At 35.1% G+C, this 72,089-nt stretch overlaps 1 protein-coding gene across 1 annotated transcript; it reads left to right on the forward strand.

The window, feature by feature from the left end:
* The first annotated feature begins 7,411 nt into the window (after window positions 1-7,411).
* Window positions 7,412-33,197, forward strand: LOC149532880 (uncharacterized). Its single transcript, XM_089804943.1, has 12 exons — window positions 7,412-7,802; window positions 29,230-29,376; window positions 29,933-30,047; window positions 30,198-30,298; window positions 30,883-30,977; window positions 31,075-31,112; window positions 31,226-31,461; window positions 31,620-31,713; window positions 31,827-32,017; window positions 32,154-32,370; window positions 32,514-32,681; window positions 32,781-33,197. Exons 1-12 carry the CDS (start codon window positions 7,575-7,577, stop codon window positions 33,035-33,037), a joined length of 1,887 nt encoding a protein of 628 aa, XP_089661069.1. The 5' UTR covers window positions 7,412-7,574; the 3' UTR covers window positions 33,038-33,197.
* Window positions 33,198-72,089: the final 38,892 nt, after the last annotated feature.

The following is a 72,089-nucleotide window of genomic DNA, read 5'->3' on the forward strand; positions in this document are numbered from 1 at the left end:
TTGCAGATTTGAATTGTCCCGTGAACGTGAAACATGATAAGTATCTACAATTATCCAAGTACATATATTAAATAGAAATAGACATGTCCAAATAAATACAAGTTAAAATAAAGTTAAATAAATGTATAACTATTTCGTGTATACTAACCTGCAAATCCATCAGACCTAATCTAGTGCTCTAAAACATTTATTCCACGATTTCTGAGATCTTCAGAGAACATTGCAAAACAATGAGCCACGTAACTCCTGTCATGAACTTTATCATCACTAATATAGAAATGAACCTCTTTGATGATGATGCATTCATTTTCATCCAATCTTTCTATTTGATCCACCTCAAATTGTGCATGTCTATAGGTCACTTGCACAAATATTGCAACTTGTTCAGAATGATAATATTGGCTTTGGAGCTCTGTATGAGGTGCAAATGTATAATTCTCAGAAAAATCTACAATTGAAAGTATACAACCAAGTGGAAAACAATTTTTGGAATCACGAAACTGTTTAGCTTGCCATCGTGCACCATGACAATGTTGGATATGTGGATATATCAATGGACAGAACTTGGCCATGAACTCATCATAATGCAATTCACTCTCCTTCAATACAATTTTTCTGGATTCATCCCCTCTATTATTTTGGTATGTCTCATATTCATATCTCATCCATGAAACTAGTGTGGATTCATTAATATTCTCAACTTGCATAATTTGAGAAAATTTGTGAAAATCTGCACAAACTTCACACTGATTTTTGATGCATTGCACTTTGAATTCATCTGAATCTTCTAATTTATCACATAATATGGACCTCACAAATTGTGTTGTACTGCTAGGGATGACCAAATTAGGATCAAGTATTGCTATAAATTTTTTAAATGATTGCAAGTGTAGACCAAATTCAACATGATTTCTACAACAACAAGTTTCTCGCATCTTATTTATGCGTACAAAGGAAGGACGTAAACTCTCAAACATTCTCTGACATATTTTGACATTTGAAAATTCTTGTTTGAATGCTTCAAAAAGTTCACTTTGAGTTATATCTATGAAATGTTTTGGATGTTCAATTTTGGCCCCTATTTCTTGATCTTTAATTTGTATAGTATCATGCCTATTGGAAGAAACACAAGAATGTGTGGTCCAAAATTCAATAACTTGTCTTTTTACTTCTTCAGAAATCCTGTCTTTTCAAGGAACTCTACAAATATTCACCCAGTTATTCTCAATGTTATCATCTAGCATATTTCTCCTCTTGATGTATCTCTGGACAGTTCTTCTAGATATATGTAGTACATCAAAAATTGCACGTACTTGTTTTCTATGTGTCAATTCTCTACTAGATATAGTAGTCATCAATGCTCTATGTGCATTACTCAAATCACCTCCTCGAGTTGTGTTGTCAATTTTGTTATAAGCATTTTGCAAATTTTCAACTATTGTTTTATTAATATTATGAGCATGACTTTTCCTATTATCAACACCCAACAACTCTAAGACAAGTCTCATATCTCTTCTCCTAAATAACTTGACAAATAATTGTGCTTGTCCAAATATACTTTTATCCTTGAAATATTCATCCCACATGTTCTGACAATGCCTTTTGATAGTGTTATCATTTATCATATCTTTAGATGGAATTTGGTTAAAAAGTAGACCTTCATCCAAATCCATCAAATTTTTTATGCTTTATAATTTGTCTCTATCAATAGAACTGCCAATTTCTTCCTCTTCATTACTTTCATTTTCTTTATGAATCTCATCATGTTTAGGAATTTCAGTAGGTTGGTTTTGAGCATGTTTTGTATGGCCTTTCATTTTGTCATCTCTTTTTCTATCATATTTCTTTGATCTTTTCCTTTTACTACCCATTGAATAATTCAACCTATAGAAAAAAAAATAAAAAAATTTAGATTTCACTAAATATCAGCTAATGGTTCAATATATAATACATAAAAATAAAAATAATTAGAAGAGAAAAAAAGCACCTTCAAAATATTCGATCCTTTGCAATATTGATTAAATCCGCAAAATAGTTGTTGAAAATTGCTTCAAAATTAATTGTTTTTTGCAAATCTTCTTCCAATTTTCGTTGTCCCTGTATATTTAATTATTAAAAAAAGATAAAACAATATTTTTTTATATCAAAAAGTCACACTAACCGCTAGTGGTTTCTCAAGCCGACTAGGGGTTTCGACCGAAACTGTTCCGGCCGAAACAGTTACGACCGAAACAGTTTCGGCCGTAACTGTCTATGTGGCAGCCTATGTGGCAGCCAAACAAGCAAAAATCAAAACTTCAGTAAACATCTCACTTTGAAGGCCAATTTGACCTACTAAATTGAAGTATTTTTTAAAACTAAAAATATAATTTTGTAGTTCTCCGAGTCACGATTATGATTGTATAATTTTTTTAAAGTTTTGATTATGAATAATATGTTATAATTTAAAAATATTACAAGTAGGTATCTTAAGATTCAGGAAGATGTCTATTCAAAAATAAGAAAAAAATAGTAAATCATGTTATTTTTTTTATTTTTTATTTTTATGGTGCACTAGAGGAGAGAGTCTTCTTCAAGAATATGTAATTTTTTTTAAAAAAAATATAGATTTGATGGAAAAAGTTTGACGGGAAAAAAAAACTGTCTATTTCTGATAACTTTGACTTTGACAAGTTATAACTTCAAAAATATTAGCCGAATTTCAATTTTTCTTTTTCGGTGCACCAGGTATACATGTTAACTCTAACATATTCCAAAATCAAACCAAAATATGAACATTTGCATATATTTGTTTGACGGGAAAAAAATTCTATATTTTTAGTATTTTTAAAAAATTAAAAAATACACTTTAAAAATTCAAAAATAAATAAAATTTTCACTCAATTTTTTTTAAAAAAATTATAGACATAAACTTCATCCAATTTTACACATTTCATTAGTTTACATCATCTTCAAATTCTAAGCACAAATGCCACTTTTATTTCATTAAAGTTGAAGACTTTAAATTCTGATATCACTTCTCCTTTATAAAAGGTGACACAGGTTTATGCTTTTACCCCACAACTTTTATCATGACAATTTCTTGATTTAACAAGGCTTGGCTTCATCTAAAGGGGAGTCAGCTTGTTGGACTCTTGTGCACTCTATCAGCTTACTTTACTTATGTCTAATCATTATATTATATTTTTTTGCAGAGCCATTTTAAAAATATTCTCCTACTATTTTTGGTCATCTTTTTATTACTCTCTTACAGTTTTAATATTTTATTTTTATTTTTTTGTTCAGTGTGAATTCATTTAACTAATATATTCTCTCTGCATCATCATTCTTGTTCTGTGCCACAAGAGCCATTTTTATTTCTAATTCAATGTTCTTAATTTTTATTTCTAATTCAGTGTTCTTAATTTTCTTACATTTCCAAGATCAATAGCACAACCGGATATGTGCTCTTTGCTCAGTTGAAAATTCATTCACATTGAAAGTTTCAAACATGGATTTCACCAGCTGCTCTTATCTTCCTCAACTAGTTCATTTGATCTTCATTCAACTTCCTTCATAATTGTTGCTCATGTACATATTGCATTATCTCTTCGATTAAGATGAGACCATGAAGCTTGCATTATCACCTGTTATCAGCATTCACATTTACAACGTGAGCATTTTATTGCATCTTTGAACATTTATTGTCTCCATAAATGTTTGGTTAAATCTTTGTCATGAAACCTATTTTTTTTGCATGGCACACAATAAAGAAATTTGGTCAAATCATTTGTACTCTTTTGACACAAACATTATATATTATTCTTTTTACATCATTTATTGGAGTTGTATCATTTTTTCATCATTGCATTGTTTTTTTTCCCTCTGTTTGTTCACAGCCATCATTTATTGTAACATCTCAACTGCCAGTTGTAGCATTTATTTTGGCTACACTGTTCACCAGCTATTATATCTTTGTAACATACATGGCAAAATTGTCTCTAATATTTTTTTAAGTAACGTATTTGTTCAAATCAGTTTTTTGATAATATTCTCTACTGATTGTTATATCCTGTATCCTGTGTACAACTTCTTAAAATATTCTTACTAATGCTGGGCATTTATCAATTAGTCATTTTCGTACTTCTTTCTTGATTGCTACTTCTTTTTCTTCATTTTAAACAATCATTTTAACTTTTAAAGAAAATTATCATTACTTCTTATCTCAAATTGGTTTGAAATTTTTAGTATACTTATCATTTAAAATCATAATGAAGTCTTTTTTAGGCACCATTTATTTTCCGTTCACTCTCTACATTCTATTTACATTTGCCTCTATTTTGTACTATTTTATCAAATTTGTTATTTGTTGTGGCACCCATCCATTACTTATCTTAGCTGCAACGTCCCCTACTGCTGCAATATTTGAGTTATTATTCTTTTTAGAAGCATTTCTTATTAAGAATAATCCTCCTTGGTTTTCTCCTCCTTCTGCTCTTATTCCTTTTTTAATTCAAATGTTTTTCATATCTCACATTCCTTCCTTCTTTTTGTACCTGCATTGATATTATATTCTTCATCATTTCCTTTTAAATAAATGATTGATTAATTAAATGACTTGGGGCATGTGATTTTTACTTTTCTTTAGAAAGAAGTTCATTTTAAAATAAAACTTAAAAAAATTCTAAAACATTTAGTTTAAAAACAAAATGGCAATGCTCTTATTTCTAATATGATTCTTTTTCAAATATTTATCTTTTATAATAAATTAAGCTTTTTTATATTTTTTAAAAATACTTGTACCTTACCTAAATCTTGGAATTAAGCAAACTTTTACTTGACTTATAAAAAGCTTAAATTTCTCAAATAAATTTTCTTTCCTAAATTTAGAAATATAATTTATTGAAGTAATTCTTCATTTTTTTAGTATTTGAAAAAATATTATAAGATTTTTTGCCAAATCATTTATATTTTTTGATATTTTTTTTTAGAAAACTTTTATAATCTTAGAAGTGGAACTATATGTAAACTTAATGAGATGATTTCTTTAGTCTATGATTTTATATTCTTATATCCTTTTATCAAGCATACATATAATTTATCTTCTCGAAACCTACTGACATTACTCTTTATCAATTAGAATCATTTATTTTTTGAGTCATCCTTGTTTATTGCCTTGATAATGACTATGTTTAAATGATGTTGTTTTATATGATTCTAGTTGTGTGATTTCTCATCATGATATTTTCAATATATTTATTCAAGTATATATGGGTGCACACATATATGCCTTGATAAATATACAAACTATTGTGATTGTAATGATCAATAAGGATATTCTTGTGTCAAATAAATATGTTCAATACTTCAAATATTAAATCATTTAAGTACCCATGTTCACCCTCAATGGAGTTTTCTACCTGATATCCATATTCTGTTTATTTTGCATTGATCTTCATTGGATCTCTGCATTTACCTCAATTTTGTTACATTATGAGTTATCTTACACATTTGCCTTCAAATTTATTATATTTTGATGTGCACATAGTTGCACTTTTATGCTTTTATAGTATCGTTCTATGCCCATGTTGGCACTTTATGGTTTTATACCATTGATTTACATAATTTATATGATATTTCTTTTGAGTTGCATAGGGAGCCAATTTTTTTTCAAGGTTAACTATGTAGGTCCCCTCAGTATAACTGATACATAGTTTCCTTATCTGGCCCATGGAGTATCCCTCCATCCTATATTGGTGTGCACTCATTTTATATGGAGTTTCCCTCTATTTGATTATATATGCTCTACTTTGAAAGGTTGATATTTATGGAGTTTCCCTCCATGTTGTTCCTCAATGAAGAGGATACTATTATTGGAGTTTTCCCTCCAAATTCAGATGATTTGATCCAATTTGAAGGCAATATGTTGTTAAATCCTCATAATCCATTCGTTTGAGTATCCTAACAAAAATCATGATAATACTAATTTGATCAACATGTCTCTCTTTTTACTTTATTTTCATATATTAATGTGATTATAATTTGCATACTTTATTGCTTAGATCATGAGTCATGCATGTTATGGGGGGACGCCCCCATTAACTTGCAGTGAGATGATTCATTAAGTGGACTGTCTATAGCCATGTGATTGATGCAATGTTGATGCAAGTATCATTAGTTGGCCTTGTCTGTGGTCATTAGTACATTAGTATAATATACTTTCTTGAGGAAACTGATCAAGCTATTTTGTCCTTGTTGATATTATTTTGAGCATATAATATCAGGTTAACTTCATTGCTTTGTGGTAAAATGTTGTATTTTCCTCTCTATTTCTCTATGAAAATTTTCTTATCCTTATTCAAGAGGATTTCTAATTTGAATATAAAATGAAATGCTCCTTGTGGATAGTTGTCTTGTTTCTTGTGTCTATGTTTTTCAGGTAATCCATACAAGACAGTATTATTTGGTGTACATTTAGATTACCTATCCACTTCTCTCTTGGATCTACGAAGATCTACCTACACTCACAAGAGACCTTTTGTATAATTGAAGACATTTTCAAAGATCAAGTTGTTGCTATTTAGAATTTCATTGTAAAAATTTGGGTTTGATACCCTTTGATGTAATTTTTCCAAGTAAAGATTAAAGGGGGGTGTTAGAATTGGTAATCTTTCCTTGGTTGTATTTATTAAATAGGATAAACCAATGTATCCCTTATGTTGTTTGTCCTCTAATCCACATGTGAGGACAAGTCTATTTTGTAATTCCTTTATTAAGAAAAATAGCTATTCCTCCTTAAGAGGATTATGACACTTGTTATGCACACACTTATGAATGTGGCAATCATTCACATGGGAGTTACAAAAATAACTCCTCCTCTCATCTCTTTATAAGAGATGCTTTTCTCTCATTCTTAACACACAATCATGATGTAGTTCATATAATGAGCCCTATGGCTCCACATTATCTCCTTCTCTCTCTTTCTTCATTCTTAGGCATTTGCCTCATTCATATAATTCACAAGGGGTTTTCTTTGCTTTTCCCTTTCAAAATCTTTGTCTCTTCTCTTATGTTGATCTTGGAAAGCTTATAAAAAGTATGGTAACTATTTTCATTGCAAACTCTCTTGGATTAATTTATTGTTTTTCATTTTAGTTCATTTCAATTTCATTATTTCTTACAAATATAAACAAGAAAATTAAATTAAAACTCTCTCCCCATTTAAAAGCGATAATAACATGGATTCGAAAAAAAATTAATAAAGAAAAATTAACCCATCATTGACGGTCTTGAATTATTTTAATGGGGAAGAAAAAGCAAAATATTCTTTTCTCATGCATGAAAAATAGCATATATAGTGCCTAAAAATATCTATTTATTTTCTCTCCGCTTAAGGGCGGTTAAAGAGCAACGCGCAGTTTTCCTCCTCGGTCTTCACAACAAAGTGAAAATATTGCTTCTCCAAACCCTTTGCCTGAATCCCGGGGCTGAAAATAACTTATATACCTTAATCGGTGAAAGTATTCAGTCTCTAGCATTCGCTGAGAGCAATTGGGCAAATACTTTCAGTGGAGGTGAAAGAACAGTAAGCAGCAATGGCAACGCCTGCAGCAGCAGGAGGAGGTGGGCAGGCAGTTGCTGCAGCAGCAGCAGGGGCCAGACAACAACCGCAGCAGCAGCAGCCGCCAGGAGTTATGCAGATGCTGATTGGGGTACTGAGAATGGCGGTATTTGCATACTTTGCTATGCAAATGTTCTCCTCTAAGAAACCTTCCGATCCGAGTCTGCAGATGTCCAATCTGTTTTCCAAGGGAGAAGAACTAGTAAGTATTTGGAACTTGTTTTAGATCTGGGTTTTTGCAGATTTTAGCGGATTCTGAATTGTTTTTCAAATTTTCATTGGAAACAGTGACTGAAGTACGAATAATTCGTGGCTTTGAGATTGTTTTCGTTCGAAAAGTATATATTTTTTAAAGCAGTTATTTGAAATAGTCTGGGTCCTCTGCAAAAAATGTTTATCTATCGATTAGTTTCTTTAATTTGAATCTGATCGCTAAAATAGAGTGAGTAGTAATCTGTTAATGCTTGGAACGGTTTACTGCGCTTTTCCGAAAAGGTAAAGGCGGTAAGCCATTGCCAAACCAGCTATTGTTTTTATGTATAGGATTGCTCTTCTGGAAGCTTACAATCAGACTGTTAAAGAGTATGACGTACACATTGATCAAATTCTGGACTCCTGGGTCTTGTCCTTGTTACCGTGCCAAGTTGTAAACTTACAAGTGCAAATCCATTTGCACTAAGAGTAGAACAACAATTTAGGGAGATTTAAAACTTCCTTTATTCTTTTGATGAATGCTTTAACAATCTTATGATTAAGTTAAAAAGGTTCTGGAAAGAATTACGCCTTCATGTTTTTCAAAACTATTTAAATAGACTGTGGTCTATCTGCAGGATGAGAAAAGAAATGCGATGATTGCAAGAGTAGCTTAATAATAAGTGCCTGCAAAGCTAAGGGAAGTTAAGCCAGTGAAATGCAAAAACAAAAAATTGAAAACATGTTGAATTTGAAAATAAAAAAATTGTAGGGAATCTAGATTTATTTTTTTAAACAAAGAATGCCATAATAGTTACAAGTTACAACACAACCTTATTACATGTAAGCTCGAGTCATCGGTTGATTTGTTCAGCATGTGGATTTGAACTGGGGCACACTGGTATGAGTGCCCGTTACACCACAACATGTTGCACATAATTATTAAAAAAATGAATTGTAAATTTATTTTAAATAGTTTTGATTTAATGTAATTTTTGTTTATGAATTAATTGTTGTCAATATCTAGCCTGTAAAGGTCGTTCATTACTATGACAATTTATGCGACTTCACTAAGCTATTCAATATAGACTTAATATTGCACTTCAGTATCATTTCTTTTGCACTTCTGGTGTGGACCCGCCTGTGTGTGCTACAGAAGATGCACCTATGTGATTTTTAGGTGGGTTACTGGCAAGGAAATTTTGGAGCAAATTGTAGGAAAATAATTAACGGGAGATTGTCCTTTCTCTACACTACAGTATATGAAAGTGGATTCATCAATATTGAAAATTTCAAACAAGGGAAGCCAAAGCCTCAACAATGTCAACTTCTTCTTTTTAAGAGAATCCTTTGGAAACTAGAGTAAGAGTCTCACAAGTTCAATTCCCTTTTTCTAAAAAAAATATTCTCTGGCAGTAAATCTATCTTGGTCATTCTTCTAATAGTATCACAATTTTATTCATGGAATCAATTGATGTTTCCATTTAATGCTTAGAAATTGTCACCTGAAAGTTGGAAGGACACTTCTCCATCATTGCATCCTGCAAGATTTGTTCAATAGGGTCAACAAGTAGTTCGGAAAGGCTATCATCTTCAGCTTGTCTAGCCAAAAGTTGAATTGTTTGAGGGTTTCATTTTTCTACTGATCACTTGTTCACCATCAAAATTAAAGTCATACAAAAGAAGACGAAACCCAATCTAGTAACTGGACAAGTGGCATTATACCTAACTCCAACTGTATAACAACCTCTTGTCGAGTTTGTTGAATGCTTTCTTTGTCAAATGTCTAGATGCTCTTGTATCCACGTACTACACTATGTCATAACAATGTTAGTGGCTCTTCACTTTATGACATGCACATCTAAATTGTACAAAAAAATATTAAAATGCCTAGCAGCCCCTTGAACCTGCTGTGGGTATTGTCCCCAAAGCTCCACCAATCCATAAGTTTGACCAAGCAATAGATCAATGACTAATTGTGATCATAAAAGTTACATAATTCATATCTCTATTGTAGATTCAAGGAAACCTGGGGACTTTGCTGGTTTTTTTTGAGATATTTCCATTTTGGGACATTTTTAGGATGGAGGGACGTGTTAAGGATGTCCTCAGGTCATACGTAAAATATCAAAGATCTCTGGAGACATCGGAAATGCGGGAACGAGAAGCAAAGATAAAGGGAATAGCCTGGGACGTCATCTGACTGTCCCCAATTTCCAATGCATTTTATAAAAATCAACATAGAGGAATTAAAAACAATAAATTGATCAGTTTTGGTGATCTCCCACACCCAAGAAGACCCTAAATGGGAGAACATCCTAATTTTATTTCCATTTGTTTTCATTTTCAACTAATTCAATTCTGATCTTTTTTGTGCCAAGTTGTGGCATGGTAAAGAGTTTAGGCATTGAGGCTGCTCTCTGGATTTTAGCTTGTGTTGTACCTGAGATTCTAAAACATAAACATTGACCATGACTCCATGTTATCTTTTTTACTTGTGAAATATTCTGCTACTCTGCTTTGAAGCAACTGTTTTTGTCTTTGAATGTACCGAGATGTTATGCAATGCTGAATCGCTGATTATTCTCACATTTATTGGATTCTTGATTGAGATTCCCATGGTAACTAATTCTGGTCAACAAGCATGTCATGTCCCCTTGCAGAAATAAGAATTAATAAATAATAAATGAAACATTAATATAAATTACTTATTAAATAATATAATAAAGAAATAATATATATTAAATCATAATAAATGAAACATTAAAATAATAAAGTACTTATTAAATAATATAACAAAGAAATAATATAAATCAATTTAATATATTGATGAAAATGTATAAAGTATTATCATAATAATAAAATATAAATGGTATTCTTTGTAAACTAATAGTTATGGAGGAGTGAGACAGGCGTCTTATCAATTATCAAACAACATCATCCATTTAATTTCGGAGATATAAAAAATAAGATCTCTCCCACCCCATTCAGTGTGATTGGAGATTTCTTATTTAATATATATCATATCTGCTATTCTATGGAAGAATATTAGATTATAAATACAATTATTACTTATCATAAAAGAAAGAAAATTATTATTTATTATGGTATTCAGAAGGAATTTGAAAGAAATACATGCTAACAGTGGGTGAGTGGGTGTGAGTCTTTTTGGTATATCATTTGCATGGGTGACAATCCATCAGCGAGTAATTCTGATTGTGGAATAAATATATTTAAAATAATTATATATATATATATATATATATATATATATTAAGGTCCTATTAGTTTTTGGTTGAGAAGGTAAGACTGAAGTGTGTTACTAAGGAGGGGCTTGTATAAATCCAAGCAATAGATATTTGTCCCAAGATAGAGCGCCTTGTGGGCAAAGTCCTAAGAACTTTGCCCCAAGAAAGGCTCAATGGATATTTGTCCCAAGATAGGGTAGGGATCAATGACCTTGAGCACCTTGTGTGCAAAGTCCCGAAAGCTTAGCCCCATGAAAGGCTTAAGGGCTTGGATCTGTAAACTTTGAGGGAATCCATTGCAGTTGGTATCTATGCAGCTTGGATAACACTGACTCCTTTTGTCATTGAGCTGGAATAGTAATAAAGTAAGCATGAATGATAATAATTTGAACATTTAACTCAAAAATAATAGAATGAATGACTATTCCTATCAAGGGCTATTATGAACCAAACCCTAATTGGGAAATTTAGGATAAATTAAGGTCAGTCCCAATAAGAGGACATTAAAAGTGGTACAGAGCATGATCCTACCTTCTTGCAGGGTAAAAGATGAAACGCGAAATTTAACAATGTATGTATTATGTGCATCTTTATGTTTGTTTTGTGTCCTCATGCACTGAAGTGTATTCTTTGTGTCTTCATTCATTTATGTGTATACCTTGTGTTTGCTTCGTGTCTACATACATTCATATATTTCATATTTTCAAACATATGTTCCATGAATGCTTCTACTTTTTTGATTGAGAGTAACTAGGAATAAACCAAAAAGTTATGAACGCAATACATGCTAATCATGCAAAAAATGATTAGCACCATAATGAGATGGATAGAAATCTTAGGAAGATGCGAGAAGATTTTATTTTGCAAACCTTAATACATTAGTTAATAGCACAAGCTACTCACATTGGAAGATTCTTATAAAATTGAAATTCCTTGAAGACTTTTGGGGAGATAACTCATTAAATAATATAAATCAATTTAATATATTAAAGATAATTTGTGAAATATTATCATAATAATAAAATATAATTGGTATTATTTGTATATTAATAGTTATGGAGAAGTCAGAGGTGTCTGATCAGTTATCAGAAAATGCCATTCATTCGATTTTAGAGATACAAAAATAAGATCTCTAATGAAAGAAATACGTATCAACAGTGGGTGTTGGCCTTTTTGGCAAATGAGATGCATGGCTGTAAGCAATCAATGAATAATTCTGATTGCTGAATGTTATATTTAAATACTATTATGAGCGAGGACCCATATATGGTCTTACATATACAAAAATAATAATAAGCTCAGAATTATATATTCAAATGTTTATAATAAATATATTTAAAATAAACATATATATATATATATATATATATATATATATATATATATATATATATATATATATATATATATATATATATATATATATATATAGTGCGCGTATGTGTTATATATATACACACACACAATATATATATATATGTTCATACACACACACACACACACACACACACACACACACACATACATATCTATATATACATATATAGTGTTGGAAATATATATGATAGGCTAAGTTATTGAGAGGGGAGGGGAGGGGTGAATCAGTAACTAATAAAACTTAATCCTTTATTTCACCAATTAATTCTTCATGTGAATTCTAATCTAATTGCATGTATGAAAAACTGAAAAAACATTCATAACACTTTGACACACAATATGGTGACCCAGAAAACTTTCAAATAGAAAGTAAAACTGGGGTGGGGATGATACCACAAGCTTTGGTACCGTAGTCTAAAGTTGGCCTGTTAAGGCTTACAATGATCACTTCTGATGATTTGCCTTGTTAGGAGCAATAATGACTACTTTGCAAAAGGATTTACAAACATACAATGAAGTATGCACTCGGTAAAGAGATTTATAGAAGACTTTTAAGTCTACCTTGTGAAAGGATTTAACTGATCCACTTGTTAGGATGAAACAGTGGCTAATCTTTGATCTGCAACTTGATTTGTTGAATGAGATTCTTTGGAGTGTAATGATCACCTTACTGTGATAGATAAATCTTTGCTGCTCCTTATATTGCTGTAGCCTTTGTATTTTGCACTTCTGCTCTTCTCTGCTTGTTACATATTATATATTTCATACCTTTGGATGTGATACAATACATTACATATATAACAATCCAATTTACAAATCAACAAAGTCGACTACAATACAAGTTTACACAAAATACACAAAGTCGGCCCAACTACAGGAACTCGAGTTCTGAAGACTAACTCGGGGAGGTTTTGATTCTCGGCATCCACTGTCAATGCTCGGTGTCGTCATGCATTCGGTAGATATAGAAGCTCGGTCCATACTGATCACTTCCAAGTAGTCTGAACTCAGTTTGCACTGGCGACTCAGTGAATACTGTGAAACTCGGCTTATAAACTGAATCACTTGATTCACACTACATAGCTTGGTCAATGCTATCACTATGAGCTCGGTATAAACTGAATCACTTGATTAACATGGAGTGGCTCGATTAACACTAGATTCACATCACTATAACTGTGAACTTGGTAAGCACTGCACAACTCGGTTTCCATTGAGACACTCAGTAAACACTAAGAAGCTCGGTTTACATGGATGATCACCATTTTGGTAGGAATTGCTCGATGCAAATTGAATACTGTTCCTTGAACTCGATAGCAACTATAGAATTCGGTAGAGTCTGAAATACTTGGTTAATACTGTTAATTGTACAATAAGCTTGGTAGATACTATCTGTCTGAATAAGTGTATGTCACTAATAACAAATTTGACTGCAATGTCAACAATATACATATCTACACACGCACATATAGGACCTATTACTATTTGGTTGAGAAGAGAAGACTGAAACGCTACCAAGGAGGGGCTTGTATAAATCCAACCAATGGATCTTTGTCTCAAGATAGGGTAGGGATCAACGACCTTGAGTGCCTTGCGGGCAAAGTCCCAATAAAGTTTTAAGGGCTTGGATCTATAAGCTTTGAGGAAATCCATTGCAGCTTGGTGTCTAGGTAACCTGGATAACACCGACTCCTTCCATCATTGATCTGGAATAGCAATAAAGTAATCATGAATGATAATAATTTGAATAGATAACTTAAATCTAATAAAATTAATAACTATTCCAATCAGGGGACATTACAAACCAAATCCTACTTGGGAAATTTAGGATAACTTAAGGAAGGTCTCAATGGGGGACATTGCACTGAATATCATGTGATATTTAGATGATGGTATGTTTATCATAATTACTTACACTTATTTTTCAAAGCTCGTGTGCTTGAATAGGTTGTAGAGGCACAAATGCAGTTTGAAATTCAAAATGTGAGGGTAAAGGGTTATTTTATAGCTTTCACATGCATGGATGCCAGATTAAACTTCATAATTCAAGTCATCATTTTTTTGATGTATTAGTCAATGTTAACATATGAATATTTAAGGCATCTCTATGTACTTGTAATTTTACCTAATTTTAATATAGCCTTCCCTGAATGCTTAAAAAAAATTGGGGAAGCGGAAATTCATTTCCACATCCCTTGTTGTCTGTGTCTCAGAAACTTGGGGTAACTTAGATTAATTTGTTTCATACATTAGACATCGTGTTCAATATACAAATTATTTCCATAGACAAAGCTGATATGTTATGACCATATTATTCCTGAAGTAAGTCACAAGGTTTGAATTCAAAATCAAGTTTGGCAATCATAAAACTTGGATAAAGATCGGCAAGGGTAAAAGTTTGGAAAAAAAAATGGACATTTGAGTTCGCCTTATATAAATTAAGTTATTTATAAAGATAAATAGTGTGTTCAGAAATTTGTCAAAATAGTTAACATTGCGAAATAATTTAATTAGTTTATTTAACATTTAAAAAATATTATATTAAATATGATAAAATTTGGATGAAGCTCAACAAGGGTAAGAATTTGCCAAAACTTGAATTTCATGGATGAAACTATTAGGATAATAGATAAGCTTCAATTATTAGTTAATGGTTATCTATTTGTAATCTATTTTTCTTTTTATCGGTAAATGCTCAATGCCTTAAATTATATTAAAAATTAATAAGTATCACAAAAAGTCACCGTTCTGATGGGCACTGGTAGGAAAGAATAGAGAAAGAAAAGCTCCAATCTAGCTCGGGACTGAAGTCCTTTATTATACATGAATCAAAGGGGCATACCCCCCTAAGAATGTGATCAAATAAGTATCATAAATTTTACTTGCATTTATACTCGAGAGATTTTAGTATTAACATTTTTCCTACACCTCGAGAAATGCCGCCAAATTTTTGATTAGGATCCCTGCATACATAGGAAACACCACAAACTAACCACCATGCAATGTGAATCGTTAATCCTGAATTAAAATACAATCAAAGGCCATATTTTTACAATCAAAATAGGGTTAAATTACAAAGGAACCAAATTAATCTAATATGTAGTTGTGATAGAAAAAATGATTGCCCGAAACTAGGCAAATCCATGCTTTCCTAGGTTTCTTTTTATTTGGGAGTTTAAATAACTCTGACTGGGTTGATTAAACTTGCAGTTTAGATTGAATGTAAGTACTTTTTTGTATAGATAGGGGAGTGTTAATAAAGATGTACTATTGATAACTTAATTAATGTTACCCGTTTTCTTATTTTAATTCTTGAAATCTTTGTGTCATAAAATCTTGTTTGGTTGTGCCAAATCATTGCCTTTAAACTCAAATAAAAGTTATAACATATTAATATTCATAATGATAAAATTTGGCCCTACTAAAGATTTTTTGGCCGAAAGCCAGGTCAGATTTAAACACGTTTGAGACAATATATGCTAAATATAGTTATCATATTAATATATTCTTGAGTATTGTAGAACAAACTTACAGTCCTGAAAACCCAAAAAGCTATCCTAGCTGCTTAAGTACGACGTAGCATGGCATCTTCTTTAAACTTTATACAATATATGAGCTGTTGAGATAAAATGCAGCCATGTCGTATCTAAAATTACTACATTATATGTTGACACGGAACTAACATCAGACCAATTCTCAAAAACTTAGATTAGCTATAGTATTATCATCTTCGAAGCTATATATACAGAAGAGGGGAGAGATAAGGGAGAGAGAACCATAATAGAGACGTCAATTACACCCGCTAACTTACTTAGTCTACCTCGCTCCGTTTCTTGAAGACCATAATTATCTCCGTGGCTTCTTGAAGATTTTTTGCCCTTGAACCCGAAGGAAATTAGTAAGTGTTCCTCGCCCCTACTTGACCTGTCGTAGTTATGAAGGCAGAAATTAATTGCGTCCAAGTCAGCGAAATTCACCTTTAGGTGGATGTAGGCATCAAAAGCTTGAAGGTAGTTCAGGAGCCAATCCCTTGTCAGGTCCTTAATGATTGCTCTCCACCGCAATAAAACTTGTACACTTGCCTCCATTTTCAGCCATTCTCTGTAAAAGAGAATGTTGTCTTCAATCACCAAGCTAGGGCATTTTGGGCTTGTAATGAGTTTAGGGCTGCCTAATTCATATTTCATTTAGGCCTTCGGCAAGGGGATTTTAAGCTTGTCATCAATATTGAAAACAACTTCCTCCAATCCTATCAGCCAAATTGGGTCGAATATATTGAGGCTTAATCTGATAATGTCCCATTTAGCTACTCTTGCTCTAGCTAAACATCCTATCCAAAGCCCTAATATAACACTGTTTGTTTGCTACGAGTATTAATAGTTGAATACTCCTTCTCCCAGGACCCTGTTAACAGCCACTCTGCTCATGTCGTCAATTGGTCGAAATAGCCGGTTCCATTTTTTCGGCTTTACCGGGCCACAAAATGCCATCGTTCTGCTTTCAAAGGCATGATATAGGCAAATATTAGTTTCCATAATGCAGAAGCTATATTGCGCTAAATGCTAGAAGAGGAGCGTAGAAATGAGGAGGCCAGATACAAGAGTGGTATGATAAACCCCTCGAGTGAAGGATCTAGAACTTTGCATAATGACGCCATACCTATGATCATCAGCTAATGATTTCCCCTCTAAGTCATCATTGAAGTATCACTTTGATGATTTAATTTCCATAAAGCCGAATTTGTATAATCATAGAGGCAAGTGCTAAAATATGTGCCGATTTGGGAAATCATAGTGCCTAGTATCAATGATTGATTAGGAGGATACTTCGTGATCTACATGAGCTAACTATGATTAAAGGTTAAGATGTGTTCTCCATCTGTGCCTGCATTTGCTAGTTGATCTGCTTCATTATTACCTTCTCTAAAAATATGGGAGAATATTACTTCTTCGAATCCTTCCAATAATTTTAAAGTAGGTTCCAATCGAGAATTTATAATCCAATTTGGAGTTTTTCCTTTTCTAAGTGCGTTTAGGACTATCTGTGAATCTCTTTTGATTTTTTTAAAAAAAAATTCTTAGCCTTATGCATATTTTTAGACCTTCTTCTACTGCTTCCAGTTTCGCCATTTTATTTGATTGAACTCCCAAGGGCTTTGCTTTTTTCACAATCCATTCGGCCATTTCTTCCCTAACTATACATCCTATTCCTGCTTTGCTAGGATTGCCTCTGGAGGCCCTGTCGAAGTTCAATTTCTTCCAACCTTTCGGGAGTGGTTCCCATTTACATTCTTTCCTAGCCATTTTATTATTCTTCTTGTATATTAGGGGTGGATTTATAAGAAGATTCCATTGTTTTTTGATTTCAGCATCCAAATCAGTGAATGAATCCTTTTCTATCATCCATTTTCTTAAGTCACTATTCATGACTTCCACTATATTTGCTTCAATTTTGTTGTAGAGTATTAGTGTATTAAGCTCTTTGTCTTCAAAGATCTGTCTATTTCTTTGTTTCCATATTTCCCATACTAAGATTGCTAGGGTGATGTTCCATAGTTTTCCATATACTTCCTTGATAGTGAATTTTGGTCATCCAGTTATATGGTCTTGCCATTTTTCTGGTAGGGGGCCTGTCTAGTTAAGCTTTGATTTGAGCCAGGTCCAACATTCCTTTGCAAACTTACATTGGTAAAGGAGGTGCTCAGTAGTTTCTGATTCTTCTTTGCATAGAATGCATCTCGATGGTCCTTCTAATCCCTCTGTCTGCTGTGAGGATTCTTTCTTGGATGGCTGCCCATAGAAAGATACTTGCTCTGGGAAGCCCTGCTGGGTCCCAACACAGGTTCATTGGAATGTTTAATGCTTCCCATTTCTGTGAGTTAGTTATTTGTTTATATCCTTCTTTGACTTTATAAATTCCGTCTTTGGATGCTGCCCAGATTAGCCTATTCTCCCTATTTTTAACTTTGATCGGCCTATCTTTCAAAAGATTTTCTAGGAACTCTTGATTTGTCTAGTTCAGGCCGCAATCAGCTAAGGATTTCTATTCCCAAGAGGTTTCCATAGGGGTTTGGATTATTGTGATGTAATCTTTAACTTTGGATCCCCATTTATTTTTTAAATGACTAATGATGCTATGATTTAGACCTGATTTTTCGAGGGAAGGGTATCTGTTCCAGGAGTCCTCCCAAAATAACACTTTATCTCCTTTCCCAACATCCCAAGTTACATATTTGGTTATGAGGGGGCGACACTTCACGAGGAAGTTCCAAGCTGTCGAGCCTTTGAGAGGGTTCCTAGTTCTAAATATTGAGGTGCTTTCCTCTATTTTTAAATATTTGTTGTAGAGAATTCTTGCCCATTTACTATCTCTTTCTTGATACATTCTCCAAACTTGTTTGGCTCCTAGGGCTTCATTCTGCCATTCTAGGTTTTTGATTCCTAGACCTCCTACTTCTTTAGGTCTACATATTTTTTCCCATCTGATTAATGTTGCTTTCTTTTTGTCTTCTAAACCATTCCAGAAGAAGTTTCTAAATTTCTTTTCAATTTTTTGATTCATATTCTTTGGCAGTTGCAAATAGGAAAGTTGATATGTAGGTAAGGCCGATAACACTGCTTTGATTTTTGTTGCTTTTCCTGCCTTGGTTAGCCATTTTCTTTTCCAAGCTTTAGTTTGCTTGTCTATTATTTCTAGCAATTGTTTGCAGCCTTGGTTTCTTAGGTTTCCTTTTTCCAGAACTATCCTAGATACTTGAAGGGAAATGTACCCTTTTTGAATCCAAATCTATTGCATATATAATCTTCTCTTTCCCCTGTCGTATTTAAGAAAAAGGTTTCCGATTTTTCTACATTGATTTTTTGACCCGAAGCTTCAGTATAATTGTTGAGGATATTTTTGAAATGCTCTGTTTCTTTTTTAGAGCTTACTTCTGCAAGAATTGTATCATCAGCAAATTGCTGGTGGGTGGTATTTTCCACATTTTTGGTTACTTTTACTCCTAGGATTTTGTTTTGGAGTTGTGTTGATTTGATTGCTCTGCCAAAGGATTCAACCATAATGATAAAAAGAAAAGGGGAGATAGGGTCACCTTGTCTGATCCCCCTTGAAATTCTGAAGAATCCCTCTAGGGTCCCGTTGACGAGGATTGAAATTTTTGGGGTAGAAATACATTGAAAGATGATATTTATCCATTGTTTTGAAAAACCAAAAGCTTAGGAGATTTACATAAGAATCTCCAATCCACTTTATCTTAAACTTTTTGAATATCTAATTTTAGTAACATGCATGCTTCATTATTTTTGATTGCTGAATGGATTGTTTCTTGGATGATTGAGATGCCATCTAGGATAGATCTCCTAGTTACAAAGCCTGTTTGCTCTTCTGATATTAGCTTAGGGAGAATTTTTTTAAGGCTATTAGCTAGGGTTTTGGAGAATACCTTGTATATAGTGTTACAGAGAGCTATTGGTCTGAAGTCTCTTGGTTCTTCGCTTTTTTTTTTCTTGGGTATGAGACTCAAAAAGGTGTGATTGATTTTTGCTAGAAGTTTTCCTCCATCCCTAGTTGCTTCTAGTGCTTTCAGTCTTCTCCTATTATCTCCCAACATTGTTGAAAGAAGAATGCTTGGAATTCGTCAGGTCCAGGAGATTTATCTGGATTGATATTAAAGAGAGCCGTTTTGATTTCTTGTAACGTAAATGGTTTATTAAGGATTTTGTTATCGTCAAGTGTGATGAGCTTGGGAATAGTTTTCAACATTTCTTCTTGCTTAGTTCTACTAGATGCTTCATAATTATTGAAAATATTTTTAAAGTGTTCTACGAAGATTTTTGCTAAGCTATTTGGATTATCAGTAGGTTCTCCTTGCTCATTTTTGATTTTTTATATGTTATTACAGTTCCTATGGTGTAACGTGCTGTTATGAAAGTATTTCGTGTTACGGTCTCCTTCTGCCAGCCATTTTTCTCTAGATTTTTGCTTCTAGTATACTTCTTCTTTGGCCAATATTTCTTCTTGTTTTATTAGATATTTTTTTTCAAGTTGGTAGGTTTCATTATTCATTCCATTTTTGATAACTTCTTTATTTTTAATTTTTTCAATTTCTCTTCTATATCTATCTTTTCTTTGAAAATATTTTTGAATTGTGTATTATTCCATTTTAGGATCTTTTCCTTTATGCTCTTAAGTTTGGAAACAAAGCAAAACATTTTAGATCTTGAAATTGTTCTTCTTGCTACCAGTTCTATATATTGTTCATAAAATTTTTGTCCACGAACCACATCTTTTCACATTTGAATGGGTTTCTACTTGGTTTAATTTGTTCCTTGATTTCGATTTTTACCGGAAAATGATTTGATCCTGCCATAGGTAATATTTTTGCCTTGATTTCTCTGTTCAGCTTATTTAATTCTCCTTTGAAGAATCTTTCTGCAATGTTGCTAAAGTCTTTTCTCCTATTATTCCAAGTATACACCCCATTCGATGTTGTAATGTCGATGAGAGAATTCTTTTCAGGTCCATTCTTTGAAATCTTCTGTAGCTCTAGACATTGTTTTGACTCCACCATATTTTTTGTCTCTCTTTAAAATTGCATTAAAGTCGCCTCCAATAATGATGTTCTCTTCTTGTAATGTACTAAGGTAGGTGTTTATCTCACTCCAGACTATTAATTTTTCTGCTGTTTTTATAGGTCCATACACATTAATTACTATCATTTGTAGGTTTGTCTTATTGCTGGAAACTCTGCTTCCCATCCGATTTGAGTAAGAAATGGTGTCTTCCACTTCAACTTTTCGGTTGTTCCAAATAATGCCCAGCTGGTTTAAATTCTGATCTCCATATTCCTAGTTTTTGCCCTAATCTGATGCCTTAGTTTTGTTTCTTGCATTAATAGGATCTTTGTATTAAAATTTGTTAGATTATGCTGTAGTAAGTGTTTCTTGCTAGGGGCGTTTAGGCCCCTAGCATTCCATATAGTGATTTTCATTGTTTCTTGGGAAGGTTCTTCCCCTTCCCTCCTTGCAGAATTTCCATTATTTTAGTTTGTTCCTTTACCTAACCTATTGCTTCCCTCAGTTCTTTCAATGATTGTTGTCCTCTTTTCTGTTTTTGCTTTCCATAGATAGGTGTCTTTATGCCTTCCTGATTCATTGCTAAGCCCAAGTTTTCTAACTTTGTTTGGTTGATTACGCTTGCTGCTTGCTTGGATACTTCTAGTGCTTGTTGGTCCTCTGCTAAGATTTCTTTGATAAGTAGATTATTCATTAGGTCCTCTTCTGCTTCTGGACTTTGCCTGATTTCCTTCTAACTTTTTCCTTTTATTTCATTCTTCCTAGTAGAGCTTTACATTGAGGGTCCAAATTCTTCCCATACTTCCTCTACTTGATTTTCCCGTTCTTCTTCTTGCATACTTGTTTGCTTTCTTATTTGTTCAATTCCTGATGCCTCCTCTTTTCCTATATCTGACTCCTTCCTAGATTCCTCTTCGCCTTGATTGAACATGTCCTTTCCGTTACTTGGTGTCTGCCAGAATTTGTAGCTCTTCTTTTTTGCTTTTTTCCTGATAGTTATGTTACTACATTGTGCTGAGTTTGCTGGTCGGATGCATAGATTTTGCTCTTTCTTCTTTATTATTTGATCTTGTTCTAGTTTTGCTTCTCGGTGGTTCTCTTTTCCTGACTGGTAATTGCTAATCTCTTCCTCTACTTGTTAAAATGCTGTTTGGTGTCTCGTTTGCCTTGATCTCCAAAATTCCTTTTCCTTTGTGTTTTGTATGATTTGCTTCTGCTATGATACACTGATCTTCCAGATCATTTTGTAATAGTAGAATGTCATGAGTAAGCTTCTTTATTTTTTTGCTATTGCTCTCAATCTCATCTATTGAATCCAACTTTGTTTTACAATCTCTACATTTCCTATATTTCTCAAGTGAATGTTGATGGTCTATATTTGTCATTTATCCATCTTTTGCCTCTTTTATTCTTTCTAAATTCTCCATTTGGGTTTCTTGCGCTCTTTCTGCCTTTCTTGCATCTTTAACTCTGACCTTCTCCGGTGATCTTATTACCTTGTTTTCCTAAAGTCTCCCATCCTCCTATTGGCCCTTGGTAATTTCTTAATGTTGTTTTTCTGAAGTCTGTTCCTATTATCTTATTGATTTCTCTAGTGTATTTAGTGAATGTTAAGTTGTATATTGATCTATTTGTTATGATTTTCTTATTTATGGAGTCATTTTGATTGGTTTTGATTAAAAATCTAATTATATGTGATTTATGTTTGTTTGATTCAACCCTATTAATGTTCCTAGAGATTGACCTATTCTTTTTAAAATGTGGTTTTCATTTAGTGCTGGTGGTATGTTTACACATTCCATCCATTTGGTTTCCTGTTTATGTTTATTGTCATTTTTCGTTGAAATTTGGTTTCCATTCTATGAAATCTATGTGATATCCTTTGTAATAACAGTTTGATAATTCTAAAATTTCATTTATAGATTCTATATCTAGACATTGCAAAAACTAGTAATGCCTAGCATGGGATGTTATGTTACCTTTGCTTGGGTGATTTTTGCTAAATACCTTTCCAGATTGGCTCTCTATTTATTTGGGCCGTTCCAATAAACGTAAATACCTTTTTCTGCGCATTCCTTTCATTTATCTTCGCTGTGTATATTATTGATGATTATGGTGTTTGTATACTCCTCCACAAGGTTGCTTAGTTTAAGGTTTATTCCCTCACTCGACTTGTTTGATATGTTATTCATCTTTCGGGGGGGTGGAATATAGACTGATCTCGACCTTGCTTTGGTTCCCTTATGGATTGATTCCATATTTTTTTGCATTGGATTATCGGCTTCCTGCTTATTTACTGGAGCCCATGTTTGTGCCAAGGGATGACCAAGAAGTATATTGTTAGGCTCGGATATCCAGGGGGCTGATTTGTATACCTATTGTGTTGGCTTTGTTTCAACGGAGCTGTTTGTTCTGCTCTGTGAGGATATTTTGTTTTGTGGAAAAATACCTCTTGGTCTTTGAGTCACTGGTTTATGCCTTAGCTCCTTTTATCTAGTGCTGAATTCTGGTTTTTATATATTCGCCTCCTCTTCATTTTGCTGATAACGGTCTTCCATTCCTATTGATTCATGCTGATTTGCGACTTATGAATGACCACATTGCGTTCGGTATGAAGTTGTATTAGTGTTTCAAAACCTATTGATTTTTTGGGTGTTCTGCAATTTTGTTGAATCCCTTGGATCTTTGCTGATTCTTCAAACTGATGTCTGACTAGGTTCGAATTTCTTTCCCTTGGTTGATAAGGAGGTCTGGTTCTGGATTTTTCATCTGCTGTCCGAGCTTCTTGCCTGTTAGCCATATCTCGGGAGGAATTTTTCTTTCGATTGCCATCCGATAATGCTTGGAATTTGTTATTGATTGGAATGCAAGGGTGCGCTTGCCTTCCTATCAGTTCTTTAACTGGTATTATTGTATTGTTCGCACTGCCATATCTGGCTACTTTGTCTTTAACACGGGAGGGTTTGTGATTTGCTCGAAAGTGATCTTCGCAAAAATATGTTTTTTTCTCCATTTCATTTATAAAGTTAATTTAATTAATTGGGAAATTAAATTAATTATCTATTTGTAATCTATTGTAAATATTAGATTGTTTCTAATATTTAGTTAGTTGTCGTTATTTGTTAGCTTTCTTTTAGCTAGAATAGAATATTTATATTCGTTACAATCATTTCCTAAAGAAACATCATTTTATTCTTTTGTATATATTGACCTCTTGTCTCTGTTAGTGTCAAGCGAATATTTACCAATTACATTGTAATATGGTATCAGAGCCAATACTTTAATTTTTTTAGAAAATAATTATAATTTCTTGGTTGAAATTCTTTTACTTTTATTTTCAAAATTATTTTCATGCATATTTGCTTCCAAAGCCTCTGGTTCGACTAGGGTTTTATGCCAAATGAATCGCGTCATTTTGTCTGTAACTTGTATTTTTTCCGGTCTGCAAACTTGTACCCTTCTATTTGCAACTAGTGTGATAGAATTCTCTGAAAATCGAGGGTTATTCTTTGTTGTTCACGTGGAGGTATGTTGGGCACCATTTTTCTGTAATTCACACCCAGATTTTTTTGCCACTCGCGTCTAAATTTCTCTAAAAATCGCGTGTCTGTTTTGTGGCCTGTTTTTCCATTAAAAAAATGGTCGATTTTTGCCTATTTAGAGGTCTCTAGGGTTTTTACAAACCTCTAGTCTTGATTCTTGCCCAGAATTTGTTGTTTTTTCTGCAAATCCGCTATTATTTTGAAGCTTTTATGCAGCCAAGACCGTTTTTGAAACCCTAATTTTTCAGTACCAATTTAGAAATATTTTTACATACTCTTGGTGGGTTTTTCAATTGCTCAATTTGGTTGTACGTTTTTTTTGGTGGCCTCGTTTTTTGAGCCAGCAGATCCGTTTTTTGAGCCAGCAGATCGGAAGTCCGACAACATATTCCTTCTGGGTTTTTCGAGCTCTCTTTTAGGTACCCCTTCATTTTTTAGGTCTTTTGTTTTTTTGCCTCAAAGTATGTGCCTTCATAGATTTTCATGCTTTTTCATTGAAAAATATTCTATGGCATCTTTGACTAATATTTTGCTCAAGGGAAATTAGAAGTTCAATGGTTGTCATTATGGCATGTGGAAACAATGAATGCTAACCATCTTCGAATATTGCAACAACAATAAGGTGGTTCTGGTTCTTAGCATAAGGCTCCAAGAAGAAGAACATTGAATGCAACTACTGCCACAAGTTTGGTCACCTAAAGGTTGAATGTCAGAAGCGCTTAGCTGTCCTATCTAAACAATCTAGTTCGCAACCCACAACGAATAGTGTGGAGCACTCTGAGCAGATAGAATCTGCCCTTTACACTTTTTGACAGCGTTGTGCTCTGGATAGATTAACCATTAAGGGAGGGTATTAAGATAATAGATAAGCTTCTATTATTAGTTAAAGCTTATCTATTTGTAATCTATTGTAAATATTAGAATGTTTCTACTATTTAGTTAGCTGTAGTTATCTGTTAGCTTACTCTAGCTTTCTTTTCGCTAGAATAGAATATTTCTATTCTTTACGACCGTTTTCTAAGGAAACATTGTTTTATTCTTTTGTATATATTGACCTCTTGGTCTCTGTTAATATTAAGCAAATATTTACCAATTACATTGTAATAGAAATTTGATGAATGCTGTGAGTTAGTTGCTGAATATGAGTCAAGTCATGGTTAACTGATCGTGCCATGTTCATAAAGATTTTTTTTATCAATTATGCTGTGCACATACAACTCATAGAACAGTCTCATTTATAAGTATCCAATTCCTATTCAATTACCTATGCTTGCAATGGTTTTATAATGTCTATGATGATTGCCTAATCAGTGTTACCATATGAATATTTGAAATTTAATTATATTCTAAAATTTTCCCTACTTTTTAATAGAAAGTGGCCTTAGAAACATCCATCCTGGAAATGTGTCCCCTGCCATTCCAATCCGAGAAAATTGTGGAGCATAGGATGAATTTGATTCGCTAAGGTATTTATTTCTCTTCTAAAAGCATAATTAAGCTATTAAACATTTTAAAAGTGAAAGTCCGATAAATTCCCCTTCCATTTATAATTAAATGAGAAATTTATATTAGAGAAGGTTACAATGTTCACTAACATTTCTAATATTATTGACCAATGCATATGTTGTTTATTCATTGATAATTCAAAGTAATGTTTCTTTAATGATCATATTAGCCATTAGCCATAAGCTAACAATGAGCAGTTGACACAAACTGTTTTCAAATTAATGTCATAACTTATTGAAGTAATCTTACACATTAAGACTATCTTAGAGCATATTAAGCTCTATTGAGTCATGCAAAAAGGAAATTCCAATATGCTCTTCAAATCAAGCCATTGTCAATCTCCTTTGTTGTCTTTTTCTTTGTTGTGTGAGGAATCAAATGGCCCTTTGCTGAATGAGCAGTTGACACAAACTGTTTTCAAATTAATATCATAACTTATTGAAGTAATCTTACACATTAAGATTGTCTTAAAGCATATTAAGCTCTATTGAGTAATGCAAAAAGGAAGTTCCAATATGCTCTTCAAATCAAGCCATTGTCAATCTCCTTTGTTGTCTTTTGTTTTGTTGTGTGAGGAATCAAATGGCCCTTCGCTTAATCCCTTTGTTACCTTGAAATCCTGGGACAGGTAATGGGGAAACAGGTTTCTGTGACCCATTTTTTTGCCATTTTAGGGGATGAAGGGACAACTAATTAAACAATAGGGAAAATTTAAAATATGTAAGGCAATTTAAAATATTCATATGAAAACATATTAAAGCATCCTTATATACATTTTAGAACCTTAACATATAATTTCTGTGTTACATAATTTAAATTGAGATTTCACATGAGAGTCAAAGTCAAGCAACTTTAAACTCAAACATTAATATTATGGGACAACCAGGGGGTGCATTTCGGCAAGTCTTCAAGTTTCTCCAGGATGTCCCTGTTTCTGGGATGGGTCAAATAAGCCCGGGGATGTGTCCCCGTGTAATACTGCTTAATCCTGGATGATTTGCTTCTCCTTGTCCAGTGTTTGTTCAGCCAATCAAACAAGGTTGGTCGGAGCTGCAACATTTTCCTCCCTGAGACCCCTAGCTTTTAAGTTCTTCCTTGTCCTGTAGCATTTGCAGTCTACACTTACAAGGTGTTAAGTTGGCAGCATCCTCTTGACAACACTATTGGAGATTACGAGTAGTCATATTTGCAGCTATTAGAACACACCAATAACAAGCAGTTCAGTTTCCTGACTGTCTAATAAAAAACAGGTGAATCAGTTGGAAATCCCTCAAATCAGCAGTCTATAATAGGTGGTGGATCAATACTCCAGTCATTCGATCACTTGGGGCACTTCACGTTACAACCTCTCATAGGTTTGTTACACATAGGACATCCAATCCAATGACCGAAGACTCTTGGGCATTACCTGCAGAAGAATATCTCATCTTTTTCAGGTTAAACTCTACTTTCCAGTCTCTAGAAGATCTCAGAAATAACACCCAACAACCTATTAGAAGTCCTTGTACCTCCTGAAGGCATGAATTGGCTTCATATTTTGAAGCTTGAGCATCACATCTGTGAAACCTTCCAATGACTATCTCATTGGTGTACAGGCCAGTCCATTCTATTCTTGGAACCCTTGGGAAGATATCAATTTTACCTGACACCATGCTAATTTTCAGACCATGGTAATCAGATTCAACATGTGATTATTTTTTAATAAAACGAGGTAGCTAAAAATATTTGAACTTCAATCAGAACAGTAATCTCTAATACACTGATGTACAAACACATTGCTGAAAATGTTAACAGCAAGTGGCACTTCGATTCTCAATTTTGCAGCTGTCATCTCATTAAATCTGAATAAAATTTACACTGCGCTGGAGTAAGTTTTTAGAAAAGAGACTATGAGACTGTGTCATTTTAAAATAAGATATGTGCCCTTTAAATAGACAAGTGCACTATGATTTTAGCTTATAGGAACAAGATAAGTGTTAGGTGAGATCCAAGTTAAGCTTATAACTAAGTTGAATGACAGTTTATTTAAACAATCAACTAGTCGGACTAATCAGTCAAGCTAGTCTAACAACAATAGCTTCTATTCAAACTAGTTGAGATTGAGGTAAATCCACAAATCATGCTAATCTCAAGTAGTTAACTGGGTCCTAATCTACATAGGTAGGTTTATTCTCTTACATAACAATGATCTGTCCATGCTATCTCTAAGCTCCTTACAGGTTCTGGATCTGCTGCTGTTACTGCTGCAATATCACTGTAGTACTGACTGAGCATCTCAAGGTGAAAACTCTAACATGAAAAGATGGGTAAACTCACTACTTGCTAGTTGAAGCCATATATTTTCTTCAATCAATAGATTATTTTAGCATGCAGTATGCTTACAGTTTACTGCACCAACCAATTCAACACCGGGACTTGAAATAGTTATAAATTGAGGCGGATTGAAATCTTGGCAAAATTTGCAATACATCTTTGCTATTTCCCCATGAAAGGAAAACTAGTGTTCATGAAGTTAACGGGGCAATCAGTATGTAATGACATGTGCCATATAGCAATTTACCCAGCAGCGTCTCCAGTAGAGGTGGCAGAGAAGGTGCCATGGGAAGACATTTCCTCCTAGTTCCCACGTCTTGAAAATGTCCTATTGGGGATTTGGTTTTATTTTGTGGTGGATGCGTCCCTGTGGAATGCATATACACATTTATTAATGAAAGTATCTTAGTTTGTGGAAAGTGCCAGATAGCACAAAAACATTAATCTGAATTTGAGAACAGAAAGAGTCTCAAATATATAAAATTTAAATTACACATCCATCTGTAATGAGGGCTCATCTTCCTTGAGACATGTAATGAGGGCTCATCTTCCTTGAGACATTGATCACATTCATAATAAATTCTTTTAATCCAGACACACCTTATCTATAGAATCTAGCTGTATAAGACTGGGATGGGATTTGAATGCATATGAAATGTACTGACTTTTACATAATTGTTGATTTTTGTACAGAACAACAAAAGGGAGTGCACTAATATTTTCTTATTGTAAATTCTCAGTTATCACAGTGGAGTACTGCTTTTTTGGTTCGGATATACATTTATTGGCAACTTCTGTTGTATGCATTTTGGAACACCTTATTTGTGTGATGACTTTATCATCTTGATTCTAATTTTGTTGAATTGTAAATGAATCAGGACATGTGGCTTTATCTCAGTAGCAGTGAAAGATTCTATAATTTTGGCGACGAGGCAGCTCTTGTCTGGCATGAAACCAATGTGCCTTATGCGGTTTGGGGGGCAAATAGTGTCCGAAAGCATAAAATTATCTATCATCCATCAGAGGTATACCTGATTTATGTAATGGATTTCAAGTTCATGGTTGTTGATGTGTATAATTATATCCTTTAAATCCACAGGTGTGCATAGGGTTATGAGTGCTAGCTTGTCTCCTAATTATGTGATCATTAATAGTCTTATATATGTGATCATTAATAGTCTTATATAGGTTATTTAGTCATTTTGTGTGGTATTCCAATGCATAAGTTGTGAATATGTAGGAGTTTGTGGTTAGTTTATGATTTTCATCACAAAGCAGCTTATTAATATCAAGTATTACAAAGTTTTGGTAACATACTTTCTATTCTTTTCTCCTCTTGTGTAAGTTATTTCATTACATATAACAAATTTTGCCAATTTCTGTAACATATGGTTATGTACCCTATCATATTAATATTATTATTTTTCATATTGAAACCCTATCATATTATTAACAGGATCACTTCCTTGGAATATGTTCATTTTGTAGGAATGCTGGATATTTTAAATGCTAGATTGTATTATTTTGTGGGTGGAATTGAACAAAGTAAATACAATATTCTAATTTTTGTATCATTTTCAGGCCATAAAGAATAATGGAAGTCTTTATGCCCACGTGTTTTTCGCTCGTTCTGGGTATACTCCAGATCCCAGTGATGCTGATTATGAGCCATCTGCTACTTTTGGTGCGACACATTGTAAGTACAATATGCAAGTAGATTGGACTTTTTAAAATTTTAGATACAGTAGTGTTTGCTGAGAGTTGTATTAGCACCAATTTCCAGATTCAATGACAACCAGATTGCATGTTTTTCATGAGTTTGCTGAGAGGTTTTTTGATTTTGCAGCTATTATAACATATCTTCCAAAACCAAAAGTAGATAAGCGTAAAATCTTGTTGGGAAGTGGAGCGGATGGAGAGCAGGATATATCCAAACCTAACATAAAGGTTGGTTTTCTTAGTTTCTAATAAAATGGATGATGTCCATTAGTCAAAGTTCACTCTCTTCAGACACCATTCAAAATGTTTAGATCTAGTTGTGGAATAAGCAGAGTTGTTTTCACTGCTTACTTTTTGTTTGTTGAGTAGTTGATGAGTTGTAAGACTTTTTGGTGGATGCTTGTTTTCAGAAACTGAGATTCTGACTGTTGTTGACCTGTAACAGTTCCAATTAATTACACCACTTCGTATGTTTGATCATTTCATTTCCTCTCTGGCTTAGCAAAAGGCTTCTGTTTATGTACTGTTAGCGCTCATGATTTTGTTTAGACCAGTCATATTCCTTTTGCAGTTTGTTTTTAATGTGGTAGCAACACTACTTGTAACTGCATGTGTTTTGTTTTTGAGATATTGATGGATCTATCACCTCCATCTCTTTGCTTGCTCATTTCTGTAGGTTGATAAGATTCCTGGGTAGCTAGTAGTTTTGTGTGGAATTATATCTGCTGATCCAAAAGTTTGAAGGAAAATCTAAAATGTCACTACATTTCAGGTTTCATTTAATATGATTCTATATGTGCTTCATTATACAGGAAGACTCTGCTGGGATAAAAGATGATGGCATTGTGGAGTGGGTCTCATTCTGGAAACCAAATATAACTATTAATTTGGTTGATGATTTCACTCGGTATGATTTGGATGAACATGTCTGAATTGATAACGAATTTTTATTTATTAGAAATTATATTTTGTTAGTCAATTATTATTGATTTCTGTGTTTGCAGTTACTCACAGAATGCAATATCTCCACTTGTAGCTGAACGTATCCATCTATCAATTTGTCAATAAAATTTAAGTTCAAACTCCTGAGTTTTATAGCCTTTGAAATGTACAGTTAAAAATTACTAGATGGAATTCTTTAACTCTCTCTCACAGACTTGCGCATTGATCCCATAACAGGAAATTATTTTCCCATTGTTTCTTTTAATGAGTTCTGGCTTTTGAGGGATAAATTAATACAGATCAATGAGACAGTTGAGGAACTACCTCTCAACTTGGAGGTGGGGCCTATTAGCATGATGAAATGGCAGCTCTTTCTACAGATTGATCAGTCATTTCAAATTCACCGTTCTTATGGTAGCATGCTTGAGGGGGAAGCAGATGAACTCAAGGTATACCTTTTTTCCGCAGAGCAACTAGCACTTTGTGTGGGTTTCTTTTCATAATCAGCCTTTTGATTTTTGAGATTATTAACTATCCAGTTTCATGGGATAGCCATGGGCTAATCGATCATAATTGGAAATTAATTTTCTGTTGGTGTGTATGCCAGAGGGTGTTTTTAGAGGGGAATCCATATCTTCTTGCAATCACAATGGTTGTTTCGATGCTTCATTCAATCTTTGATTTCTTCGCATTCAAAAATGGTAAGATGAGTTTTAATAATTTATTTGATATCCACCAGTTTTTATGGTCTTTGGTGGTTATACAATCTATCTGTGATGCCTATTTTAGTAATTTGCCCTATTAAAAATTGCAGATATCCAATTTTGGAACAAGAATAAATCAATGGAGGGCTTGTCATCTAAGTCAGTTGTTGTGAGCTTCATTTGCCAGCTTATTATTTTTCTATACTTACTTGACAATGAAACATCATGGATGATCATTGCTAGTTCTGGTATTGGGTGTTGTATTGAGTTTTGGAAGATTGGAAAGGCCATGCATATTGAGGTAATGCTCTCTATTTTCAAATTGTTTGCCACGTGTGCTTGTCTCTGCACTGTGCCTGATTTTTTAATATATTAGCTTATCTTCCTCTTTTTGCTAAACCCTGAAACTGTGCTTTAAAATACCTTTTGTTTCCCAGATTGATCGGAGTGGAATCATTCCACGTTTGAGGTTTAGGGACCATGAGACGTATACGAGCAAGACAAAGGAGTATGACGACTTAGCCATGAAATACCTTTCCTATGTTCTGTTCTTCCTTGTTGGATGTTCAGCAATTTATTCTCTCAAGTATGAGCGCCACAAAAGTTGGTATTCATGGATCTTGTCTTCATTGACAAGTTGTGTGTACGCATTTGGTGAGCAATCAAAAACTTTACTCATTTTGTTTTATGATTAATCCAGGTCAATCTTGATGAGCAAGTTTTTTTGTCCCGCTGCAGTTGTTTGCAGATTTTTCCAAATGTGAAGATATTTTTAAAATGTTTTTCTTTTTTTACAGGTTTTATCATGATGTGCCCTCAATTGTTTATAAACTACAAGCTGAAGTCAGTTGCCCATTTACCATGGCGACAAATGACATACAAGTTTCTCAATACAATAATTGATGATTTGTTTGCATTTGTAATCAAGATGCCGGTGCTGCACCGGCTTTCAGTTTTCCGAGATGGTAAACTCTAGAATGTTTTATCTTGTCTCAATTTCTTGTAATATTTCCCAATATTAATTGTACTTTTCTTGTTTTGTGAACTTCGAATCTGTTTTGCAGATATTATATTCCTTATCTATCTTTATCAGCGATGGATATATCCAGTTGATAAAAAACGGGTGAATGAGTTTGGGTTTGGAGGGGAAGACAAGAAGGATGATGGGGACACTAACTTGATTAGTGATGGTGTTACTTCCTCTGGTGAAGGTTCTGTGTCTGATCAGCTTCAGAGAACTGCAGCAGGAAGGGTGGCAAATGCCAACTCTGGAGCTTCAAGTTCTAATAAAAACACTGTAGATGACAAAAAGAGAAAGTGAACTTTTGTCGGTGCGGCGTAAAATGATATGCTTTTTCGTCATTGAGTTGATTAGTTCCTGAATTCCCATGTCTAATCTCCATTGAATTGTGACATTTTTGAGATCTGTTAAGGAAAATGTATATTATTTTTTCTTTATGGGTTCAAAGCTCTTTATTTCAGGTGTCTGTTATCTACTTTCATCATTTATGGCTGCTGAGATGTAGAAAATGAAATGTTTTTTTATTTTAACAAGCACAAACTAATCTGGTATGCAGCAAAGTTTGACTGGAAGCTTCTAGCCTGAAAATTTTGCTCAAACTCTTGTTATGTTTTTTGTGCTCTTCCTATTTGTCTTATTAATTTTATAAATAGAGTTTCTAAGGACTGCAATTAAAAGAAGTGCTTAATTTGATCTATCCCCCAAAGGTGAACTAGACCAGAGATGTATTGTATCATTTAATGGTGTTTCATTGCCCGGTTTAGAAGGCTGCACTGTTTACTTGATCAGTGTAACCTGGAATGATCAATTTGCATTCCTATCTAGGTTGGTTATATGGTTTCTATTTTATGGGCATTTGTCTATGCTTGATGATCAGGGTGATCTTATTCTGTTTATGCCTACCTTCTCTCATTATTTTGGTTCAACTCAATGGTTTAGTTGAAGCATTGAAGAGAATTTTAAAAATCATACCTGATAATGGATTTTCTGGAGGAAAAATTTCTGCTAGTTTACTTATATGCCTGTTGACTCTAGGAACCATTTCTAAGGTGAGATTAATGTTTACAATTATGGCATCCAAAGTTACAGGTTGCCAAGGCTGTGCTCTCTTGGTACGTTCTAGGGGGTTTTACCATCAATGGCACCTCGTTACATCTACCTTAGAAAAATTTCTTATTTTGAAACTGGACAGAATCGATATGAATTGTTATGTATAGCTATAAAATATTTCATTTTGGTAACTTCAATTGCCAAAGATGTTAATAGGCATTGCTGACAGATTTCTTGCCAATGTGAATTAAGATTTTACCATTCCTGTTTATAGAATATGCATTTCTATAAATACTTGAGCGGGAAACATTAATACACCATGCCACCATGCCTTTGTTGCATAAATCCCATAATGTATAAGCTTTGGATGCGGGGTGATCAGCACGAATGGTAACTAGACCTGTCAAAGATGGTATTTAGGTGTTGTTCTCTTTTGATCATATGGATAAGATTTTCCCTTCGTCGTCTGATATCTGTTTAATTAATAATTGAGGGAAGAATTCCGACTCAATATGGACATAAACTTAGGCTTCAGGGTGCTCTATCATTTGAATTCTCGTGCTTATGGCCACTATCTGACAAACAAAGGCCTCTTCCTAATCAATCTGGTAACTGCATATCATTTAGCATATCCGGTAGAGTGGTTGAATGCTTCTCTTTTTGGGGATTGTTGAATTTTGTTAAATAGGTCTACTTAGCTTCACGCACATTTTGGGATAGCTGTGAAAGGTTTATTGTACTTGGTAAAGATTTCTGCATTGCAGGATGTGTAATGGTAAACGCCACACTGTGACAGTAGAAATTTTAAACAGTAAGTAAAAATATAAGTGTAAACAACTTGAAATTGATATTCATATTCTAAATGGTGTATTCACTACAAAATTAAATAGGAAAAAGGTAAATATCAATTGAAAAATGTAAAATTTAACTATAATTGTCACTTATTTTCAATAAATATTTAAAAAATATATTTCAGATTAAAAAATGTAAAATTTTACTATAAATGTCACTTATTTTCAATAAATATTTTAAAAATATATTTCAGGCTAATAAATCTGGGAGGAGATTTTTTAAAGATTCCTAACTATTATTATTATGTTGGATGCTCATATTTTATATATAAAACCGTTATAAATTGTACATCCTACTATAATTAGTGGGATCTAAGGTAGTGCCTTGACTAAGGGATAAGGCAGTCTAATTATTAGATTTTTAATGTCCTTTATAAGTGGTTTTAACCCTTGGTTTATACTAATGTGCTTATGATATCGAGTATGAAATGGTTATTAATTAATGGTTATCTACATTAATAATTCAAGTACAAATTCTTAAGAAAATATTTCAAGTCATTCTTTTGATTAAGTACATAATAGACTATTTACAAGGTAGTAACAATATTAGTATGTTATAATACAATCATAATATATTTAAACCAATAATTCATTCGATGAATAATATACACCAAAATAGACAACATGGCAAGTGCTCTCACATCACTAATGGGAAAACAATCAACAATACTAAAGCACCTACATGTCTTGCGCTTTTCCAAAATTTTCACTCGATCATTTGAAAGGCTATGAAAAGGGAAGGTGATAAGAATCCAAACATAATACAAAACTTAAATTTTTAACCATGATCTCGAACTTGAGTAGTCAAATGTTGCTACAGATGTCATGTACAATAATGATTATTTTTGTTATGCCCATTTTGCTCATAATTAAACAATTTCAACTAATCTACAAGCGTTTCTTAAGTCTACTACAAATGTTTATAAGACCCATTGAATCATCTCAAGAATCATTAAGATCTATAATCTCATCAATAAAGATTGATACTAAGTTGCAATCACCCATAGAGCAACCTACCTATAGAATGAAATAATAGAAACAAGTTATAAAGCTTCAAATGGAGATTCTTCTAGTACAAAATAGTGGATGGAAGGTGCAATACCTAAAAAAAAACCGTGAACTCTATCTTCTACTCTACTATGCCTCTATGAAATACCATGCATAGTAAAGAATAATATCCTTTAATACATATCTTAAGGGAACATGACATCATGGGTTCTTAAGGCACATGACAAAGCATGTACCATTTAGATTTATTATACACCATAAAAGTTATTTGCATGAATACACCAAACCCAAAAATAACATCTCATAAATGGGGATTAATATGAAAGTTTATCTTGGTTTGATAACCATTTGATCTTCCATCCCATGTACTTATTCTTTCATTTTCATAAACAAAAATATGTATTTAAAAACCTCAAAGAAGAGGCTCCTATAACCCTAAATTCAATTCTTGTACCAAAGATTAAAGGGTGCAAAATTGACCTTGTAATGTGAGGGATTAACCCTACAACATACATAACTAATACTTAGATACAACTTTAAGACTGATGGCAAATCATATTCCTTAGAGAATAAGTTCTTAGCTCATTATGCTAGAATTTCTTCCAGGGATTTATCCACATAGAGATTAGTTTTCACTCTTAAAAAGATAGGAAACAAAAAGATAAAGACACACTCATAAAAATCATAACTCTCATTGTTAAATTACAAAAAATTTATTATGCTCAACCATGGAGTATCAATTCTTACTCCAAGGAGAACATAAAGTAGTCTTCTTTTTCCAAAACATAATTCTCAACATGATTTCATCATATATCATTCATCACGTGACATTAAGAAACAATAAAATTATGGCTATATACAACTTAGTTATATCATTTAGATAAAATTTCAATCTCAACTAGATGATTTTATTAAACGCTGGGTATAGATTCTCATGTTTAAGGTTTAGGTTTTCCTTTCCTTGTTTCTCCAATCTAGACTTTTAATTTTATGATTATAAATTCTAATTTTAATCTATTCAAATAAATAATTGACATATATAAAAGCATCATACTTCTTTTTTATCTAAATTCCTTCAAGAATTCACATGTTTATTGCATAGTTTGATTGAGATCAACCTTTTAGTTTTTCACCAGATTTTAATTCTAGGGTTACATGAATTCATAATTATAATCAAACTACTTTATTTAATAAAAAATTGATTGTAATCTGAATACATGTTTCTATAAGGACCTAATGGCATTAGATCCTACCTTTCAACACTTAATGCAATGACTTTATTGAATATGTAAGTTAAATCCTTTAATCACTCATGATGCCAATCTTCAAAAATATTGCTTTGAATGCTAATAGTTGGAAAACTATATTTGTGTTTGACTTGTAAAATCAAGTTAGTAATTTTAACATTTTTGAATTCCATATTTTCATTCACTTTTCCTACTCCACTTGTAATGAAAATTTAATAAAAAAATAAAATTCAAAATCTTTTGCATATATTTATTGAAAATAAATATGTAATTTTAATTTTTTATTTAATTATGTATATTAAATTTTTATTTTTATATTCTATATATTTTTTGATAAATAAGGTGCAACCAAGGCTGTTACAATATGTATTAATATCAATAAACATTTACATCAGAGTGCATAAAGGGCTAACCATATACATTTCAAAATGCTCTAGACATCTATACTGATTGCTATATAGCTCATTTACCATATATCCAAAACTTGACATAGAGGAGCAAGTAGTGTCAAGAGACAAAAAGATAAATGTCAGAACCATCATAACAATCATTTAAAAAACATACTGCTCCATGGCCCAACTTGAGCACAAAAAGCTTGTTTCAAAATACTAACTTGACTAAACGAGGCTCTTTTGAAAGCAAAAAAACTAGGCTCCGCATCTCTTCATTTTTCTTCATAGAATGCCTCTAAGATGACGACCTTGGCAAATTGCTCTAGGCAAGGAGTTTTGTCTTCCATCTTTATGCCAAGCACCCTCCCAAGGAATTCCATTCGAACCATGTTTGTTCATACCTATGATAAACAATTGCATGACCAACTTTAGCTTTGGGTCAAACATTTTTGGAATATCATCCAAATATAGGAAGCCCAAGTGTGGATCCACAAGAATGACTTGTTGGTTTTTTTGTTTAGCTTGAAGGTGGAGCATGAGTTGGGTATTTAGTAATAACTTTGGTTTTTATTCTTTAGTAGAATATTTCTAAGTTTGTAAGGTTGCATTAAATCAAAAGTGATTTTGTATATGATTTAAAGCGAAATAAAGAGGAAACATTCTTTTCTTGCAAGCTAAGTAAAGAAGCTATTAGACCCAACTGATATTGTAATTATTAGTGGGAGATTGTTAGGAGGTGAGTTAGAGTCCTTAAACTCAATGTGCGTCATCACATTTGATCTTATCATTTAGCATTAAGGATCCTTTATCTTTCACCGAGTATGCAACATCACTATCAAACTTAACGGTTCCACCATCATCAATTTCTTCAAATTCATCAAACTTACTTAGATCACTAGTCATATGATGTGAACAACCACTATTAATAATCCATGAGTCATTCTTAGTAACATGTGAAATAAGGGCAGTTTAATTCTCATACCTTTCACCATTTGGATCTTCCTTGATTAGACCATTTTGACTACTTCCTTGTCATCATAGAACTTGACTCGGTATGCTCTTCTTTAACATGTAGCATGACTTAGATTGCCTTTGTCTTTGTAATCCCTGTTCTTCCTATACTTGAAATCTTTCTTGTCATTTCTATCAGACTTTCTTCTGTTAGGACATTTAGCAGCAAAGTGACCAACCTCATTACATTTGTGTAAGAATTTTCCTAAGGGAAAAATTCACCCAGGAAATAAGAACTCAAACACAAGCACACAGTAGACCAAAGAGAGAGAGAGTATGATCAGAATGACAATGTATTCAATATGCCATAATTCATGCAATGTAATGTAAAAGTACACTAGGAGTGCCTGTATATAAAGGCCTCTGAGATACATCTAGAATGTCTCGCAATCAGCACCATGATGTGTCATACAACCAAGCACATGTCCACCAGATATGGTTTATCCTCCATTAAGCACGGAAGTAAGTGTGGTGATGAGAGGATAAGCCTACAAGGGTGTGACATGCAAAACAATGTTGTAGACACCATGTGCTAGAATAGAGTTGCGTACTCCTGTGTTGTCTACATGACAACTCAAAAAGGTGCACAAACTCCTAAGTGTCTCACAAATGAAAATAATAAAATAATGCAAAATAATTAAATAATGCATAAACCTAAGTAAACTTAAGTAATTGTAAGAAGTAAATACTTATTTACACCAACACCCCCTCTTAAGTGCAACTTAGGGGAATGCTCTTAAGCTTACAAACTAGGATGAAGATGCATAATGGGTCCCGGCTACTAGGCCATATTAGGTACCCATGTACATAATGAAAATGCAAATCTCCCATAAAGTGGGGAAAGAGAAAAAACCTCATGGGAAAAACCCTCCCCCAAAAAGAGAGATAAATAAGGATGCATCAATGGATGGAGTAATCAGGACCCCCCCATTACGACATACATCCAATATATACATAAGAGAATGAAAGAAGGAAGAGAGATAGAATAAGCTCCCCCCCCAAAAGAAGAATGCCAACAAGTGAAAGCCGCTCTGATGAAGAAGCTGGTTCATGAATGCAGAATGGTGTTCCTCCCCTTAGGAAGAAACAAAGGCAAAGGTACAGTCCTGAAGATGTATGGTGGCCCTGAAACCTGCTCAAGTATCCCTGTGCTGATGCTGAACTTCACCCCTTCCAACTGTGCTGAAAAGAATGAATGCAGATATGTCAAGGATGTCTGTTGAACCTGTGCCACTGAACCATTTGTCTCCTCAACTGACAAAGAGACCTCCACTAATTGCTGTTCATAAGGATCCACAATCATGCCAACCTGTAAAGATTGATCATGTAGAGAATGGACATGAGGGTCAGAGTGAGCCCTCACAACAACTGTAGAAGAATCATCATCAATGAGAAGATGTAAGTCCTCAAGTCTGTCTCCCAAGTCAACTGTGGCTATAGCTGGAAGATGAGATGTACCATGATGTGATGGACCTTTCATTGTGGCAATATACACATGTGGACTGGACTAATATGACCTCTCACTGTAACTATCGACAGAACCCCACGTGTCTGAACCTGTTGAAGCACTATCGCTGGTGTCACTATCAATTTCCACTGTGTATGATGTGCAGAGAGGAGTAGAGGATAAGCTTGGTGAACTTTCCTCAAAATGTACATCCTTCTCCACAAAGATCTCATGCGTCTCTGGATCCATAAGTCTGTAAGCCTTTGCATTGTCTTCATAACCGATAAAGGTACAAGGCCTAGGTGTCGGTGCCTTGCAACTCCTAGAAGATAAGTTAGCCCATGCTGGACAACCGAAGACTCTAAGGTGACTCACAACTGGTTTTCTTCTGCACCATGCCTCAAAAGGAGTCTTGCCATCTAAGGCTGGATGAGGAGACCTATTAAGTATGTGAGTAGCACTGCTAATGGCTTCAACTTCTAGTGTAGGATCAAGAGACTTGGCCTTTATCATGCAACTTGCCATGGTCTTGAGAGTCCTAATCCTCATAGTTGCAACATCTGTCTTGTGCGGACTGAATGCTGGTGATTTCTGAAGATCAATCCCCTCAATTTTGCAAAAGTTCTTAAGTCTTCTGTCAACATATCTATTCTCATTGTCCACCCTTAATACCTTGATGGCTTTCCTTGACTTGTGTTCAACATGAGTCTTGAAGTCTTGAAGCTTATGAACCAATTCATTCTTATGATGAAGGAAGAAGACCCAAGTGAATCTCGAAAAGTCATCAACAAATGTGAGTATGTAGCGGGCTTGGCTGACTGAAGTTACTGCAAAGGGTCCTGCTAATACCATGTGAACTAATTGAAGAACAACTGGAGCTCAAGAAGACTTCCCTTTATCATACTTCTCATTGAGATTCATATCCACTGAACAAGATGAACACTCTCCCTTAGAAAAGTTGATATTAGGTAGGCCTTTGACCATATGTTTTGAGCAAAGTTGTTGAAGAGAGCGGAAGTCAAGGTGACCAAACTGCTCATGCCATAAGTTGATGTTTGAAGTAGAGTGAGTTAACAAGGCTTGGGAAGGACTCTTAGGCACAAAGTGGGAGAAGGAATAAAGCCTCTTGTCATCATTGACTTTCCCTACTGCTACCAATGAATCATCTCTAAGACTTCGCACCATCACTGAATCTAGAAGGAACTCAACCTTATGACCATCTCCAAGGAGAGTGATTTGGTAAACTGATAGGAGATTGGAGCTTAGATTTGGAATGTAGAGAACATCTTTGAATTCCCCATTTTCCATTTCCACATGTCCTTTCCCTTCAACTTCCATTTTAGCATCATCTCCCATGAAGATGTTTGGTACCTTTGACTGCTTCAATGAAGAAAAGTCATCCTTTGAAGAACCCATATGGTAAGAGGCACTTGAGTCAAGTATCCGTTCTGAACTAGAACTTGTGTTTGCCATAAGTGCTTGACCTTTACCTTTTGAAGAGGTTGGAGTAGAATCCTTGTAAGTACCTGGTACTTGAATGTTGTTCTTCTTGAGTAGATTTTCTAACTCATCGATTTTTTTTGTCTTGCAATGATGCTCGTCATGATTTGGCTTTTTTCACTATGCACAAAAGAGTTTGTCCTTCTTTTCATTACTTCCCTTCTTGTTTGAAGAAGAATTGCTTTGTTGAGAGGAGGATTGTTGTGTCTTAGATTGTGATTTCTGCTTCCACTGCTTCTTGTTGTTGCTTTTTCCCCCTTGACTTGATTTGTGATCATCACTAGCCACGAAGGCTTTCGTCTTAGATGACTTGAGAAGTCCAAAATCCACCAAGTGAGATTGTTCAACAATCAACATGTCTACAAATCCATCAAAGGAAGGCTTCTGGTAAGCAGATCCCATGGTCAACCTGTGAGTATTAAAACTCAAAACAAAGTTAGCGTACTCAGAAGGTAGCCTTTTTAGGATGTGATGAATCAACCTATCATCCTTCATGGGATTTCCACAATCTTTCAGAAGTGCCCTATACTCATTGACTTTAATGATGTAATCCTGAATTGTGTCATAATTCTTAGGATCTAAGAGAAGTAGATCATCTTCAATCTGAAATCCCTTTTCTTCATCCACTTTACCATACAACTATTCAAGTTTATCCCAAGCTTCTTTAGATTTTGAACAATTTTTAATGTGAAAGAGAAGATCCCCATGTACACAACTCCTGATAACACCTAAAGCCTATTGGTCTTGTTTTTGCCAATCAATGAGTTCTTTAGCATTAGTAGGTTTGGTAATTGTACCATCAACATACAAACTATATCCTTTTTCCATTAATCTACTCCATGCAATATCTTTCCATGTAGAATAGTTGCGTGAAGTTAGAGGAGGACATTTAAAACCCATGATGCAGAAATGAAAAGGGTACAAAATAGAGACACAAGAAACACAGTACAACCCCCCCCCCCCCTTTTCACTCAATCAAAAGACCCCCCAAAAAAAGATAAGTAGTGCGTTTACAATGGGCCACTTGTCAAAATAAACAAATTGGACTTTCTGATTTTGCTTTTACAACTGCCTTATGAGGCTGAAATCTATCACTTAAGCACTGTAGCTCAGATTTACAACAATTTTGAAAAAGAATCAAAGCTTTACAGTGCCAAAAAAGGCCTAATTTTGAAAGTGAGAAATTGGTCCACACAACCCTAGAATCTGACTTCAGATCTAGAAAGTAGACAAAAAAATACACACTTTCAAAAAAATGAAACTTGAAAAAGTGACCAGATGTGCCCATACGAAGCTTCTGAATTTGCAAAATGCAGAATTATGTAGGTACAATCGCCAAAAAATGCAATTTTTTCAAAATTTGTGCGCCAAAGGCAAAAAAAAACATCACCACTAGAAAATTTATAAAATTTTACCCAATTTCAAAAAAAATTGCACTTGAATCGGAGTCCAGATGTTCGAGATATAGACTCACAAAGTCAGGCTGCCAAACTGAAAAACAATCTGAAGAGGGGTTTGGAAGGAAAACTAAGAGTCTAAATTTGATGATCAAATGGCCATCATTGTAGTTGTAAAATGCTTGAAAATGATGGTCAGACGACCGTCAATTTTAACCTAGCATTATGATGATGTCAGCAAAAATTAGCGCCCTGTGCTAACGTGACACGCTAAGTTGGCTGTCCGTATTGTATGAAAAGTACACGTGTCTAATCCGTATGGTGACATGGCAGAACAAGCCGACTGTCCACATGGTTGATGTGGCAATGCCGTGTTGCTTACGTGTCACTGCTGACTATGCAGTCCAACTGTGACTGGGCAGTACACATGGTAGATACAACTATGATCCATGTGGCGTGATGTGGGTGGGTAGAAAAACACCACATGACTTAAGATTGGTCTGCATGGTTGAGAATTTAGAAACAGCCGCATGGAGGGGTTTCGAAGCCGTGTGTGGGTGGGAGTTTTAAAAACCCGTTGTCGAAGACGAAAACCCACGGGTTGGATTTGCAAACAACAGCGGTCGCCAAAATTCTGAGCGCAAGAGCAGCGTGGGAGGTCACAGTTGCCGAAAAGCCTTCGACAGCGGGATGCAGTTCAACCGAGAGTTGAAAATGAGTGTCAAAAAAGCTGCAGATTAGTTGCCGTCGGAGAGACAACTGCAACACCAAAAAATTGCAATCGCGTGGCTGGGAAAATGACGTCACTGATGCCAAATAATTGGAAACAACAGGCATTGGATTTCTCAAAACCCTTGCCAAAAAATGTAATGCGACTGCAGACGTCAAAAAACGTGAATGCAGATTGCGCAGGCGAAAATCTGAAGTCAGTGCCAAAATTCATTTCGCAGTGCCTGAAAATATATTTGGAGGCTGCCGGTATTATGTAGAATAATCCCACATTGTATGTGGGTTAGCGCTTAGCGCTATTTTAAATTAAAACTTGTGCACCCTCAATGCAACAAGTAATGCCGATGGTTCTTTGGAGTCGGATTATTTTGGGCCGGTACATAGATGATACGCAGTACTGGTACGGATCGTGGGTTTGTTGGAATGCTCGCCAATTAAAATACAAGCCCTGTGATTAAATGAAATATACTCCAAAAATGGCAGATCCAGGGTGTCACTGCTCGGGTTTGTTAAATTTTTTTTTTCTCTGGTGCTCGAAAGGGCAATTTTTTTTGAAAATTTGATGAAAATTCAGAGAAAATAAATGCAGATCTAAATTAAATTAATTGAATCTGCGAAAACTGACCATACCCATACTGCAAATAGGGGCTTCCATGTTCCGATTTGCAAAAAAAAATTGCCTCACAGTCGACTTTGGCCCAAGGTAGCCAAGTTTATATTCAATTTTCGCCGATTCAACATTTCGGGCGTAATGGCGAGGTTAGATTTGGCTCTAGATGCTCCCAATTTCTACAACACTCTAGATTTGGGCTGAGGTGATGAAGCAAGCGTGGTCTTGAATGGCTATGTGATGAGAAAGTCTCCAAGTTGCTCTGATACCATGTAAGGATTTTCTTAAGGGAAAAATTCACCCAAGAACTAAGAACTCAAACACAAGCACACAGTAGACCAAAGAGAGAGAGACAGTATGATTAGAATGACAATGTATTCAATATGCCATAATTCATGCAATGTAATGTAAAAGTACACTAGGAGTGCCTGTATATAAAGGCCTCTAAGATACATCTAGAATGTCTCATAATCAGCACCATGATGTGTCATACAACCAAGCACATGTCCTCTAGATATGGTTTATCCTCCATTAAGCACAGAAGTAAGTGCGGTGATGAGAGGATAAGCCTACAAGGGTGTGACATGCAAAATAGTGTTGTAGACACCATGTGCTAGAATAGAGTTGCGTACTCCTGTGTTGTCTACATGACAACTCAAAAATGTGCGCAAACTCCTAAGTATCTCACAAATAAAAATAATAAAATAATGCAAAATAATTAAATAATGCATAAACCTAAGTAAACTTAAGTAAGTGTAATAAGTAAATACTTATTTACACCAAAAATTTGAAATAGATCAAGGGCAATTTACCTCTGTATTTACCTTTACCTCTTGATAACCTTCTTGCAAGCAATGCTTCGATCTCATCCAGATCATCTTTAGTTTCAGACTCACTTCGTTTTTTGATTTTATTTTATCTCTTTAAATTACTAATGGTAAGTGATGACTTAAGTGCATTTCCCATTGTAACCATATTGTAATCATAGTTGGTCAATTCAAAAGTAGTTAATCGACCAACTAGACCATCAAATGTCAGATCATTTCTAGGCATAGCTCTTACTTCTTGAATACTAGAAACTTTTATAGCATAAATAGGTAAAAAAAGTTCTCAAGACTTTACTTACAATTTTAGAACCCAAGATAGTACCTCTAGTAGCTTTGATTGCACTTACAACATCCTTGATTTAGTTCACATATTGAACAACTTTTTCACCTTTTTTCATTCTCATGTCATCATACTTACATCCGAGACTTTCAACTTTGGCTCTCCTTACATTGTCATCTCCTCTATATACAAGTTTCCATTTATCCTACATTTTCTTAGCATTGGCACAATTATTGACATCATCAAATTCAACATCATTGAGAGCAGATGAAATATCAATCATCATACTATGATGATTCCTCTTTTCATTCATTTGCTACACTGTCAGGGGACCAGTAAGTGTGACATATTCATTATCCAATGATGAGTTATGTGTTGTAGAGCATCTTGCTGTGAGAAATGAGATTGCTGGTGTTGAGAGTTTAGCATATGTTGCTGAGGGGTTACATATTGCTATTGGTGTGGATTGAATTTTTTGATGAAGCATTATGTTTAATTTTTTCTTAGGAGTGAGCATGCTGATTGGATGGTTGAGATTCTAGTGTTTGACAGATGGATGCAGATGTGGATGATGTGCATGTTGATTTTCTTATCCGTGTTGGAGTGGAAGCCTTTGGCGAAGATGAAGATTGTATCAGATCTTTCTTAGGGCACAATTTTTTATTTATCTGGGGAGTCTAATGTAGGATCATCTTGGATTTTCTCGGTGGCTACTTTGGAGTTCATGGGAGGAGGCTCGGTAGTTGCTTTGGAGAGTACTTGGGTTGTTACTTGGTTGAAGAAGAGGTTCTTGGTAGAGGTTACTCGATCATCTCTTGGCAGTTTTAGGTTGAGAACTTGGTGGATGAATGGACTTGGTGACCCCGAAGGTGCTCGGTTGTCGAAGGAGCTCGATATAGCTTGGGGGCACTCGATCATTGAAGACACTTGGCGTTGCTTGTAGAAACTTGGAACACACTAGGAGCTCGATGAAGCTTGGTTGAAGTGTTACCCAAGTTGCTCAGTCACTGAAGGGACTCAGTTAATGAAGATGTTCAACGATGCTTGGTTTACTTGACATATATTGTGGCTCGGTTTACACTAGGAACTCAATAGTAGTGTTTCCTAAGTTAGCTCAGTCAATGAAGGTGCTCAATTATGCTTGAAGATTTGCTGATGCTCGATGGTGGTTTTTGACACTTGGTCATGTCCTGGTTTCTATGTTCCCTAAGTTGTTTGTGAGCCAACTTGTTGGCATTTAATTTGGGTTGTAAGTATTTAATGAGTGTTGGAACCGACTTGTGGCTTATGCATATATTTAATGTAAGGTTTATTTTAATTTGTATTGGGCTAGGCAAACTTGTGGCATAGTTGGGTATAAGTAAGGGATGTTGTGGAGTCTTAAGTCAATGAATAATCTATCTTGGAGAATAGGATGTGGAAGAGAAGCGAACTTTTAGAAGAGTTAGTAGCTGTGACTTGGAAAATAAGGAGATTGCCTGGTGGGCTTGTGAGCACAAGTTGAGATTTTCCTTGGAGGTTTCTACTAGAGTGTGAATATGGACTAGCTAGGATTTCAGTTGGATCTTGAGAGATCTTGTAGAACTATTATTGTAATTGCTACTATATTTGGCCATAACTGGGAAGGCCTTATAGCCTGACACATTGCATGTAAACAATAATTTTATGAATAAAGAGTTGAGAATTGGTATCAGATCTTGCATTGTTGTTGTGTTTCTGCTGTGTGGTTATTTGCAGGGATCCAAATTACATCCAGTAGGGGTACCCTCAGATTCTCGCTGCATCACCAACCAATGTGTGACATTATCTCCAATACCAAAAAGATATAGCCTCATTAGATCTTTCCATGAGGAGAAGTTCTCCCTTTTCAACTTTGGTGTCTCTCTCTTATATATCTTCATCTTTTGCTCAAGTTCCTTTAAACTTCTTTCTTCAAGCACTCAACTCTGATACCAAATTGTTCCATAATTGTGGGGGGGGGGGGGGGTGCGGGGGTGGGGGTGAATCAGTTATGTCCAGTTATCTCACAGTCCATTCAAACATTTCAACACCATCAAAGCATATAAATATCAATAACATTAACTTCAATTATGTTGTGGTTCCACAACGCACGCCCCATTCCATGCTAGGAATGGGGGCCTCCTACTTTTTTTTTGGATCTCCGGACTTGCAAGTTGGGATCCGAAAAAAATAAAAAAAAATTGAAAAATTGAAAAAATAAAAAAAATTTGAAAAATTCAATTTTTTTAAATAAGAATTATAAATTATAAATAAATAAATAAATTTCAACCGTGCACTTGTGCACCTCACGAGGGCCTTGGAAGCGGGGTGTAATGCTATAAAGGCCCCCCTACCCCCCCCCCCCCCCCCCCCCCCCCATGCAGACCTCCTCACCTTGTATTTGTTTTTGTCATTATGTTTTTGAAAAGCTTCAAACTTGCTTGGCACTGTGCCCTCTGCACTTATATTGAGGTGTGTTCACACCCCATACAACACTGCACTGCACGCGCTTTTGCGCTACCGCACGCCCCATTTTCATCACGCTATGTGCCCCCCATTCAACATTGCGCTGCACGCACTTTTGCATTGAGCACACCACTAAGCGATGCCATGCGCATTTGGAGTCATGCGTGCACTTGGCACTGCATGCCCCATCTAACACTGTGCTATGCGCACGCTTGGCCCCACACTTTGTGCTGCGTGCCTCCAAAACTCTGCGCCGCACACCCCCACGAAACCCCCACTTCGCTACATGTATTAATGCGTGCCTCCACCGCACTGCGTCTTTGCCACTTTGCGCCACACACGCCTCCACCACTTTGCATCACGTGTGCCTCCACTATGCGCCAAGCCTCTATAATTGAAAAACCTAAAAAAAATAAAAGGAAAATAAAAAAATTAAAGAAAATAAATAAATAAAAATTTAAAAAAAAAAAAAAAAAAAAAAAAAAATGAATAAATAAAATGCACCGACTCCTCTAACATATTTTGGTGCGCATTTGGTCACCTCATTTGGTGTGCAAGTGCACACCAAAATTATGCGCTTTATTTTCTTTTTTCGTTGATAAATAATTGTAGGGGAATTGAATGTTTTTCACTATTAATTTTTAGGCTTTTTTTTTTATGAACTAATAAGCATCTATCGTGTGTCATGCAGATATAATGGCTTCCACATTCGGAGAGAAAATGACACCTAAGCCCATTATGTTCAAATTCCAAGGTGTGCCATCGAAGTCGAGGTTCCAAGATGACTATGTAAAAATCAAAGACACTAATTTGGGACATACAGACTTGGGAGAGTTCCTTAGAATTTGCAACAAACCCACTAAAAGATCAGCTCTAGTATTCTCCTTGATCTATTCTGGGTTGGTGAGCGTAGCTTTGCATCCAGTACCAGTACAATGAGCATAATATATTATGACACTAGCTCAATACTTAGTTCTTGAGGAAAGGGTGGTAAAGAGTGTGACAGGGGAAGTTGTATTAGACCTCTAACCCAACAACATTGAAAGGGTCTTCCATCTCCTGAGGGCATATCGGTTTATAAGACTCTCCTATGAAGCAACAGAGATGTGGTATAGGGAGCACTCGAAAGAAGCATCAGAATTCATCCAATCCTCCTACCTCATTGAGAAGACTCCTCTAGGCAAGGTCATAGGAAATGTGGACATGACTAGGGGATACATGAAGGAGGATATTGGCTATTCCATCATTCTTTTGAGTAGAGTCATGGGTTTACCTATAGCTAGCCACCTTAGCACTTTCATGGTCAACTTTATTAAGACAATAAGGATGACAAAGATGCCACTAGACTGGGCCACCACACTAAGTGAAAACTAGTGTGAGCAATTGGGGGTAGTTAAAGACAAGAAGTTCTATATGACTTCTTACACGGTATATCTACTTGTAGAAAGGGCGACAAACTACCTCGGTTTGTATAAAAGAGGCAATATGCAAGATCCTAATGCTTGGCCCAACATTGTCTACCCTCATCCGGTTAGGAAGAAGCTCTCAACATAGAGCAAGGAGTACATAATCATCAATGATGCATTCATCTTCGCAGTCATCTGATTCATAGAGGGAGATTATGCAAAGAGGCTATCTGATGAGGCAATAGCATAGATAACAGCTCTTGGGGCCTACTTCATCCAATTTAAGACATTCTCAAAATGTTAGATTTTGATTTTATGCTCGTGGGAATAGAGCTAGTTGGGGATGAGATAAGGGATACCCCTACAGGTGAATCTCAACAAGAAGACTGGACACAGATGCTGCTAGACTCATAGGGTCCTGATCTTACTCTCCCATCTCCACCACAAGTCACAGTGGTAGATAAAGGCTCAGTTACCCCTCCACCCCAGAGTTTAGAAGAGGAATAGGTTCAGAAGGAACTGTCACAAGGGGAGGAACCAAAAAAAATGGCAACTAATGAAGTGTCAAAGGAGGGACAAATGGTGGAATATTCTCAACCACCTTCCCAAGACACTAAGGTGCAAGCTGTAGGGTCTACTGAGATAGAGACCACAGAAGGAGAGCCCTCACAAAAGGAAACAACTCTAAGGAGGAGTGATAAGGGGAAGGAGGTAGTAGAACATACTCCTTCGTGCTCGAGAGGCAGGTCTTCAGTTGAGCACATCTCAAGATGGCTCTAGAAAGAAGTAATGAGAAATACTAAACCTCATTTCCACGCCGATGAGGAGGACATTTTTGAGCTTGCTGAGATTTTGAATAAGCCCGAGTCCCCATTACATGAGGCAAGACCGTTGGCATTTGTCAATAATACATGATACTAGGAGTTGTTCGCTCAAGTGGCTGTTCCTCCTGAAGACACAGATGTAGAAAGCCTTGGTCCCCAAGATTACCAACTCAAAGAGGTTATGCTGAGAAAACCTACACGGGATATAGCCCGATTGATGGTGACCATGGGAATCAAAAAAGTCTTCAGGAGCATGGAGCAAGAAGAGGTTGAACTTTGAACACTTCGAAGGTAGAACGAGATCCTAAGGGTATATTTGGTCGAAGTGGTTGGTCCTCTTGAGCCTGAGCACCCCAAGGAGACATTGAATACCATACTCAAAGACGGCTGTACATTAAGATCCATTTTTGAAAGCCTGTCAACAATGGTGAGAAATTTTTGAAGAGAAGAGAATTTTAATAATCTAGGGGAACCTAAAGTTACTGCATGCTACATAGGAGAACGTGAATAAAATGATAGCAATTTTGAAGCAAGACTTTAACATTATGGATGAGGTAAGGGCTTGGAGCAAGGACTTGCAAAGTTTATAGGCAATAAAGGGATAAAGGTACATAGTTTTGGTAGATGTGTACATTGCAAAAGAGTTAGATTTGATCGATGATTGGATAGAAAAGATCGTTGATAGTAATAAAGTAATGGACACATTACATGCAAAAATTCATAGGCTCAAGGATCAAGCCCAAGAGAAAATTTTGGAAGCCGAGAAGCATTACAACAATGCTTGTTTGGATATTTTTGAAGATGAGGAATGAGAGAAGTTGTTGCCTCTAGAGGTAGTGGTAGACAATTTTAAGAAGATTTTTTTGGAAGCTACTAATGATGAGGATATTCGGCAAGCCTTTAGGACTAAAGAAGCTTTGTTAGAATTAGATACCAAACTCAAGGATTTTGCTAACACCCGAATTGAGGTAGACAATTAAAAACATAAGGTCAAGGAAAAATATGAGGCTCTAGATTTACCAGATGCGGCTAAAATTACTTAGATTATAGAGAAATTCAAGGGCAAACATCCAAACATAGCTTTGGGATGAAGAAGGACAAAACCCAAATGCTAGAATTTCATTTTTGGCACTCAGTAAAATTTTGAGATTTTGGAGCATTTTGAGGTGTGTAGCTCCGTAGGTCCACAACTCTGCAAGTTCATAGGTGTGCATCTTTAGAAAGTTTCATCGACAGTTAACTGCCAGTTCCAAAAATAGAGCTTTCCATGTATCGAAAGCGCATTTTGACGTTAGTTTAACTCTGACAAATGCCTAGTAAAGGATCAGCTTCCAATTTTAACACTTCCAGACACTTCCACTTTGACTCAAAGCTTTCTCATTCTTTCTCTTCTCATATTTCTTTGTTTTTTAACATGTAAAAGCTCATGCATCCAATTAATGAATAAAATATGGATTGAGTCCTACTTAGCACCAATTAGATTGTAGTTTGTATATAATTAGTTTATTTTGTTAATTAAAAGCATTTTTATTGCATGAAGAATATCTCTCACTCTCAACAAAAATTGAGGATATGATTTCTTATAAATACCCCATTGTAATATGTAATGATGGTCCTCATTATTTTGCAATAGAAATGTACTTTTGGTGCTCACATTTGGAGTTTAGTGATTCTTTCCTGAATGTATCATATTTTTGGGGATTTTGTTCGTGGAATTGTGATTGAGCCAAAGGTTTATTGCTTTGTTTTTGGTTATGTGATTTATTAGTTCAGGTCTTTGCAATATTTTGATGAATTCTACTGACATAACTAGCCTGAGAAGAAATCATCGAATTGTGCCTGCATAACTCTTTGTCTTGCATGAGCCCACTCTCCTTGGCCTTGCGATTTGATGAAGAATGAAATATGGTGATTGCATCAGTCAAATTGAGGAAGCGCTACTCCTACTTTCATTGGTTACCTAACGATTTCTTTGAAAGCTTAACTCGTAGACATGTTTTTTGTAGCTTATGTCTGTTAAGATTTCAATTTCATGTTATTTGTTTTAAAGTTCTTGTTATTTGATTTATTAACCTCGTTGTTAGAATAGGACTTCATACTAGTTGTACTATTAGATTGCATTCATAAAAATAAAAATAAAAATATAGAAACATAATTCTTTTTGTGTGTAAATTTTGAAACAGTGTGTAGATTCTTCATTTCATCCGAAATCAAAACAAACCAGCAAAGGCCTCCTCATGAACATTCACATTTATCTTCAACTATGGATTCTAGTAGGTCACAAGATCACCCAGAACCTTGGAGTTGATTCACAAAATTAACTTTCAAGAGAGGAGTTTGCAAGAATTCCTACCGTTTAGCATCATGTAAAACGACAGCTCAACAAAAGTGGCGCTAGAAGTAGCGCCGCACTTTTGATTCTCGGAGAAAAGTGAAAAATTTGCCAAAGTTTTAGAATTCTGCACTTTTTGCAAAAATCTGCGCTTCACACAAGTTTAGAAAATTTTTTGAGTTTTGAGAAATTTAGGTTCGTAGGTGCATAGCTCCATAGGTACACAGATCCGCAGCTACGCAAGTTCGCAGGTGTGCAAAACTCTGTGGTGCAAAAAAAAATAAAAATTTAGTGGTGTGAGAAAGTGTACTTCTACAAAGGTGCGCTTTTTCTAGAATTGATGCAAACTAGAGGGTTCTGATCTAGAATCCCCATTTCAGTGAGCGTTAAGGTCTTCACCAAGTGCACACGAGTTCCTTGAGCTTACCCACTTTCGCAAACCACACAGTGATAAAGGAATACCCCAAATTCAACCAATTCCATTCAAACTTTCATCATCATCTTCAACTCCACCTCCACTCCAACCACCTAGTGGACCACCACATATTCCAATAGCTACACCTCAACAACCACTGTTAGGTTCGTTGAACCCTCCAATGGCATTTTTTTGCAAATGTTGTAGACTCACCAATAAACTTGAGAGGTGCACTCCATGACCTCCCTAAGAATCCTGAAAAGTTTTTCCCAAGGTTCATCTATGGTGAGACACGAACAACCAAAGATCACATCAAGGTATTCAAAGAAATTCGCAAATGAAAGTAGGTTGCTAACGAGGATGTCGTTCTTCATTTATTCCCCTACTCTTTGGGGGAAATTGCCTTCAATTGGTACACTAATTTTCCACCTAGATGTATTGGAGATTGGGATACTTTCAAAAAATTGTTCCTAGAACAATTCAAAACATTCATCAACCCAGCTGTGATACATCAACAATTCATATCAATCAAAAGGGACCCAACTGAGACAGTTTCTCGCTTCAACCATCACTTTCATATGGCATATCACAAGTTAGAGATGCCATACACTATACTAGTTGAAGCCACTATTCAAATTTATCTGAATGCTATGGACCATCTTACTACTATTTTCCTGAGAAGACTTCCTGCAGCAAATATCAATACATTAGATAAAGTCTTTGTAGAGGCAATTACCTTTACTAAGCAAGCTAATCGTAACAGAGGAGGATTAATGCTTCCAGCTCCAGTTATCACAATGATGCCAACATATCGTACCAAAGTACCCATGATGCCTAGTCAATTCATACCTATGAATCCAGTTCCATTACAACAGGCACCCGCTCTGCAAAATCTCGCTCTAACATATCCAGGGTTTGAACTTCCAAAAGCTGCCTTCTTTGAGAAAAAGCCATCAGCGCCTGCTAAAGCAAACAATTGTTTTGCTTTCAAATTTGGTCAGATGAAAAAGAATATGTCCCAAATGAACAACGAACTAACTCGTCTAAGGTTGTCACAAGGACAAAACAACAACTTCCAAAGGAACAATACTGGTCCTTACAATAATAATTATGGCCAAAATTATAACAGGAACTTCAGTGGAAACAACAACAATAATGTAGGAAAAAATAATGGGGGGAACAATTTCAATCCTCTTGATTGTAATAATGGCTTCCAAAGACAGAACTGACAGTGGAACACTGGGCCGAATAATGGAAGCATTCCTGCCGACAACAACAATAACAATGTTCAGTATGCAGATGTTGTTGGAAATCTGATTGAAAAAGAATACTATAAAAAATGGAGATTGTTGCAAAGAAGGAAGTTGGTTGATAAAGAATGTTTTCAATCATTGTTTTGTCATTGATGTCAAACCTGTTATTTTTTGGAATGACAATTGCTTATAAGATCCAAGTAATATCACTTAGTTGATTGATGAAGAGGATTTAATCAACAAGATTTAACAAAAGCACCTAAGGGAAAGGTTGAGTTATGGTTTTGTAATAAAGTGCAAGGATTAGTTAAGACAATGGTAAAATGCTGTATTGATAATATACTTGAAAATATAGAGGTTGGCCATACTTAGAAACATTGGAAGAATAAGTTGCAACAAGGTTGACTACAAAGCTTAACTAAGTTCATTAGTGAGTGTTGAGCAAGCTAGTTTGAGCTGAGTAGATTTTCAGTTAGTGCCGAGCAAATGCAAAATCTAGTATGTGCCGAGTGATACAAAAGGAACCGAGTGTGTTCAAGTTCTGAGCAAACTAACAGGTGCTGAGCATCAGAAAAATTTAGTAGATGTAGAGTGAATCCACAGTAGGTGTCGAGAATCAATAAAATGTAGTTAGTGACGAGTAACATAGTGTGTGCCGAGCACCAAAATCTTAATTGTGCCAAGCTGTTGCATTATGTAAAATGTCAAAGATTAACCAAATCTGAGCTAACAAATTTGTTAACTTAAATATTGTGAACCAAATGGAGGATAAGGATGATGAGCTGGTGGCACAAAATTTTAGATAAACCATTTTTACACGAATTCAAGAGGATTCTTCAAGATGTTTCTAGAAGGAACAAGATGTGGGTTAGATTCAATGAATCCTACCTAATCCATTTAAACTAAAATTTAAGGGGGAAAGAATTGAGTGAGAAAAATAATCCTAGACTTCTATTTAAGGAGTCACAAGCCAAGAAGTAAGAGTTGCTGGTGTGCCAAATTGTGAAGTGGTTGAAGGTTGTTAAGAAGAAGGTATCAAGGTGAAGAAAGAATAGAGCATAGAGACTCTGCTTCAATAAGTGGTCATATAGGAGATTGCACTGGTACATTGAGTATGAAGACTCAAGGAGACAAAGCTTGAAAGGAAGACAAGTTGTCAGAGCTATAGAGATTGAAAGATAGGCAAATTGTGAAGAGCTGAACAGAGATCCAAAATCTGCAAGATAAGTTGTGAATTATAATCATGTCAAAACCCCTTATTGTTACTCTCTAGCAATTTTATCATTTAGGGTAAAATCCTATGGACTTAGGTTGGTTTAAAAACCATTTGTAAATCCTTTAATAGGGTGGCATTCCAAGTGAATGTTCTAAAGTCCTCTAACCAGGCCAACTTCTAATAGGGCGGTTAAATCCTTTAACTAGGTCACATTTAATAGTGTGTTGTAGGTTTTAACAGGGTATGCCTTTCACAGGGCATCACTTAAGAAGAGTAAGAATTGAGTAGTTACTGGTGGTTTTTCCCAAATTGGGTTTCCATGTAAATCACTATGTCATGTGTTGATCTTTTATGTGTTATGCTTGCATGTTGATTTACAGTAACTTGCTAAGTAGGAAAAGTTTAAGCTTGGATGAATGAACAATTTGATGGATCACTTTACTTGATGAAAAAGTTTTATTAGGAAATTTGGACCTTGAATAACTGGTTCACCCCCCCTCTTAGTTATTCTAAAGCATTTCTAACAATTGGCATTAGAGTCATCTTCTGATTTAGTTTAAAGGTACTAGAAGTATGAAGATCAAGATGTCCAAGAGAGAAGTTCCCAAGCTCAACAGAGATAACTTTGCTGCATGGCAAAGCCTAATGAAACTGCACCTTGGATCAATAGGTGATTATGCAAAAACCTCAATTGGAGTGGAACATGTAGATCCAGCTGGAGCCCTTACTGTAGATGATTTGAACAAAAGGAAGGAGCACAATTAGGCAATGCTGGAGATTGCCTTTGCTCTCAACTATGCTGAATTTGATGACATCAAGGGATGCGATTCTGCATTCAAGATGTGGAAAGCCTTTTTAGATATCTATGGAGGAGATCAAATTGTTCAAAGAGCAAAGAGAGAAAGCCTTAGAGGAAAGTTTGATGACATGAAAATGGAAGAAGGTGAGAATGCTGCTCAATATGACTCTAGAATGAAAGAAGTGGTAAGTGCAATAAGAAGTTTGGGTGGCCATTTGGAAGATGATACCATCAATAGAAAATACTTAAGAACCCTGCTCCTTATTTATGCTATTAGATTTTTAGCCATCTAAGAACTCAGATGTGTACCAGGAAACCAACTAACTTTTGAAGGTATAGTGGGAAGACTTATTGCATTTGAATTGTCCAATTGTGATAACTACAAATGTGAGAATTTTGAATCTTCTTTCAAGGCCAAGTTGACATTAAAAGACATTGAGGAGGTGAAATCAAAGAAGAAGAGTAAAAAAGGAAAACATGCATCCAGTGACAACAACACAAATGAGGAAGATGTGGAAAAATTAGAAGCATTATTGGCCATAAGATTTCATAGAGGCAAAGGTAAATTCAAAGATAAGCTTCCTATCATTTGTTTTAATTGCAATGAAGTAGGACATATTGCTGCAACGTGTACATAGAAGAAGAACTACAAAGAAGGAATCAAGTACAAGAACAAAAGAGAAGATGATAGGAGAAATTATAAGGACAAAGGCAAAAGATGCTACATTGTTGAAGAGGATTCTAATGAGAATGATGATGAAGTAGTCTATGTAGCCATGAAGGATGAATCAAATGAAGATAAGGCAACAACATTGGTAACCTATGTGAACAAGAATGACAAATGGATCATAAATAGTGGATGCTCACATCAAATGAAATGAGATAGAAGTAAGTTTATCACCTTCACTCAGTATGATGGAAATAGTGTTAGATTTGGTAATGATGCTCCATGTCAAATCAAAGGAAAAGGTTCTATTAAACATACAAAGAAAATTTGATGTGATAATGCATACTATGTTGAAGGATTGAACTACAATTTTTTAAGTGTATCACAATTAGGCAATGCAGGTTGCAAAGTAGAATTTGGAAACAAAACTGCCAAAATCTATGACATTGATGGAAATTTGATAGGAAAAGGAGAACAAACTAGGAGCAATCTATTTTACCTAAATATGGAAGATGCAACCTATCTTATTGTAAAACTTGATGATGTGTGGCTATGGCATAAAAGGTTATGTCATCTTAACTTTGATAATTTGATCAACATCAGCAAAAAGAAGAAAGTCAAAGGTTTGTCTAAGCTGAAGAAGCCTAAAAATACAATGTGCAAACAATATCAACTAGGAAAGATGACCAAGTCAAGTTTCAAAAGTAAAGCCTACACTTTCAAAGAAGTACTAGAGTTGGTGCATATAGACTTATGTGGCCCAATAGAAGTACTAAGCTACCAAGGAGATAGATACATAATGCTATTTGTGGATGACTACTCTAAGATGATGACTACCATGTTATTAAAGCAAAAATTTGATACATTTCAAATGTTTAAATGATATTTAGCCAGAGTTGAGGATGAAACAGGAAAGAGTCTGAAGTGCCTAAGATTAGATAGAGGAGGAGAGTTTACATCAAAATAATTTGAGATATTTTGCAATGATAAAGGAATTAAACATCAAACATTAGCACCTAGAACTCCCCCATAGAATGGGATTGTAGAGAGGAGGAATATATTAGTGATAGACTGTGCCATAACATTAATGATGGAGAAAAATGTTGCTCTGAAATACTGGAGAGAAGCTGTAAGTACTGCTGTTTACACCTTGAATCAAGTACAAGTCAAGAAAGGTACAAATGCAACACCTTTTGAACTATGGTATGGTCACTCACCTAATGTAAAACATTTCAAAGTGTTTGGTTGTAAATGCTATATTCTTAAAGATACTAGAAATGACAAGTTTGATGCAAAGAGTGATGAAGGCATATTCCTTAGATACTCCACTAGAAGCAAAGCATATAAGTGTTTGAATACTAACACTAACATGATTGTGGAGAGTGTAAATGTAAATTTTGATGAGCATGCAAAAGTTCAAGTTAATGAATCCAAGAAACCAGAAGATTATAGATCTTTTGTATATTTATATGAAGGAATGTCTATTGAAGATGAAGCTGCCAATCAAGTTGGGAATCAACAATAAATTTTAGTATCAACTGAGTCACAACCATTGAATGTTGAGCTACATTCAGAAGCTGAGTTGTAGAATGAAAATAATGCACATTCTAACTTTGAAGGTAGTATACATGAGAGAGATGATGAAATACCAAAAAGAGATGTACACAGTGACTCTGAAGCTGAAGAAACAAACATGGAAAGAAGGACAGAACCAAGACTATCCAAGTATGTGAGAAGACATCACCCTATATAAAAAATCATTGGTGACAAGGATGCTAGACCAATGACAAGGAGTAGACTAAGGAATGAATCATGTTTGCTGAGTAAGATTGAGCCCAAAATAGCGAAAGATGCTCTACAAGATGACAATTGGCATAAAGCTATGGAAGAGGAGATAGAACTCATTGAGAAGAACAAAACCTGGACCCTAGTTCCAAGACTAGCTGATAAAAATGTAATTTGTACTAAATGGGTGTTTAGAAACAAACTTGATGAGAATGGTGAGAGATAACAAGAAACAAGGGAAGATTGGTTTGCAAGGTTATGCACAAGAAGAAGGACTAGACTATGGGGAGACATTTGCCCCTGTTGCAAGAATGGAAGTAGTAAGAACACTACTTGCATATGCTGCTTATAAAGGTTTCAATGTCTACCAAATGGATGTAAAGTCTACTTTTTTGAATGGAATACTGGAAGAGGAAGTCTACATAGGACAACCAGAGGGATTTTTTAATGAAAACAAGAAGGATATGGTTTGCAAACTACATAAAGCACTATATGGTTTGAAGCAAGCACCTAGAGCATGGTATGAAAGACTGCACAAATATCTTGTGAAGATAGGATTTGAGAGAACAGATGAGAACAATAGCTTGTACATCAAAGAAAAAAAAGGTAAAGACATTTTGATATCTAAAATCTTTGTTGATGATATAATATTTGGAGGAAAAAATGTCCTATGCAAAGATTTTGCTGATCAAATGAAACATGAGTTTGAGATGTCAATGTTTGGAGAAATCAAATTCTTTGTTGGATTGCAAATACATCAACTAAAGCATGGAATATTTGTGACTTAATCAAAATACATCAAGGATATACTCAAGACATTTGGATTAGAAGATTGAAAACCAGTCAGTACACCAATGGTAACAGGACATAAGTTATTCAAGAATGATGAGTTAGCAGAAGTAAATCAGACATTGTATAGATCAATGATTGGAAAGCTGTAGTATGTTGTGCATAGTAGACCAAACATTGCATTAGTTGTTGGAATAGTGGCAAGATTTTCTGCTAACCCAAGAGAAAATTATCTAATGGCAGTAAAAAGAATACTTAGGTACTTAAAACGAATTGATGACTTTGGTTTGTACTACAAGAGGAGTGAAAAGTTTGAGTTGAAAGCCTACACTAATGTAGATTGGGGAGGTAATATTGATGACAAAAAAAACACCAGTGGAGGAGCACTTTTCTTAGGTAAAATATTGATTACTTGGACTGCAAAAAACAAAGTTGTACCTCACAGTCCATAGCATAAGCTGAATATGTTGCTGTTGCTATCAATTGCAACAATATTGTTTGGATTAAACATCTACTGCAAGGTATGAAGGAAGAGGTAGTTGAACCTGTGATACTCTATTGTGATAACACAAGTGCCATCAACATATCAAAGAATCCTATGATGCATGCTAAAACAAAGCATATTGCAATTAAGTATAACTATGTAAGAGAATTGGTGAAAGATAAGCAAGGATGAAATATGTTAGCTCAAAGGAACATATTTCTGACATCTTCAAAAAAGCACTACCTAAAGATGCTTTTGAGTATCTTAGAGGTAAGTTTGGGGTGATACTCCTAGCCAAGGCTACTTGAAAAAAAGAAAGACTACCCTACATCAAATGAGTTAATTGATTGACATATTACAAATTGATGTAGAGGATACTTACTTTAGGATCATGCCTAAAGTAATCAAAGTGCTGAAGTTCCAAATTAGTCACTAGCAAGGTGATAGAGGGAGAAATTGGAGTACCTGTAAATGCTACAATTGCATTTTAAGATGTTGAGATAATGTGTCTTTGGAATTTTTGTCAAAGAGGGAGAAGTAGCAAGAAACTGATCAACAAAATTTGATCAACAACATTCAATTGGATGAGAAGTAGTAAGAAACTGATCAAATCTACAAGATCAAATGGATAGAGGGACAAGTAGCTAATACCAGAATAGAAAAACATGATCAATGCATATAAAGGGAGAAATAAGGAGTCAGGAGTAGTACAAGATCAAAGTGAATAGTGGTAAGCCACAAAAAGAAAAAGAAAAAAGGATGTTCACAAGATATAACAAAAAGGAAAGAAACATGATACAACAGCTAAGAGGGAGAAGTAGAAGCAAAGAAATCAGGATAGTAGATCAGAGAGGGAGATATGAAAACTGATGGTAAAATATTTTTCTTTTTGGCATTTGATTTACTATTTTAACCTAGTTAGCATTTTGATAACTTGGTTGATCAGTTTGGTTTGCCATCAATGCCAAAGAGGGAGATTGTTGGAAATATTATTGAAAAAGAATACTATCAAAAAGGGAGATTGTTGCAGAGATGGTTGATAAAGAATGTTTTCAATCATTGTTTTGTCATTGATGTCAAACTTGCTATTTGCTAGAATGACAATTGCTTATAAGATCCAAGTACTATCACTTAATTTATTGATGAAGAGGATTTAATCAACAAGATGTAACAAAAGCACCTAAGGGAAAGGTTGAGTTATGATTTTGTAATGAAGTGCAAGGATCAATTAAGACAATGGTAAAATTATGTATTGATAATATACTTGAAGATATAGAGGTTGGCCATACTTAGAAACATTGGAGGAATAAGTTGAAACAAGGTTGATTGCAAAGCTTAACTAAGTTCATTAGTGAGTGTCAAGCAAGCTAGTTCGAGCCGAGAAATTTTTTAGTTAGTGTCGAGAAAATGCAAAATCTAGTATGTGCCGAGTGATATAGAAGGAACGGAGTGTGTTCAGGTGCCAAGCAAACTAACAAGTGCCGAGTGTCAGAAAAATTTAGTAGATGCCAAGTGAATCCATAATAGGTGCCGATCATCAGTAAAACATAGTTAGTGCTGAGTAACACAATGTGTGCCGAGCACCAAAATTTCAATTGTGCTGAGCTAATGCATTATGTGAAATGTCAAAGATTCGCTAGATATAAGCCAAAAAAATTGTTACCTTAAATTTTGTGAACCAGATGGAGGATAAGGATGATGAGCTAATGGCACCAAATTTTAGATGAACCATTTTTGAGCGAATTCAAGAGAATTCTTCAAGATGTTTCTAGAAGGAACAAGATGTGGGTTAGATTCAATGAATCCTACCTAATCCATTCAAATTGAAACTTAAGGAGGAAAGAATCAAGCAGGAAAATTAATTCCAGACTTCTATTTACGGAGTCATAGGCCAAGAAGTAAGAGTTGCTGGTGTGCAAAATTGCGAAGTGGTTGAAGGGTGTCAAGAAGAAGGCATCAAGGTGAAGAAAGAACATAGCACATAGACTCTACTTTGATAAGTATTCATATAGGAGATTGCATTGGTACATCAAGCATGAAGACTCAAGGAGACAAAGCTTGAAAGGAAGATAAGCTGTCAGAGTTGCAGAGACTGAAAGCCAGGCAAATTGTGAAGAGTTGAACAGAGATCTGAACTCTGCAAGATAAGTTGTGAATTGTAATTAGGTCAAAACCCCTTATTGTTACTCTCTAGAAATTGTATCAGTTAGGGTAAAATCCTATGGACATAGGTTGGTTTAACAGCCATTTGTAAATCCTTTAACAGGGTGGCATTCCAAGTGAATGTTCTAAAGTCCTCTAACCAGGCCCATTTCTAACAGGGTAGTTAAATCCTTTAACTAGGTCACATTTAATAGTGTGTTGTAGCCTTTAACAAAGCATGTCTTTCATAGGGCATCACTTTACAAGAGTGAGAATTGAGTAGCATGTTACTGATGGTTTTTCCCAAATTGGGTTTCCATGTAAATCACTATGTCATGTGTTGATATTTTATGTGTTATGCTTGCATGTTGATTTATAGTAACTTGTTAAGTAGGGAAAGTTTAAGCTTGGATGAATGAAGAGTTTGATGGATCACTTTATGTGATGAAAATTTTTTATTAGGACATTTGGACCTTGAATAACTGATTCACCCCCCCTCTCAGTTATTCTAAAGCATTTCTAATAGATGTTAATTAGTATGGCGATAGTCATAATGCATCCAACAATGATGGTTTGTATTATAATGGGAATCAAGAGATGACTCAAAGCTCACAAGCGAATGACAATGCTCCTTCTATATAATTTAATGCTATGCTACTAGAATCCTATGATTCTACATAGAATGTGCAGGTAGAACAACCAACTAGTGAAGAGTTCTCTTTTCCATTCAATTAGGAACCCGACCTTCAACATGAAGAGATGTTTTTTTTTTGCAATGACAATCGAAATACATATAATCTAAGAAATAGAAAGGAACCTTTGAAAAATGGGATTCCTCTAGCTTTACAACCAACTCCTCCCAATTTGAGAGCGAGTAATAATCTGACACCAATTAGGCCACCATATGGAGGACAACAGAATCAGAATCAAGTGAATGTACCAACAATATTGAAAAATCTTGCTTGGTCTACTGAAAAGTATAGTGCCATGGAAGACTTGAAATAAACCAAAGAAAATATGTCCACGTTTGACATGTTGCAAAATTGTCCACAATAGCAAGAAGTGATCATGAAGACTTTGGATCATACAAAGGTACCCCACAATACGAATACTATCCCTCAAAAGATAGTGTCTCAACAAGTAAATGCTATAGAAGCAATGCCCACTATGTTTAAAGACAAGGTTGAAGTACCCCCATTTTTGCTCAGCATTAGGATATATGGAAAGAATCTCCACAATTGCTTGATTGATTCAAGAGCCTCATGTAATGTCATGCCACTATCAATAGCACAAAGGTTGGGGGTGAGTCCTCAACCATCTAATCAGATAGTGATATAGTTGGACAAAATAGAGGTGAAAGTCATCGATGTATTGAAAGACGTTCAAATATAGTTGATAGTCAATCCCTGAATTCAAGATGTCATTGATATACATGTGGTTGAAATTCTAGAGATGTATGGGTTGCTGTTGAGTAGAGAATGGACAAAATTCCTAAGAGGATGGTTTTCTATGAATTTCACTCAGCTATGGTTACCATGGAAGGGATTGAAAAATCAAATCAAGATAGATGCAAAACCCAAATTGAAAATGATGGTCACAAAATACAATGCTCTGAATGAGGTGGAATTCCTCCAATCAGATTTGGGCTCATAAAAAGTGATGGTATTTGATACGATTCCCACCAAAGCATCAAGCAATCAAGATAAAGAACTCAAGACATCAATCCCAAAGGATGATATTGTGACACAATTCATAGATAACATGGTGACTAATTTGCAATACTAGGAGAAGAAGTTGATCCTAGTATCTTACTCCTCCCAAGATTTTGCTGATTACACAAAGTTAGTCACTCTGAATTTGAATGCTCATCATGCCAAGAAGTAGTTGCAAAGGTGTTAACACATATGATGCAAGGCAAGGATAACCACATTCCAGAAAAGGGACCAATGGGAGACCAAAGTCATATAAAATCAACTGAATCAACCGAGAAGATCAAAGAAGAAATTAAAAATTTGAATTTATCATATAGTGATACCTCTTCAGATGGTGGAGGTTTGTCTTCTCCTCCCCCAAGGATGATTAAGATTCATAGAAGAAGATGGTACGTAAAAGGCCAAGGGTGGACTTCATTTTTTGTTCATTCTAAACCCAAAACAAATGAAATTAAAGAATTGATAGAGGAAATTCAAGACAAATAGGAAAAACATACATTTCCTTTGTCAACATATTACAAAGGAGAATCATCAAGTCCACCCTGTCAGAAGTTGCAATGGGTTCCCAAGAAACAATCTTTTAACTCTTAGGTAAAAGAGAAGTTAAGAACAAACAAACACAAGGTTAGAAAGCTCAAGGAAGATCCAATTTGGACACTTCACTTTGATGATTCCAAATGCAAATTAGGGGCTGGCGCAGGTATAGAATTGGTTAACCCAAAAGGTAAGTCTTTTTACGTAGCATATCGATTGCAATTTAGATGTACTAACAATCCTGCAGAATACGAAGCATTGATCTGAGGACTTCTCTTTGCACTCGAGAAAGGAGTCATGACCCTCATAATTGAAGGAGATTCTTATTTGGTTATTTGGAAAGTAAAATTATTATACTCGTGTAACGATAAAATATTACTTTCTTACAGGAAAAGAGTATGGGATTTACTAGATGATTTTAAAGCTTTAAACATAAGGTCCATTCCAAGGAGGAAGAACATGGTGGAAGATGCTCTTGCTATTTCAACAAGCACATTACAACTAGTCAAAAGAACAAAGTTGAAAATATTTTTTAGTAGAATTGGTTGCTGCTCCATCTATTTTGAACAACATTACAAAATTTCAAGTCTTTCAGGATGATCAACACATACTCAAATTTATCATGTGTAATGGCCACTTTAAAGGGCAAGATATTGATGAAAATCTAGATGACAAACCTGAGGGTGATGAACTTGAAGATGAAAATGGGATCCTAAATTTAAAGACTAACACTATTCCCAAGGGGATGGTTGAGGTAGAATACATTTTTGATCATGATTAATCAACACTCAATAAAAGAATGACCCAAGAAAAGGGGATCAAGGAGTGTGATGAATACAACGTAGGAGTTGAAAATGATTTGAGAATGGTCTAGATAGGGAAAGTGTGCAATCCACGAGAAAGGGAAGAAATTCTCAGATTACTTACTAAGTATAAAGATGTTATTTCTTGGAGTTACGAAGAATTAAAGACATATGACCCTGATATTATAACCCATGACATCCCATTGAAACTAGATGCCAAGCCTTTTCGGCTATCATTGAACCATTGATAATTAAAGAAGTTAAGAAACTACTGGATGCCAAGATCATATTCCCCATCCACCATTCCACATGGGTGGCTAATTGGTTCTTGTACGAAAGAAGACTGGAGAGATTCACCTTTGTGTTGATTTTCATAGCTTAAACATGGCATCTCAAAAGGACAATTATCCTTTACCCTCACTTGACGAGGTTCTACAAATTATAAATGGTTTAAAAATGATGTCTTTCCTAGATGGATATTCAGGATATAATCAAGTGATGGTTGATGAAGGATATTGACTAAAGATAGCTTTCACCACTAAATGGGGAACTTTTTCCTACAAGAGAATGTCTTTCAGACTGATTAACACAGGGGCTACATTTCAGCGAGCCATGGATGAAACTTTTAAGGGATTGGTAAATAAGTGTATAGTCATCTACATAGATGATTTAATCTTCTTTTCAAAAGATAAAAGCACTCACATTGTTGATTTAAGGTGGGTATTCAATAGATGTCACAGGTATGACATATCCCTCAATCCCAAAAAATGTTCATTTGGAGTCACTAAAGGAAAGCTCCTGGGTCATATCATTTCTAAAGCTAGGATCTCCATCGATCCTAATAGAATTGAAGCTATTCTAAAATTGTCACCTCTCCATAGTTGAAAAGAACTCAAGTCTTTCTTCAGGAAGATAAATTTTGTGCAGAAATTCATAAGCGGATTTGTAGAAATAGTTCATCCCCTTAATGATTTACTCAAAAAGGGGGCTAAGATAGAATGGGTTTCAAAAATTAAGAAATCATTTGAAGATATCAAAGTGGCCATTTCCATGACCCTTGTACTGGTAAGTCTTGATTATGAGTTAACTTTTAAGATATATTCCTTTGCTTCAGAACACTCTTGTGCTGGGATCCTGACGTAGAAAAGGAAAAGGAAGATGAAAGACCAATTTCTTTCATGAGCTTCCCCTTGAAGAATGTTGAGTTGAATTATTCAAACCTTGATAAGCAGTCTTTTGCGTTAATCAAGGCTATGAAGAAGTTTTGTCATTACATACTAAGAAGTAAGGTGTATGCAATTGTACCTAATCCATTAGTAAAGACACTCTTGATGCAGAATGAACTTAGTGAAAGGAGAGGTAAATGGATGGCCATACTTCAAGAATTTGATCTGGAAATTCAACTTATGAGATTAGTCAAAAGTCAAGGGTTGTCAAGAATGATAGCTGATAACCAGGACGAAAATGAAAAGGAATTTAAGTTTGATAGTGAAACAAATGAAGATGATCAAAACAAAATGATTATATCTCAAGTCGATATTGGTCAAGGTGTGGTGACAGACATTTGGTATCAGGATATTGTTTATTATCTACTACAGGACCAATGCTCCAATTGGATGAATAGCTCACAATGTAGACGACTCAAAATGAAGTGTGAGTCCTATATGCTACATGATAGAAAGTTGTACAAGAGAAATTATGAAGGGATCTATCTAAAGTGCTTAGCCCGTGAGGAAGGAAAGGAAGTCTTAGAACATTTTCATGACAAGTATGGTACATGAAATGGTTCAGCAAAAGAAACTACTCATATTATTTTGAGATCAAGTTATTTTTGGCCCACAATATTCAAAGACACTTTCGAGCATGTACATTCTTGCCATATCTGTCAGACAAGTGCCAATAAAGAGAGGCACTTGACAATGCCATTACAAGTAGTGTACAAGGTGCGCCCCTTCACAAAGTGGGGGCTGGACTTCATTGGTCTGGTCAATCCACCATCATCAATTGGGCACACATTTATCCTCACAACTACAAATTACTATACACGGTCTACAAAAGTAGAAACATTTAGAAATTGCACTGCTAAGGTGGTAACAGACTTCTTGGAAGAACATATTATTACCAAATTCAAAATGCCATTTTCCCTTGTGTGCGATAACGGGTTTGATTTCACATTAGTATTCTTGACCCAATGGGCACTTGAAAATTAGGTCATCATCAATTTCTCTTCAAATTATTACCCGCAGGGAAATGGGGTAGCAGAATCTATGAATAAGAACTTGATCACAGTAATAAGACAATTGTTGAAGGAGAACCCTAGAGATTGGCATACACAACTAAAATATGCCCTATGGACAGATTGAGTTAGAGTCAAGAATGCTTTGGGGACTTCTCCATACTTTCTTGTTTACGAACAAGAACTAGTGTTTCTGGTTAACTTCAAGATTCTTGTTCTGAAATTCATGAGTGGATATGACGAAGATGCTAACAAAGTACAAATCAGATTGATGAATCTTTTAGAGATGGATGAAAAATGGACAACTACATTGGAGCATATGGCTAAACATCAAGTTTTCATGAAAAGATGGTTCGAAAAGTGAGCCATGATAAAATCCTTTAGGATTTCTAACCTTGTTCTACTTTGGGATAAGGCAAAAGAAAAGCTAGACAGCCTTACCAAGTTTCAATGCTTGTGGATGGGCCCTTATTAGATCACAAAAATTCTTAGAGAGAACACTTTTAGGCTTAGTACCTTACAAGGGGAATTTCTTACCTTGATGGTAAATGGACAATTTTTGAAACAATATTTTGAAGCCTAAAAGACAAAAAAAAAAAGAAAAGTTGGTTAGGTTTTATTTCTACACTTAGTTAGATTCTATTTCTATAATTAGTTAGGTTTTATTTTCATAAATGTGTTTTGCTTTTAGTTGTGTGTTTGCTTCTAATCGCATGTTTGCTTTTAAAAGTCATGTCAGTCCATGGTGAGTGAGGTGCACTTGAGATTTTATTTCAAGATTTTACTAACTACTCTTTTGGTTTAGATTTCAAGAAGAGGTATTTCCTTGTCAAAACATGTGGATGATTGTGTGTCTTATACCAACTGTGCAACGAATGTTGCTTGCAGAAATGGAGAGAATTTTAGTATTAAAATCAGAATTCTAGACCAACAAGTTCTCAACACTTTACAAATTTAAAAAAATGATTTTTTTAGGTGTTGTCAAATTAAAGTCAAAGATGGAAAGGGATGGTCCAAACTCTAATTGGTTCAAATAGGAGGGGTCTTCTTGAAGGGTTGCAAAGATCATTGTTTGGCATGAGGGTTTCTAAAAGTTCTAAAAGAGGAACGCAAGGGATGTTCAACAAAGAATCCAAGAAATGACATCGATGTCTTGGTTACTCAATCTAAGTGTCGTCAGGATAAAAAATTTAAAAAAAGAGAATAAAATATGATGATGTTAAGACTGAAGGATTCTAAAGATTTGAAATGGAAAAAAAATACAATTACAAAATGAAGTATCTTGTACTAAAATATTGCTTCATCAAGTAGTAACATTACAAGCTACATGGAGTGATTCCTCAAAATTTGCCAAAAAGTTAAAAGAAAGTGACAACCCACTAAGAGCCCTTGAACTGATTCTCTCATTTGGTCAAATAGTGATTGATAAACAACCTTCATGAAGATTCTGAATGGATGAGCCATGAAGGGTGGAAGATCGTTTCTAAGTTGTTGAAATTTTTTGATAGATTACATCTCAAGATTTTGAAGGGAATGAATACACAAATCACACACTAAGCTTGAAGGTTCTAGATCCTGAAGTTTTGATGGCAAAAGTCATTCAAAATACACTTTAAGCATTCGGAGTTCCATTGGTGTTTAACACACATTGAAAAGGATGTTTTTTGATGAAGAAATGCCTTGGTCATTTCTTCCTTTTTTTTGAGGCTATTTGTTGTGGTTCTACAATACACGCCCCATTCCATGCTAGGAATGGGGGCCCCCTACTTTTTTTTTTTTTTTTTTGGATACCCAAACTTGCAAGTTGGGATCTGAGAAAAATAAAAAAAACTAAAAAAAATGAAAAATTGAAAAAATCTAAAATTTTTAAAAAAATTTGATTTTTTTAATAAAAATTATAAATTTTTTTTTTTAAAAAAAAATTTAATTATTAAAAAGTTCAATTGTGCACTCACGCACCTTACGAGGGCCATGGGAGCGTGTCCCACCTTTGGTGGGGTGCAATGCGTGGCCGCGCACTTGTGCGATGCACATTGCACACCACAAAGGGTGGGCGAGGCTATAAAGCCCCCTCCCCATGTAGACCTCCTCACGTTGTTTTTGTTTTTTTCATTGTGTTTTTGAAAAGCTTCAAACTTTCTTGGTACCATGCCCTTTGCACTTATATGAGGTGCATTCAAACCCCATACAACACTACTCTACGTGCGCTTTTGAGACACAACATGCTCATTTAGAGCTGCGCACCCCATTTTCATTGCACTACGCACCCCCCATTCAACATCATGCTATGCATGCTTTTGCGCCAAGCACACCACTAAGTGACACCATACACATGCAGAGGCAGGCACACACTTGGCACCGTGCACCCCATCTAACACTGCACTATGCGTGTGCTTGGTGCCACACTCTACACCATGCAAATCCAAAACTCTATGTGACACACCTCCAAATCCTTGCGCCACACACCCTCGCAAAATCCCCACTTCACTACGCATATTAACACTTGCCTCCACTACACCGTGCCTCTGCCACTTTGCACCGTGCGTGCCTCCATCGCATGCACTTAGCCTCTATAATTAAAAAACCTAAAAAATTATAAAAGAAATTAAAATAAAAAAATAAAAAATAAAAATAAAATAAAAAATAAAAAATGAATAAATAAAATGCACTGACTCCTCTAACATATTTTGGTGCGCATTTGCGCACCTCATCTAGTGCACAACAAAATTACACGCTTTATTTTCTTTTTTCATTGATAAATAATTGTAGGGGAATTGAATATTTTTCGCTATTAATTTTTAGGCTTTTGTTTTTATGAACTAATAAGCGTCTTCTATGTGTCTTGTAGATATAATGGCTTCCACATCCAAAAATTAAATGGCACCTAAGCTCGTTGTGTTCAAATTCCAAGGCATGCCATTGAAGTTGAGATTCCAAGATGACTATGAAAAAATCAAAGACACTGATTTGGGACATACAGACTTGGGAGAGTTCCTTAGAATTTGCAACAAACCCATTGAAAGATCAACCCTAGTATCTGCCTTGATCCATTCTAGGTTGGTGAGTGCAGCTTCACATCTAGTATCAGTATAATGAGAAAAATTGATTATGACACTAGCTCAACACTTAGCTCCTAAGGAAAGGATGGTAAAAAGTGTGACATGGGAAGTTGTATTAGACCTCTGACTTGAAAAAATTGAAAGTGTTTTCCATCTCCCAATGGCAGATCGGTTTATAAGACTCTCCTATGAAGCAGTAGAGAGGTGGTACAAGGAGCACCCCAAAGAAGCATCAAAAATCATCCAATCCTCTTATCTCATTGAGAAGACTCCTCTAGGAAAGGTCATAGGAAAGGTGGACATGACTAGGGGATATATGAAGGAGGATATTGGCCATTCCATCACTCTTTTGAGCAGAGTCATGGGTTTACTAGCAACTGGCCACCTCAGCACTTTCATGGTCAACTTTATTAAGATAATCAAGAAGGAAAAGATGCCACTAGATTGGGCCACCACACTACGTGAAAAATTGTGTGAGAAATTGGGGGCAATTAAAGACAAGAAGAAGTTGTATATGACTTTTTACATGGTATATCTACTTCTAGCAAGGTTGAAAAACTACCCCAGTTTGTATAGAAGATGCAATATGTAGGATCCTAATGCCTGGCCCTACATTGTCTACCCTTATTTGGTTAGGAAGAAGCTCTCAACACAGAGCAAGGAGTACAAAATCATCAATGACACATTCATCTTCATAGTCATCTGATTTATAGAGGGAGATTACGCAAAGAGGCTATTTGACGAGGCAATAGCAAAAATAATAGCTCTTGGGGCCTACTTCATCCAATTTAAGATATTCACATATCTACAGGTAGCTAGTGCATCTATCAACCCTAAGAAGCTCCCCAGATATCCAAGTGAAAAACTAGTGTTATTGGAGATTGCAGGACAGATTGAATCTATGTATGAGCAAATTGAAGAGGTTGATGACATTTTAAAAATGTTAGATTTTGATTTTATGCTCGTGGGAATAGAGCTAGTTGGGGATAAGATAAGGGATACCCGTACAAGTGAAACTCAATAAGAAGACTGGACACAGATGCTACCAGACTCATAGGAACCTGATCTTACTTCCCCATCTCCACCACAATTCACAGTGGTAGATAAAGGCTCAGTTACCCCTCCACCCCAAATTTCAGAAGAGGAATAGGTTCAGAAGGAACCATCACAAGGGGAGGAACCAAAACAAATGGAAACTAATGAAGTGTCAAAGGAGGGACAAATGGTGGAATATTCTCAACCACCTTCCCAATACATTGAGGTGCAAGCTATAGGGTCTACTGAGATAGAGACTGTAGAAGGAGAGCCCTCACAAAAGGAAACAACTCTAAGGAGGAGCGATATGGGGAAGGAGGTAGTAGAACATACTCCTTCATCCTTGAGAGGCAGGTCTTCAGTTGAGTACATCCCAAGATGGCTCCGAAAAGAAGTAATGAGGAATACTAAACTTCAATTTCACATTGATGAGGAGGACATTTTTGAGATTGCAAAGATTTTTAATAAGCCCAAGTCCCTGTTACATGAGACAAGACCGTTGGCATTTGTCAATAATACAAGGGACCAAGAGTTGTTCGCTCAAGTGGTCATTCCTCCTGAAGACACAGATGTAGAAAGCCTTGGTCCCCAAGATTACCAACTCAAAGAGGTTATGCTGGGAAAACCTACATGGGATACAACCTGATTGATGGTGACCATGGGAATCAAAGAAGTCTTTAGGAGCATGGAATAGGAAGAGGTTGAACTCTGAACAGTTCGAAGGCAGAACAAGATCCTAAGGGGATATTTGGTTGAAATGGTTGTTCCTCTTGATCTTGAGCCCCTTGAGGAGACATTGAATACCATACTTAGAGAGGGGCTGGCTGTACATGTAGATCCATTTTTGAATGCCTATCAATAGTGGCAGTAAAGTTTTGAAGAGATGAGAATTTTGATAATCTAGGGGAACCTAAAGTTACTACATTCTACATAGGACAACATGAATAAAATGGTAGCAATTTTGAAGCAGGACTTTAGCATTATGGATGAGGTAAGGGCCTGGAGCAAGGACTTTCAAATTTTGCAGGCAATAAAGGGGAAAAGGT

The sequence above is a fragment of the Cupressus sempervirens genome, chromosome 10, assembly GCF_028749045.1.
Source record: "Cupressus sempervirens isolate cs-2001-9-10 chromosome 10, ASM2874904v1, whole genome shotgun sequence".
Classification (NCBI taxonomy): Eukaryota; Viridiplantae; Streptophyta; class Pinopsida; order Cupressales; family Cupressaceae; genus Cupressus; species Cupressus sempervirens.

What these genes read in the sequence shown, in the direction of transcription:
- LOC149532880 (XM_089804943.1), top strand. Translation starts at nt 7,575, where the DNA reads ATGGCAACGCCTGCAGCAGCAGGAGGAGGTGGGCAGGCAGTTGCTGCA. An exon ending in TTGGTTGATGATTTCACTCG is followed by an intron (nt 30,978 to 31,074) that starts GTATGATTTGGA and finishes CTGTGTTTGCAG; the next exon opens with TTACTCACAGAATGCAATAT. An exon ending in ATCTCCACTTGTAGCTGAAC is followed by an intron (nt 31,113 to 31,225) that starts GTATCCATCTAT and finishes TCTCTCTCACAG; the next exon opens with ACTTGCGCATTGATCCCATA.